This window comes from Glycine max, chromosome 20, assembly GCF_000004515.6.
Source record: "Glycine max cultivar Williams 82 chromosome 20, Glycine_max_v4.0, whole genome shotgun sequence".
NCBI lineage: Eukaryota > Viridiplantae > Streptophyta > Magnoliopsida > Fabales > Fabaceae > Glycine > Glycine max.
Window position 1 is genome coordinate 24,706,384 of NC_038256.2, and position 72,089 is coordinate 24,778,472.

General features: G+C 36.2%; 1 protein-coding gene and 1 long non-coding RNA gene across 6 annotated transcripts; both read left to right on the top strand.

The window, feature by feature from the left end:
• Positions 1-12,066: 12,066 nt before the first annotated feature.
• On the top strand, positions 12,067-12,886 carry LOC106797736 (uncharacterized). The gene is made up of 2 exons (XR_001386889.3): positions 12,067-12,214; positions 12,675-12,886. It is a non-coding gene; the product is annotated as an uncharacterized lncRNA (long non-coding RNA).
• An 11,239-nt stretch (positions 12,887-24,125) lies between these two features.
• Positions 24,126-49,050, top strand: LOC100815591 (polycomb group protein EMBRYONIC FLOWER 2). 5 transcript variants are annotated; one of them, XM_003556819.5, is made up of 23 exons: positions 24,126-24,441; positions 25,084-25,210; positions 25,310-25,433; positions 25,638-25,693; positions 26,547-26,652; positions 26,778-26,943; positions 27,028-27,105; positions 34,180-34,313; positions 34,489-34,551; positions 34,685-34,806; positions 36,237-36,269; positions 36,432-36,463; positions 39,248-39,300; positions 39,392-39,445; positions 39,531-39,590; positions 40,271-40,317; positions 40,411-40,520; positions 42,365-42,494; positions 44,046-44,094; positions 46,663-46,746; positions 47,567-47,646; positions 47,807-47,896; positions 48,674-49,050. In XM_003556819.5, exons 2-23 carry the CDS (start codon positions 25,176-25,178, stop codon positions 48,792-48,794), a joined length of 1,827 nt encoding a protein of 608 aa, XP_003556867.1. In that variant the 5' UTR covers positions 24,126-24,441; positions 25,084-25,175; the 3' UTR covers positions 48,795-49,050. The 5 variants fall into 5 exon arrangements, with proteins under 5 accessions (XP_003556867.1, XP_006605702.1, XP_006605703.1 ...); XM_006605639.4 differs by having other exon boundaries at positions 24,144-24,314; XM_006605640.4 differs by having other exon boundaries at positions 24,144-24,314; positions 44,049-44,094.
• The last annotated feature ends 23,039 nt before the right edge of the window (positions 49,051-72,089 follow it).

The following is a 72,089-nucleotide window of genomic DNA, read 5'->3' on the forward strand; positions in this document are numbered from 1 at the left end:
TACATTCAGTCCCCAAGCAACCACCGGTTCTTGAGATTTCTTTTCAACCTTGTAAAAACCTTTACAAGCAAAGATCCACAAGGGATGTACCCTCCCTTGTTTTCTTTGAACAACCAAGTGGATGTACCCTCCACTTGAACTGATCCACAAGAGATGTACCCTCTCTTGTTCTCAGTTACAACAACCCAAGTAGATGTACCCTCTACTTGTACCACAAAGGATGTACCCTCCAATGTGTTAAGACAAAGTTCTCAGGCGGTTAGTCATTTGAATCTTTGTAAAGGGGAAACAAAAGATATCTCAGGCGATTAGTCCTTTGAAATCTTTTGTTTAAGGGAAAGGGAAGAATCAAAAGAATTCTCAGACTGTGTCTTTTTGAATTCTTTGAAAAGTAAGAAGGGAGACACAAAAGAATTTAGGCGGTTAGTCTTTTGTTCTTTTGGAAAAGGGAGAAGAGAGACACAAAAAGAATTCAGGCGATTAGTCCTTGTTGAATTCTTTTTGGCAAAGGGAGAAGAGAAAGATGAGAAGCAAAGGTTTCAAGATTTCTCAAAAGTTGTTCAAGAAATTCTAACAAGTTGTTCTAAAAAGTTGTAAAAGATATTTGAATGCAAGTCAAGGTCTTGCTTTTATAGACTCTTCATGTCTGGTCAAGAAAACCATTGGAAGAGTTATAACCTTGAGAAAATCTAGAGAAAACCATTGGAAGAGTTACATCTCTTGACTTTTTATTCAGAACTTGTCACTGGTAATCGATTACCATAACCATGTAATCTATTACACAATGCATTTTATGAAAAGATGTGACTCTTCACAATTGAATTTGAATTTCAATGTTCAATACACTAGTAATTGATTACACCATTTAAAAAACATTTGGAACGTTGCAAATTCAGTTAAAAGCTTTTTAAATCAAACTTTGCCACTAGTAATCGATTACAGGAATCTGGTAATCAATTACCAGAGAGTAAAAACTCTGGTAACTTAGAAAATTTTGAGAAAAAATTTTCTTATAAAACAAAACTGTGCTATGTTTGGTTTTTGAAAAATTCTTTTCAATACTTCCCTTGTGAAATCATCTTCTCTTGAATCTTGATTCTTCTTGATGTCATTTCTTGAATCTGGAAATTAATCTTGTTTTAATCTTGATCTTGAACTTGTTGACTCAATCTTGAAATCATTCTCTTGGGCTTTTTGTCATCATCAAAACAACTTGAATCAACTTGATTCATCATCATGAAGCTTGCTTCTACAATTGTGACTATGACACTTGGATAGGTTTCTCTAACTTTCAGGGACCCATTACAATGTATTTTCTGTCACCTATTATGAGTGTTTGGTTACCCATAAAGGACCTTACACTACCCTTGACTTAGTCTATGATGGCTTTGTGAGACAACAACACCCCCGCCAGGCGACGATGACATGCCATATGCTCATAAGTGGGATGACAACATGGCGATCCCCATTTTTTCTCTACAGTACATTTTTCCACCACCTTAGATCCTGTTTATTCTGACTATGAGGATTCCTCTTTTGTACCATTTTACCATATTGATGAGGATTATGATTATCCGTATTTTGTGTCCAAGATTAGCAATGTAGGGAGCTATACTACTAATAAGCAAGCACTCATTGGCGATAATGATGAAGAAATGGTCAACTCTGACAATAGTGATGACATGGACTCAAGGGATTCTCAATGAGGATCATCATTGAGGTTGTTGATCTTTTTGGAGACCTTGTGCCTTTTAGGGGAGGTCTAGTAGGTGTATATATTGCTCTGACTTAGGTCATTATTTTGCTATGTATAGATGGGCAAGTAGTTAGGCTGACATAATTCCTTTAGTATGCATCTAGATGACTATACCTTTGACATATTTCCTTTTTATGCACGACAAATGATTGTAATCCATGATGACTATGTATCCACACACACGCGCACACACACACACACACACAAACCTCACTTTTTTCATTAACTAGATAAACAAATAATTAATTAAATTAACTTTTGTCTTAAATATAGTTGTTGATACACCTTTTAGTGACCTTCTGATCCATTTCAACAACCTACTATTGCTACAAGATGCTAACTAATGTAAATCTCGATTAATTCAATTTTACTTAAATTCTTGTAAGCTTCCTTAGGAAAATGAGTTAACTATTTATATTCATGAACTAATAATATACCTAAAATGAAATCTCATGTCAAATAATATAGGTAGAGACATGGTACCAACACTCTCTCCACTATTGGTACAAATGAGAATCTAGAAAAGGAGGGCTTGAATAAATTCTTTAAAATTTTACCAATTATTTCTTAGGTTCAATTGAAATCAAGACCCCTTTACAAATCAGGGTTTTCTCAAAAGACTTATTGAAAAAAATATCAACAACATATAAAACCAATATATTTAAAAACCTTTAAAAACAAAGTTTTATTAATCCACCCATGTCAATTCTAATATCAAGATAGATTCAAAAAACTAAGGGTTAGAGAAAGAGAGAATCAAAGACAAGAATTTATACTGGTTCAATCCTTGAGAGGACCTACATTCAGTTGTTCAAAGATCCCTTAGAACATTCCACTATTAGAAAATCAAGTATAAACACTATGTACATGCATTTCCTTAAATCTACTTTTCCCTTGAACCCTACAAGAGAAAAACCAAGAGTTGAAACCCTATAACCTCAAAACCACCTGGTAACCCTAACCAAGACTAAAAAACCTAGAAAGTAATTAGAATTGGATTAAAGATACCTTTGATGTTCAGATAAATAATTCTTCAAGCTTTATCAACGATCAACCCATGATGGAGATTCCAATATTCTTGCTATGTTAATCTCTTGAGATAAAATGCATTAGAGCCTCGTTTTATTACTCTTGAAAATATTTTGAAATGATAAGTTTTGCAAAGGGAGTCACAAAAAAGATAGAACAAGTGAGGTATTTATAGATATAATAGAAAGAAATAGATTTAATTTATTACCAATAATTGTAATTGATTAATTCAATCAAGATACCCTTGTTTTGCATTTCCATAATCGTGTTAATCAATTACACTACGTGGTAATCAATTATCTCAATTAACAAAGAGCTTTTATTGCTTCTGTGAATGAAAGTAATCAATTACAATAACTAATAATTGATTATTTTGATGTCCAATAAGCAACCTAAGTGTTTTAGAAGCACTATAATCGATTACAATAAATGGTAATCAATTATTTTGTTACACAGAGCCTATCCTTCTCTTGAAACAAGCCTTGCAATCGACTATTGTATTTGGTAATTGATTAATTCAAGGATTTTAGGCTAAATCTTAATAGAAGTTGGTTCTTGTACTAGTCTTTTCATTTTGTAATAGATTACACAAATTGGTAATCGATTACACAATTAAAATCTGCTTTGCTTCCAAAAACTTATGTATTAAGACATCATGAATGATTATCCTTCAGCATGTAGAGATATAAAAACAATTCTAAGCCCATACATGCCTATCTAAACAATCAATTCAATGCCATACCTATAAAATGTGTTTTGGCTTGTAAAAAGATCAAAATAAAAACCTAAACTAAGAGATACAAGATCCTTTAATCTATAATCTCCCTATTTTTGGTTTTGATCATGCCAAACCAATCTTCAATCATAAGCAGTCTCCATACTTTATTATTGGCATTGTTGCTTGTGCTATGCTAACTCAAACACTCACAAAAAGAGTTAGTAGCACCAATTCTCAAATAGGAAATGTACAAATTATAAAATGAATGAATGAATTCATCCAATAACAAATCAATAAAAATTTGTGCAATCTCAAGTCAAACCAATGTTTCTCCCCTTTTTGGCATAAAAAAGCCAAAAAAAAGTGAGAAACACCAAGCATCAAACAAACAAATACCAGACATGATTAATGAAAGGATAAGTACACACAATGGAAATCCAAAATAGTTACTTGTCATTAATCAAAAGATAAGGCTAAATGCCATTACATTAGATGCTTAAAAGAAAGCAAAACAAAGCATATAAAGGTTAAAGTCATATCATCAAACATTGTAAACACACAAGTATGTATAAAAGCAAACATACAAATGCAAAGAATATGTATATGATAATGAAAGAAGGTTCCCATATTGACTTAAGTGAGATTAGACTCACTTAGTATGTCAAGCTCATTACAAAGATGGTAGAACCTATCTCTAGCATGAGGTTTGGTAAAGGTGTTAGCTAGTTGTGAGTCTGTATCAACAAACTCAATGTCACAATGGTCATTTTGGATGTGCTCCCTAAAGAAGTGGTGCCTAATCTCAATATTCTTTGTCCTAGAATGCATGATAGGATTTTTAGTAAGGCTTATGACACTAGTGTTAACATATCTTAGGGGATTGTGATTTATATGTAGTTCAAAATCAAAAAATTATTGTTTAAGCCACAAGATTTGTGCAGAACAACTTCATATAGCAATGTATTCAACCTCAATCGTAGATAAGACAACACATGCTTGCTTCTTACTATTCCATGAAACTAGATCATTATCCAACAAGTAGCAAGTGCCACTAGTGCTTTTCCTATCCAACTTACATCCTGCAAAGTTTGAATCCAACTAACTAACTAAGGATGTTTCAACACCTTTAGTGTACCAAAGGCCAACATCTAAGGTTCCTCTAAGGCATTTCATGATCCTCTTCACAGTTAAGAGGTGAGACTCCTTAGGACTACACTGATAGCATGCACAAATGCAAACACAAAACATAATATCAAACCTACCAACAGTCAAATAGTGTAAGGAACCGATAATACCTCTATACCTTATTTGGTCAATAGGCTTGACATTTTCATGAACTTAGGTAGCAATTTGTATCCATAAGAGTGACAACTTCTTTGCATTTATCCATTTCAAACTTCTTTAGAAGTTCCTTGCAGTATTTTGTTTGATGGAGAAAAGTTCCATGTCTAATTACTTCAATTGGAGACCAAGAAAATTGTTTAGCTCCCCTATTACTGACACTTCGAACTCCCCTTGCATCTTATACACAAAGTCTTCACATAGAGACTTGTTAGTTGATCTAAATATGATGTCATCAACATAAACTTGCACTAACAATGTCATTAGAGGATTTTTTTTTAATAAAAAGGGGTTTATCAACTTTTCCTCTTCCAAAATTTTATTCAAGAAGAAAGTTGTTAAGTCTTTCATACCATTGTATTGGAGCTTGTTTAAGTCCATAAAGAGATTTCTTAAGCTTGTATACATGATTGGGATATTTATGATCCTCAAAACCAGGAGGTTGGGAGACATAAACTTCTTCATCTATGTATCCATTTAGGAAAACACTTTTTACATCCATTTGGAACAATTTAAAGTTCATAACTCTAGCATAAACAAGAAGCAACTTTATAGCCTTTAATCTAGTTACCGGTGCATATGTCTCACCAAAGTCTATACCCTCTTGTTGGTTATAGCCTTTGGCTACAAGACAATCCTTATTCCTAGTTATAACACCATTTTCATCAAGCTTGTTTTTAAAGACCCATTTAGTTCCTATGATGTTCATGTTATTAGTGATAGGAACCAATTCCCATACATCATTTCTTCATAGACATAATCCAAAATTCGTCTTTTAGAGCATCATCAACAGTTAATGGTTCTACTTGAGACACAAAAGCCATATGTTCACAAAACAAACTTAAAGAACGTCTAGTAGACACTCCCTTTTCAATATCTCCAATGATGTTTTCAATTGGTAGATCTCTAAGGGTTCACCATTCTTTGGGAAGATCTTGTGATGGGGGTCCTTCTCGAGGTTTATTGTCCACCAAGCCTTCATTTTTAAGAATTGATTCCATTGAACACCCTACATCATCATCATCAAAAGACACATTTCTATCCTTTAAGGATTTAGACTCATCAAAAACATGTATAGCTTCTTCAATCTTTAATGAATTTTTATTGAAAACTCTATATGTTTTGCTAGATGATGAATATCCTAAAAATAATGCTTCATATACTTTAGCATCAAATTTTCCTAGAAATTATTTTCTATTATTCAAAACAAAGCATTTGGATTCAAAGACTTTAAAATGACAAATGCTTGGTTTTCTTCCTCTATAAATCTTACAGGGAGTTAACTTCAAAAGAGGTTTTATTAAGATTATATTAAGAACATATCAAACAATATTTGTAGCATTGACCCAAAAATACTTTGGAAGATCATTTTCATTTAACATAGTTCTTGCTAGTTCTTCTAGTGATCTATTTTTCCTCTCCACAACTCTATTTTGTGGAGGGGTTCTTGGAGCGGAAAAATTATGATTTATTCAACTTTCTTCAAAAAAGGTTTCAAAATCCTCATTTTGAAATTCACCCCAATGATCACTTCTCAAAGCCTTGATTTTCAAATCTTTTTCATTTTGAATCATCTTAGCTATTTCTGAAAAGCCTTGGAAGTATTACTCTTTAATGATAAAAACAAAGTCCATGTATAACTAGAACAATCATCAACAATAACTAAAGCATAATAGTTTCCTCCAATACTCATAGTTCTAGAAGGACCAAACAAGTCTAAATGCAAAAGTACAAGCAATCTAGAGGTATAAATGATATTTTTGGATTTGAAAGATACTCTAGTTTGTTTTTGTATTTGACAAGCATCACAAAGTTTGTCCTTCACAAACTTTGGAAGACCTCTAACTAACTCTTTAGAGACAAGTTTATTTAAGTGATCCATGTGAATGTGAGCTACCCTTCTATGTCACAACCATGAATGGTCATCACTATTATTCAAGCAAGCCAAATTTGATGATGTTGCACAATCAACATTAAGCATGTAGGTATTCCCAATACGATTACCAACAAACTTAATTTCATTTGAAATAGGATTACTAATTGTGCAACAATCTTTGTTAATAACAATTTTATATCCTTTATTACAAAGTTCGCTAATACTTAATAGATTGTATTTCACCCCTTCCTCATACAACACATTCTCTACATAAGTAGTTAGTGAGTTTCCAATTTTACCTTTACCAAGAATTTTTCTTTTGTGGTTTTCCCAAGAGGTTAAAAAGTCTCTCTTCCTTGCTTTCAAAGAGAAAAATTTGGTTGTCTCCCATCATATGCCTTGAGCATCCATTGTCAAGATACCACATAAGTTGTTTGGCTTCAAGGCATACCTACAAAACAATTTTGGGGATGTTTTAGGTACCCAAGAGATTTTGGGTCTTTTTTTGTTAATAGCCTTTTTAGTTCCTTTGGGAATCCACTTTTATTTCCCATTTGGAACTTCATATTTCTTAATCAAACAATTTTTTAAGGAATGACCTATGTATATGCAATAGTGACATGTTGTAAATGGGGTGTTGGACACTTTGACAAAATTAAAAAATTTCTTCAAGGATTTTTTTTTTGGTCAAATGTGTATCCAAGACCAACTTTATCAAACATGCACTTTTGTTGTGCTAGAAGTGCATCAAGGTTATCTCTTCCCATTGTGAATTTACATAAGGTTTTCAACAAATACTCATTTTTAGATTCAAGAGCCTTACACATTTCACATTGAGAAGGAGGATTAGTGGAAATAACACTATTATTACAAGAATGGTTATTCATAGCTTTTTCAAGAGTTTCATTTTTCATTTTTAAATCGATTAATTCTTTTCTAATATTAGTTATTTTATCCACATGCCACCTTAGCTTACCTTGAAGGAATATTATTAGAAATAGATGACTTTCGTGCTTCCTAATGCATTTCATTAAAAGCATTAAGCAATTTATCATAATTTTCATCGAATTTAGAATCGGATGCACTTACATTGTTATCAACCTTTTCATTAGCCATGAGGCAGAGATTTGCTTCCTCTTCATCACTATTTCCACTTGAAGAGCTTGAAGAATTTTCTTCCCATGCTATATATGCCTTCTTCTTCTTGGTGTAACTCCTAGATTTCTTCTTTCCATGTTGTTGTTCCTTCAAAAAGATAGAACACTTGGATTTAATGTGACCAAGTTTTCCACATTTGAAACATGTGAAGTTTGGAGAGTTAGTCTCCTTCTTCATGAAACTTTTCTTCTATTGAAATGTTCTTCCTTTTGGATTCTTCTTCTTCATGAATCTCTTAAATTTTTTAACGAGCAAAGTTAGATTTTCAGCTATAGATCCTTCTGCATTTTCTCCTTCATTGTCATCACTAGTTGGTATGGTTGATTTGTGAGCTAGTACCGTATGTTTCTTATCTTTTGCCTCTTCTTCAATCATCCTAGTCTTGTCCATTTCATATTCTCTTAATTTTCCAAATACATTTTCTCAAAAGACTTGTTGAAGAAATATCAACAACACATAAAACAAATATATTCAAAAACAAAGTTTTATTAAATGCACACATATCAATTCCAATATCTAGATAGATTAAAAAACTAAGGGTTAGAGAAAGAGAGAATCAAAAACATGAATTTATACTCATTCAATCCTCTAGAGCATATACATCTAGTTGTTCTAAGATTCTTTAGAATATTTCACTATTAGAGAATCAAGTACAAACACTACGCACATGCAATTCTCTAAATCTACTTTTACCTTGAACCCTGCAAGAGAAAAACCAAGAGTTGAAACCCTATCAACTCAAAACCCCTTAATAACCCTAACCAAGATTGAAGAACCTAGAAAGAAATCATAATTGGATTGAATACACCTTTGATATGAAGATCAATACTTCTTCAAGCTTTATCAATAATCAACCCATGATGGAGATTCCAAGATCCTTCCTATGTTGATCTCTTGAGAGAAAATGCATTAGAGCCTCATTTTATGACTCTTAGAAAATATTTGAAATGATAAGTTTTGCAAAGAGAGTCACAAAAAGAGATAGAACAAATGATGTATTTATAGATATAACAGAAAGAAACAAATTTAATTGATTACAAATAATTGTAATCAAATAATTTGATTAAAATACCTTTGTTCTACATTTCTAGAAATATGGTAATTGATAACACTGTGGTAATTGAATATCTCAATTAACCGAGAGCTTTTATTGCTTATGTGAACCAAAGTAATCAATTACAATGACTAGTAATCGATTATTTTGATGTCTAGTAAGCAATCTAAGTGTTTTAGAAGCACTATAATTTATTACAATAAATGGTAATCGATTATTTTGTTATAGAGAGCTTATAAAAGGACCTCGACTTGTTAAAGCTTATTGCAAGGAAGGGAAACTAAATAGAAAAGGTACCATTAGAAGAAGTCGAGCTAATAAATAGGATATCTTACTTATGATACAAGTCATCCTTAGCCAAAGCACTCTAAGAATCGAGACAAATTCTTCCTACCTTATAGAATATTTATAAACACATTCATTAGAGAAGCCATAGTGAACATGGAATCCAAAAAGGTGTAATAGGAGTTTGTCCTTAAAATAATCACAATGAAGGAAAAAATCAATAAACAATTAAGGGATTGCTACTTTTGGAATTATCTGAGAACACAACAAAGTTGTTGTAAATGTCAACAACTAGTAGTTGTTGGGGTTTGAGCTTGGAGAAGCTAGTGAAAGAATACTTGGGTTGAGTGAGAGCTTGTAGAGGCTGAGAATACTAGTGAAGGGCTTGCACAGGCTAGGAGAATACTGGTGCAAAGCCTGTAGAGGATTAAAGATTACTGGAGAAGGGTCTGTAAAGACTAAGAGAATACATGTGAAGAGCCTAAATATGATTAGAGAATACTAGAGAAGAGTGATATGACAAATATCACACTAGAAGAGAGGTTGAATAGTGTGTTAGATAGAAAATGAAATTCTTTACAATTAATAAGTTCAAAAGCAATTTTCAAAGGGTGTCCAATAAATATGAACACAAATTTTCAACAGAAGACTTGGTGCATGTTTGTTTTATTGTTGCAAATAGACTTTTGGGACAAAATGAGGTTTACAAAAGCATCCAAATCCTTCCTTTTGCAAAATTGGGTTTGTGGACCATTAGATTTTTCTTGGAATTCATGCACCGCATTTTGGATGAAAATCCACACATGCACTTGTACATCCAAGTTTGTAGAGGTTTCCACGAGATGATATAAGTGTAAGGACAAGAACAAGGTAAAAACACTTCGTTTATATTGGTTCACTCAACCAGGGTTACGCCCAATTCTCCTTTACAACCTGTAGAGGATTCCACTTAATCAAACTAATTACAAAGAAGTATTATGACCTGCCACTCCTAGCTACAACAAGTATTCTCTAGGCCACTTCTAGCTCACTTTTAATCTCCCCAAGAGATTAAGAACACCCAAGTATTCTTTGTCACCCTTGGCTTTCCAAACAATAATTTGAATGAATACAATATTCAAATCTCTCAAAGAGAGAATGTAAAATTAAGTTCAAATACAATAAAATGACTTTGCTAAGCAAATGATGAAGTTCTCTAAGTTTTATTTGTAAGTGTCTAGTATTTTTTACAAAGTTTTAGCACTTGTGTGATTTCAATCAGTTCTTTTATTTTGAGTTGTTTCTTGAGGGTGCTTTTATAGGCTTAAGAAATCTATCTGTTATGGAATTTGCACCTTCCTCAAATAATTCTATTATCAGCAACTTGTTCTTTCTGCTACATGGCAGCTTGTTGAGAAGCGAGAAAGGAGGGACAAAGGTACCATGCTTTTGGGCTCTCTATTTCATTACTTGTATGAATGATTTTGTCGTTGATGACATTTTGTTTGTCTTTGCCTTTGTAAACCTAAAATTCAAATGTTAGAATAATTTCTCATCATATATCATGAGGGAAAATTCAAATATAAGAATGTTCTACGAGCGAATCATCCTCGAGATGCTTTCATGTGCAGACAATCTATTTGGATCTTAACTAACATAATGTAAATCATTGTGTTGTCCCACAAAAATGTAAAGTTAGTTGTAATAAGTTTCAATCAACCTTACTTCAACATAATCCCAAATAGTGATTAAACAATTTATGTCAAGAAAGGGAATATGCTTCTTAGATGGGTTCCTAAGCTTCTCTAAAGAGTGCTTAGCGTAGGTGAACAAAGAAGAAGAAATAAGATGAAGGAGAAGATTTGTGTGAAAATAAAGGTTAAAAACTAAAAAAAATGGGTTGTAAATGAAAACAGTAAAGGAAAGTTGTAATGTAAAAAGATAAATGGCGGAAAGATAAAATACTTAATAAAATAAGTTTGTATTGGATTGATTGTGTTTTTAAATTTTGAAGTATAGGGCCTATTTATAGACTATAAACTCAAATCCCCTATTGAACCAAATTTTTATACTTGATACTTCCTAGAATGAGGTTTGAGAGTTAAACAACTAGGTTTGGAAGTCATTCGACTAGTTTTACAATGATTTGGCTAATTATAGCAGTTGAATTCGACAAGCAACAATTGATTTTGGCTAGCTGCACTTGATTTTGGCTAACTAATTATGAGGTAAATTTATCATCTGGTAACTGCTCCTAAAATCTAGGCACATTCTCTTCTTTCCAGAAGTCAATTGATAAGTTATTTCAAACATTGAAGAAGATGGCAACCACTTCCTATTTTTTAGGGAGCACTATCATAGATTAGATTTAACCGCTACAAGCCATTGAATATAAAAAAAATCATGGAAAATATCATCATATCTTTATTAAATTAAATCTAACTTAATTCAACTAATTTTCTTATGCTTAAAGTTAGTCGAAATCTGTCATTCGACTAACATTTTGGCTAACATTGTAAGTAGCCAAAATGACCATATCCATGTTCAACCAACACTAAAGTTAGCTAATCTCCCCTTCAACTAATATTGAATGTAGTCGAATTAATTTTCTACTCATTTAACTAACCTTAAAATTAGCTAAAATCTGCCAATTTGGCTAACATTGTAGGTAGTCGTATTTACCTTATCCATGTTCAAGTAACCTTCATGTCCAACAAATATTGAAGATTAGTTAGTTGCGCATTCAACTAAATTGGCCTCCTTCTCATTCACCTAACATTAATATTAGCCTAATTTTACCATTCAACTAACATTGTAGATAGTTGTATTGACCTTGTGACAAGGTCAATACAACTATTGTCGCGGTGATTTTTGGATATCAAGCTATTGATTAGCATTGACTCGCATTTTTTAAGATCACCACCGATCTTTTATTTTTCCGAAGAAAAGGGAGAAAGCTCGAAAAAACCCTATTTTTTAAGAGATCAAAGGTCCGGGGGTTGGTTACGCAAAGGGAAGGTACTAGCACCCTAAACGTCTATAGTACTCTATAGGAACCTCTTGCTTATTTTATCTTTATGCTAAATTAATTATTTGTTTGAAAATAAATGCTCAAGTGTGGAAAGATTAAAGAGATGGGTTAAAAAGAAAGGAGAAGGAAAAAGTTTTTGTTTATTTTTTATTGATTTGGAAAGACAAAGTCTTTTGCCTACATACCCGAATGGGATCAAAATCATGTAGTTCGGGGTAGAAAGTCGAGTGGTTGGTTTTGATTGATTTTAAAGTTCGAAAAAAAAGGAGAGTTTAGGCAAGGTAAGAGACCGAGAAGGCATAGAAGAAATAAAAGAAGTGAGTTCGATTGATTTTAAATTTGAAAAAATGTTTTGATTGATTAAAGATTGATTAAAGATTTGATTAAGAAAGAAAGAATAAAGATTGATCCCTTTTTTTTTTTTTTTGGAAATTATGCGGAGATAAGTCTAAACGCGCCGGATCCCTTAAAATGACGTTGGATCAAGTGAGGGTCCTTTTCCTCGGATACGGTTCAAATCACATGATCGTCCTCGGCGGAAAACATAAAAATAAATGTGAGTGTCGGTGCAGATTCTCATTTTTATTTTTATTTACATTGGACCTAGATACATTCTAATTGACAATAATAAATAAAAATTTCAAATGCATTAAAATAAATATGCTAGAAGAAATAATAAAATGCATGAAATACAAAACAAGAAATACATATGGTGCATAAAATAAATAAAGAAAATAAAATGCAAGACATAAAAATAAATATAATGCTGGAAATAAATAAAAGAAAATAAAAATGCAAGACATAAAATAAACATGATGCTAAAAATAAATAAAAAATGCAAGACATAAAAATAAATATAATGCTGGAAATAAAATAAAAGAAAATAAAAATGCAAGACATAAAATAAACATGACGCTAAAAATAAATAAAAAAATGCAAGACATAAAGTAAATATGATGCATAAAATAAAAATAAACAAAATAAAAATGCAAGACAAAAAAAAAAAAAATAAATAAATAAATATGATACTGGAAAATAAAATGCAAGACGTAAAATAGATATGGTGCTGGAAAATAAATAAAGAAAATAAAAAAAAATGCAAGGGCATAAAGTAAATATGATGCATAAAAAAAGTAATAAAAAAAGAATAGAGAAGAAAAGGGGGTGCAGAAAGTAAAATACTAGAAGGAACAGAAAAAAGGAAATGGGCTCAAAATAAAAAGTGGGCTTAACAGATCAAATCTGAATCGTCAGATTGATCGAAGCGTCCAGATTTGATCATGGGGAGACACAGTCTTAGCCATTAGATCTTAATCAGACGTCACAAGAGAAGAAGAACAAAGTAAAAACCAAGAGGTGAGATGCATCTGATCAAAACAGGGGATAACATTGGCCGTTAGATCTAGGATCTAACGGTTCAACCCTGATGGTCCATGGGGACATAGAGATCCGCGTGCACCATAGTATTGGTCATGGCAGCAGTATAAATTAGAAAATAAACCCTAAAATAACATAAATCCAACTTCTTCCTCTCTCTAAAGAAACGCTCAGAAGCTCTCTTCTCTCTCTAACCACACACCGCCGGAAGCTGTTTACCGGCGCAGTGGCTGGCCGACCATGGGTGGCGGCGCCGCCGCGTCGGAAAAAGAAACTCCTCCTTTTTTTTTATAAAAAAACTACATGTTTTGAATTCCTTTTTTCCCCTAGTTCTCAAATCCACCGTTATTTTTTGAAAACCAACACTGATAAAGCCTAGATCTAGCCTTGAATTTTAGAAAAAAGGTGAACTACCTTTGTCCTTATGTTATCGTTTAAGCTTCAGAAAACGGTTACGGCTTGGGTTGTGTGGGTGTGGGTGTTTGACGTAGTGCTTGTGGTTGGTGGTGTTTGGTGTGGGCTTGGCCGTTGGTGGTGGTTTTGATGTAGGTTTTAGGCCGCGTGAGTGAGTGGGTTACTGTGTTTGCGGTGTTGGTGGTTCACGGTGGCTGTGTTGGCTCGGCCGATGGCTGGGCTCGGCCGATGGTGGTTTTCGGTGGCTGTGTTGGCTCGGCCGATGGCTGGGCTCGGCCGATGGTGGTGGTTCTCGGAGGAGGAAAGGGGCTGAGTGGTGGCTAGTGGTGGCTCTTGGCTGTTCCGGCGTTTTGACTGTCCGTATTCCCCTCTCTCTCTCTCTCTCTCTCTCTCTCTCTCTGACATGCACAGTAATTAATGCAGCATTTAAAGGACATAATTAGGGTAAAAAAACGAAGAGCCCCTCTGGGCCTGGACCGAGAAAACCGAAAAGAAAAAAAAGAAAAAAGGAAAGGAAAAGGAAAAAGAAAAAAAAAAAAACAGCAAAATAAAAATAAAATAAAATAAACTAAAAAATAAAATAATAATAATAATAAAAAAACGAAAAGAAGATACTAATAAAGATATTAATAAAAAAAACGGAAATAATAAAAAACACTTAATAACAGGAAAGGAAAAGAAAAGAAAATAATAACTAAAAATAAAAATAATAATAATAATAAAAAAGGTAAATAAATAAATAATAATAATAAAAAAAGGGGCGTCTTCAAAACAAAAATGAGGTATTTTAAAATACCTCCCTGCCGAAATTTCATCTGAAATGATGGAAATTTCCGGCTTAAAAGACGAGAAAAAAGAAATAAAAACGGGTCAAAAATGGGGTATGACAACTATCTACAATCATGCTTTGCTAAGCTTCTTGTTTGGTTAATATTGATAAGTCGTCAATTTCGTATTCAACCAGACTAGCCTTCACCTCCTTCAGCTGGCATAAAAGTTAGTCAAATTCCACCTTAGCTGGTAACCATTCGGCTGAATCCTCAAAAGTTGAATTTTGCATCAAAATTTGGGTATTACCAAATGCCCCCTACACCTTTTAGTTGAAGACAGAAAGAAGGAGCTGAAAGATGTATTGTATCATTTGAATCATGTTACCACCATTATTTATACTACTAGTGCCTATGATTCTCAGTTAACATGATTTTGTTGCATGTGAAAACTTAGATCTTCTAGAACTACTAGGTTTGTATAAAGTAGACTTACAATGTTAAGATATCACTACTATATGTCCCCAGCTTAAATTGATCCAATACGCTTCAACCCATTAACACTTTTAGACAACATTTCCATAAGAAATTAGGTTGTCATGACATTAGCTGCCTAATCATGATGATAATCAGTTGCTTATTCAAATTCATCATGATCTTCAGTAAAGACTAGATATGGCTCTACTTGTTTAGATCTACTTTGCTTGTCCATAACAAATCACTTAATTATGGAATTCCAAGTGGTTTGAGTCTGAATATTCCTGTGTAAGCTACACTTCTCTTAGTTAGGGGTCCATGTTAGCCATAACTTTGGCAACATATTCGAACCCTGGTAGTTGTACCATGCATTTGCTACTTGGCTTTTTGAATCTTTCTATGAAGTCAACATCCATTTCATCCACTTGTTTCAAATTCATCAAGTCAACTATTGTAACTTCAAATTGGGTTCTATGAAACCTGTTATGGAAGTACCTTTTCATATTTGTCTAGTTCTAAATATAATGAAGTGACAAGGAGGAATACTAATAAACGTCAAATTTATAGGATTTTCATATGCCTTTTGGGACGTTTATTTGACATTTTAGTTAAATTTAGAATTATTTTGAATCAAATTAACTTTAAATTCAATTTTACTTTGTCTTAGGTAGAATTTTATGTTTTAGTTATTTTTAATAAATTTTTTATAGTTTTTCAACAAAAACAGGTAATTCTGGTAGGAGCTCGCTTAAGTGCCTAGAGGCTTGCTCAAGCTTCAAGAAACAAAGAGCAAAACTCAAAATTCAAATTGACTTGCTGAAGCAAGCAATCTCCCGCTTAAGCACCAAAGCTCGAAAAGCCTAAAATCAATAGAAAGTTTTAGAAGGAGAAATTGTGAAAATTGAAGATAAAAGCTAGGAAAATCAAGAGCAAGATATTTTTCAAGGATAAATCAGCTAAAGAAGACGATAATTACTTGAATTAATTAGAGATATTATTTGTTTGTAATTTCTTGTGATTTTTTCCTTAATTAAATCTAGCAACAATTCTATAAATAGGAGGCTAGACATTCATTGTAACAGTGTAGAAGTCCCGGGCAATTCTTAGAATTATATTTTAGACTTCCACTAACTAGACGCCTACACTATTCCATTAGACATTCTAGGTTTCATTGTATGAGTACAATTCCTTCCACCTAGGAGAGGAAAAAATGAACCTTGTTTCGCTTTAATTCTATCAATTCAATACTTCATCTTTAGTTCTTTATTTATTTTCATACTTAATGTTTTTATTTGATTGGCCATCTTATAGATGAATTCAAGAATTGACTTGCGCTTTGGTGAGCCTAGTTGAAACCCAAATATGAATCAAGTACTTAATTTGGATTATCTCTATGGATAGAATTATCTTGGTTAAGCCTAGCTAATTCTCGACCATTAATGTTGATTGCTTGTGTTAGTATGTCCAAGAGATTGGGTATCGAGCAAGTAGTTTAGAATTTGTGACCATGCGAGAGCTGGGGTAGAATATAATAGTGAATTGAGGATAAACAAGAGAGATAGGTAGAGAATTGTGAAGTTACAGTGGATCAAGCGAATTCCAAGTCCAAACCTAGACACTCATTCATCAAGATCGACGTCACCATCCAAGTATAGTATTTCTATCTCTACTTAATTATTTTATGGACATTTAATTTTTATTGTAATTTATTTTATGTTATTTATTTCGTGACAATCTCAAAACAAAAATTACATGAAATCTCTCATTTATTCCTTTGGGAGACGACCTAGATGATAGTTTAGTTACTACATCAAGATTAGATTACACTTAGCCTATAAGTTGAATCTAACGTGAAATAAAACCCTAACAAATATCATATAAATGAAATTCCTATTAGAGATATAAAAAACAACTGCAATTTGTAATATTCATTTCAGTTAGCCTCCCTACATTGAGTAGTGAATCGACCGATATGTTCCAATGTGGACTAGTTATCTTCGCCTAGAGAAAGTTGTGAAATTTGGAACTGTAAAGTGACTCGACAAAGGCCGCATCTTGTCAACCCATTCAGGATACAATTTTCTATATGTTGACTTGTCTAGCAGCTTCAGTTGAATGCCAAAGTATCTCTTCATAGTTTCAACTATCATGCTTAGGCCAACTAGCTGAAAAGGATTCAACTAAATTGAAGTAACCAATCATTGTTGAACAAGATTCAGCTGAACTGAATTTGATTGAACTAGTTGGACCGAATTTGATTGACCTAGCTGATTCAAATTTGGCTGAACTAGCTAGCCTTAATTCAACTAAACTAGCTGAACCAAATTCGATTGACTTAGTTAATTCAAATTCAATTGAACTAGCTGATTCGAAATCAATTGAGCTAGCTGAATTGAATTCGGTTGACCTAACTTAACCAAATTCAGCTAAACTATTTGATTCGAATTCAGTTGAACTATTCGAACTAGTCCTACCTGAACTAAATTCAACTAAACTAGTTGAACCAATCCTGATTATCTTTTTTCTATCTCCCTAGCCTGTTGAACTCCGTTATGAAAAATTGGTTTCACAATATCTGATAAATATTTAGATAACTAAGATATGATATTATGTATTCCCATATCAATCTATTATCGTATGATCAAGATCATCATTAGTTATTTTTTTTCAAGAATTTCCACTACAACAAAAGGAGGTATTGCAACAAAAAAAGATGTGGTTTGTATTGGCTGGGAAGTAGTTGTAGTCACCATTATCGTAGGTGTTCATGAGGTAATTGCTTCATTTTATTTGTAGGAACCACTTTTCTTATGTGCGGACTCCACGATATTCATTTTTTTTTTACCAAAATACAAATGTCCACCTATTTAATCTCACCGAGCGTGCCAATTTGTTGTTGTGTAAAAATGTAAAATTAACCATAATATGTTTCATCCAACCTTTCTTCAACACAATCCCAAATAATTATCAAACGATTTATGCTAAGAAAGGGAATCTACAAATGTTAAAACATCGAACATAGTCAAATTGATATTTTACTCATTCAACTAACCTTAAAATTAGTCAAATTCTTCCAATTCGGCTAACGTTGTAGGTAGCCATATTGACCTTATTTATGTTCAACTAACCTTGATGTCCAACAAATATTGAAATTAATTAGATGCACATTCAACTGAATTGGTCTCTTTCTCATTTAGCTAACATTAATGTTAGTCAAATTCTGTCATTTGACTAACATTGTAAATAGTCGTATTGACCTTATCCATGTTTTACTACCCTTCTTGTTTGGCTAATATTGATAAGTCGTTATTTCTATATTCAACCAGACTAGCCTTCACCTTATTCAACTGACATAAAAGTTATCCAAATTCCACCTTAGTCGACAACCATTTTGCAGAATCCTCAACACCTGAATTTTGCAATAAAATTTAGGTGTTAACATATTGTGCAAGTTAGTTATGTCCTTTTAGATGCGTAGAGACATATAGTACATGAGTATTAGTTTTGATAAATCATTGGATGCTTGTTTAATAATAGCGCATTGGAGATGAATAACATTGTTAACTAAACCAAGTTACATTTGCCTTTGGATGATAACTTGTAAAAGCATAAGGATAAAGATTTTTAACATATGAGCTTATATCAAGTATGTCCTATTTTGCTTCACATAAACCATTAGTCCATCAACAATTTGTATCTTTGTTATCATCAAAACTATGAGTATATTGGATTGTCCAGATACAACAATTGGACCATCCAAATCTAACAAAGAGCCCGCAGAGACTGGGTGAATATTGAGGGAACCTACAAAGGTTTAGAATAATGACGCGACTTGCAAAGGCCCGAGAAGAATATTGAGAAAGCCTAAGGAAGCTTAAGGAGGAAAAATATATTGTATTTTGTGCTTGTGTTAGTTAAAATCCTACAATTGTATGGATTGAATGTAGTAGCATTGTAGCTCAAGAATTATGGGTCAAACCAATATAATTTTGTGTGTGTTATCTTCCTTTTCTTTATGTTTCTTATACATGTTATGCTTCATATTCATTATAGTTTTTTGAAAAGTCTTAAATTGAAATTGAGTTAACATTTTTACACTTAAACAAGGTTTTTCAAAAAAGACTTTTAACTTCAAAAGCAACATCATTTTTAATAGAAAAATTAGATTCTCATAAGTGAAAATATTGATTCTGAATCTTTTTCTTGAGAAGCAACTTTTTAAGAGATAAGTATTTATTGAATAATACGTATGATCTATTTAAGAAAGGAAGTTTTTCCTTCTAAATAGCTTTTGATATCCAAGCTAGAAGTTTGAGAAGAAATATTGAAAATAGTGTGTTATTTGTGTAGAAAAGGAAAAAAGTGAGTTGAATGTCACTATTCAACCCCATTTCTAGATATAAACTAATTCGCTTTAAAGGAAACTTGAATAACCACAAATATGAAGTTGATTAACCAGATGAAGAAAAGGTACAAGATTTTTTTTTTTACTTCTTTTCAATTGATTGCTTCGTAAAAGAAGAGACTCAAGCGAGGAAAAGCAAAAAATTTAACTTAATGATAATGATAGGTTTTAGTCGTCGCTATGTTAAAAAACACTTATTTTAAATATGCACATTTAGTTGCCGTCACAAATTGGTAGAAATTGTTAGTGTTGTTTGGAATTTAATGGAGACACGAAGGAATTTATTAGGGGAAAATTTGTCAAAAAGTAAAAATTAAGGAGTAAAAATTTACAATTAAGCCAAAATATTTTTATATTTTGCAAGTGTTGTTTTAGGTTTCGAGAATTCAAATGGGGTTGTGTCATTTATTATGGATAGAGAATAGTTTTAAGCGTGAAACAAAAATATGGAACTTAAAAGTACTAGTAAAACAATTAATTGTGACATGAAATTTACTTATTTACCCTTTTTATGTGAGAAAAAGTACACAACCCATTGCTACTTTTATAATATAAAAATTTGGCAAGATTTACCAACAAGTTATTGATCTGAATGATAATAGGCTTGGTCTCCTTACGAAAAATCTTGAGTTTTAACCTTATAAATGAAAAAGTGGTTGTAGGAGAGATCCTAATAAAGGTGGTCAGTCGGGATTTCCAACGAAAATTAGTTATCAGTAAAGCTGATGTGTATTTTACCCCAATATCATGGTGACTCAAAAAAATTAATTGCAATTTGATTATTTTTTATTTCATTTTGATTTAGTTAATTGAACATTTATTCTTTGCATTAACTAAGAAGTTTGGTGGAACTTTCTTACTAATATTTTGTGTGAATTGAGCAATAAATGTCGAATTAAAAATCTTATAAGATTTATTTATGTGATTTATAAGTTTTATTAATTTAATTAATTAGATGTTTAATAAGGGAATTTAGGTCAATTGATTGAACAAGTTGTATGAATTATTATAAATTCCTAATATTTGTCTTGGATGCTTATGGATAAAAAAATTGATGCTTATCTAAAATTAGTTGGACTTAGGTTTGTGTTGGGGTCTTTAGACCACTACATATTCAACCCAAATCAAAGGTTGGCTCAAAATTTATCTTCATTTTATAAATTTATTTTGGATTTATTATATTTATTTATGTTATTTTATTAAAACAATTATGATAATTATATAAATTAATCTTAAAATTATTGAAATAAATTAATATGATTACTTACCTCAAAAGTTTACTTTTGTATTATTTAGAATTTTGTTTAGTCATTAAGACACTGTTGAAATTTTTTAGTGCATGTTAAAGATATTTTTGTCTTTTTATACTAAAATATTGAAAATTCCAAAAAAAATATAATATTATATTTTATTATTTGAAATATATTTGTAAGCTTAAATTTTTTAATTCTTTCACTATCTGTTACTATTAAATAAGTTAAAATAAGGTTTAATTATGCTAAAATTTTCATTATTCCAGACTCGACTCAACTATGTGGTTAGAAATGTATCAACAAAAACTATGTGGTTAGAATTTTGAAACTCTAATGTAGTTCATAAAACAATAACATTGAAAAATTAAAAAAGTTATATATTTTACTTAACCAATTATTAGAAGAAAACGAGAGTGATACATATATATATTCAATAAACATGTATTGCATTTATTATATTTAATATATAATATTAATTGTAAAATAAAATAATATATAATATTTTTTTGAAGAAATAAATATAATATTTATTACTATCATTTTAATTTTTTAAGAGAAATATCATTTAAGTTAACTGTGTATTATATTGAATAAATATTATAATTAATATATTATAAATAAAATTGATTGTCCAATAATATTAAATACTACATTTATTAAATAATCACACAGCCAAATTAAATAGCAATTAAATTTTGAAATAATATTTATTAAATATAATATATAATCAAATTAAATAATATTATTAAATAAAATTTATTTATTATTTTTTAATATATTAATTAGTCAACTTGAATAAAGATGGAAATATATTAATACAAGCATGGGACTGAAATTATTTTTCATATTTAATATTTTCATTCAGGTCTATTTTATTTGTATGTAGATTTGAGCATCACTTAATTTCATAAAATAGTTCTCTTTTCTTTTAATTTTTCTTAAAAAATAGAAAAAAAATTATTTCTTTGGAATAAAATAATTAAAATACGTAATTGAATGATGAAAATAATTTTTTCACAAGTATATTTTATTTTATTAATTAATTATATCCTATTCTCTTTATTTTTTGCGGTTACAACTTACAATACATTCATTATTATATTATATTATAAACTAAACTACAATTTTAGTTTCCATATCATTGTCAATCCATAATTTCAGTTTTCACGTTTAAAAATTGAGATATTTGGTCTTTTAAATTTTTTAAATCAGTGATTTTTGTCCTTCCTTCTAATGGGATGCGCTGACCGTTAATTATCAAACATTGACTGTTAAATTGGGTGATGTGGCTTTGTATTTTTTAATTTATATTTTAAATATAATTCTGTAAATATTTAATAAAAAACTAAAATGTAAAAAACAAAAGGACAAGGTAAAGTAAATCTTCGTATTTACTGTAGCCGTAACCTCAATTGACCCAGCATACTTCCTCACCTAACTTCATCTTCCCTCCCCTAATGTTAACTTTCCCTAAGCTTCATCTCCCGGCAAGCTTCATCTTACCGTAAACTTTTTATTTTTTATTTTTAGTTTCTACTGCATTGGTTTCTGAATCAAAATTCACTGTGCAATTTCAAATCTCAATCTCTTCAATGTGATGATTCATGTCATCGTCAGTGAATGATTCAAATTCGTTTTTGATGCTCGTCGTTATCGTCGCAAGTGACAAATCAGAGTCAGATTGCAAACTTTTGGCGACGGATTTGTATTGGAAACCTTTTTCATCAGAACTACTCATCGTGGGCTTTGCCATCACATCCACCGACGATGTTGTGCGTGGATATGATCTTGGTTGGTTCAGGACACTGGACACGACGTATTGGACAAAAGTCCTCTATGAGAAGGCTCCCCCACTCTCAAACTCACCCTTTTTGCGAATTTTGACGTGCCTATCGTCGAGGAATCCCCACGGCTTCCGATGTGTGGGGGATCAACCTAACTTGAATTAATTTTGTTGTCGATTAAAATAGTGCACTTGAAGCTCTAACACACTTAACGGTCAACGTGTTGAAAAAAAACCTTAACAATCAACATTAGATAATTAATGGTCAACACATTCAATTAGAAGGGAGGACTAAAATTAGTGATTTTAAAAAGATCAAATGTCTCAAGAAAGATTGAAATTGTAGATTAATAATTATAGAGAAAAAAAAGTACATTTTAGACTATATTATATTATTTTTCAGTTGCATATAATTTATTTTATTTCTTTTATGATATTTTAGTATGATCTTATTATGTATTAATTAACTTTTTATTCCTTTAATTTTTAAAATTATAATTTTTGGTCCTTCAAAATATTTTTGATAATTTTTAGTTCTTTATTAATTTTTTTATCATCATTTTTAATCCCTTTAAAACTTTTTGCTCATTTTTAATTCTCGTTTATTTTTATTATTCAAAACCAATCCTGAATATAAAATAAGGAAGGGGCTATAAAAATTAGCAAAACAAAGATTAATTTTGAACAATAAAAAATAAACAAGACATTAAAATTAGGCAAAAATTTTCAAAAGGACTAAATTTGCTGACAAAAAAATTAATGAAGGGCTAAAATTTGTATAAATTTTTTTGAGGAACTACAATTAAAATTAAAAATGTTAAGGGACCAAAAACTTAATTAATTGGTATTACTTTTTTTTGGCTAAAATGTAATTTTTGGTTTCTTATTTTATCAAATTCATGATTTTAATTCCTCATTTTTAATTGAAACATTTAATTACCTACATTTAAAAAGTTTGTGATTTTAATCCCTATTTTTTTTAATTAAAATATTTCGTTTGTCGCTTTTGAAAAATTCATAATTTTAATTACTCTGACCAATTTTAAAAAATTTAGGCATTGATCTATGTATTTTGTAAATATTAATAAGCATATTTATTTATTATCTACATAAAAATGTTTTTTTAATTACTAATAAATTTAACTATTTAAAAAGAATAAAAAAAGTTTACAATGGAACTAAAATTATAAATTTTTTAAAAATAAAAATAAAATATCTTTATTAAAAATAAAAGAATAAAATCATGAATTTTTTAATAATAAAATTTTTTCAACAATAAAAAAGTAATGTATCTCAATTAAAAAAATAAAAAAACTAAAATTATGAATTTTAAAAAATAGAAAAATTATATTTTCATTTTAGCCTTATTTTTTTTATAATTTTTTTATTTTATCGCAGGGCGCCTTTGCGTTTCTTTCTTAGTTTACTTGGTTTGCTCCACTTCCCCAAACTCAGCACTAAATTGTGTTTCTTTTGAGAGTATTTCAGGGAGAAAAAGACAGAGACACCGAAAGAGATAGACACAGATAGAGTGCAACTTGGTTAGATTTCAGTCATTTCAAGGATATCGATTTTCAATTTCGCGTCTTCCATTTTGGGTTCAATTCTGAGGTACGATAGGAAATGAATGATCACACTCTCACACTTTCAAACCTCACTCTATAAAGCGCAGTTTTGAACCAATTTTGGATTCAATTGGTCTCATTTGTTTGGTTCGTGTCAAGTGTGAACCTTTGAGGTTTTTTTCTGCCACCCATTTGCTTTTTTGCTTCCAAGATTGGTTTTTTCGGTTCTTTTCATTTTCCTTACCACAAAACTTTTGGTGGGCATTCTCTATTTTGTTTTGGTTCTTCGAACCCTTTATTTGTTTTGATCCTTTTTAATGTTCTATTTTTTTTTCCTTTCTTGTGTTGTGTTTGATTCTTGTGCTGTACTTTGTTATTCTTTGCACTTGGATAAATCAGTCTTGTTTCCCACAATTGGAGAAACCCATTAAAGCTTCTTCTGTTTCCCACGATTGGAAAAAACAAGGACTTGGCTTGTTTGAGATTTTGATATCTCCATGTGAATGGTTAAACAATTTCCTTAACTTTTCATTGGCATCTATGAAGACTTAAAGGGCACCTTTGAAGTCTTAATGAGCATAGAAACAGATACCCTCTATTATATATCACATGGAGTATTTTTAAATTTGGAGCATGCTTTCATATACTAACTAATAGGGTCAGTGATTTTCAACTTGATAAAAAATGAGGGTTTTTTTTTTCTCACATGTTGATGTTCTGGCTTTGATGTAGAGTATTGAAATCTAATCCATTTATGTCTTAAATATTTGAATCGCGGAGGTTTTGATGATTTTTTGCACCATTTTCTATTGCAGGTTTCTAACAAACAAGAGAAGATATCACATTCTTAAAGATTCACAATTTCAGATAAATATTATATGTATCTGAGACTTTTTTAATAAGAAGAATGCCAGGCATTCCTGTTTCCACTCGTGCTACCTCGTATATTCTCTTTCAGAAAAGCACTACCTGTTGTGAAGTTTTACTTTGACAAAAGCATTTTGTAACGTAACCAGTAATTATGTCTGTTTTTCCCTGCAGAAGCCATCCAGATGCTTGTGAACATTTATCTGCGGAAGAGGAGCTTGCAGCTGAAGAGAGTCTTTCAATTTATTGCAAGCCTGTAGAACTTTACAACATTCTCCAGCGACGTGCCATGAGAAACGTACTCTATTTGATTGGCTAAAATTTTCTGCCATTGTAATAATATTTTGTCATTATTTATCATTTGTTTTAGAAATCATAGGCTGACTGTATTCTTGTTGGCACAGTTCTCTCATAATTTTTTTGTCCCATCTGAAGATACTGGTCCTCTGATAAACTATTGTGGTATGTTATATTGCTAATAGAATTTGTCTCTGTTATGCAGCCATCATTCCTTCAGAGATGTTTGCACTACCGGATAAAGGCAAAGCACAAGAAGAGGTAAAAGTTACCACATATGGCCTTCCTTCTCCAACTTGCTCTCTTTAACAGATTTACATCAGTTATATGCCATATGTCCATGTATTCATATATGCTAAGTTCAGTCTAAAGATAAATAGAAAGATTTTGAGTCATATCTCTGTGTTTTGACTGTTGAAATGAACATTTTGGGATTCAGATAGATACATATATTTAATACCATATGTAAAACGTGGGAATGGAGAAACAAAATAAATGTGTATTTTCTTGGTACTATCATAAAATTTGTGGCAACTTAGGTCTCTTATATGAAGAAGAGGTGTGGACTTAGTTGAATGAACTAGTTTCTAAATTCACACTTTGATGTTTGGTTTTTTGCGGTTCTAGAATGAAATTGAATTAAGATTATCAAATCAAATCGTTCTTGCAGTCTTATAAAATCAGTCCTCAACGACTTATTTATTAATCTAGTTCTTTTGTCTTGATGGATTTCTAAATTTACACTTTGATGTTTGGTTTTTGTTGCGGTTCTAAAATGAATTAGAATTAAGATTATCAAATCAAATAGTTCTTGCAGACTTATGATTATAAAATCAATCCTCAACCTCAACAACATATTTAGTAAGAAGAAAGGATAAATCTTGTTCTATTTGAGATGATGAAGATTAATGTTGTCATCCTTGCAAATTCCTTTTTCTTGCTGTATGGTGGTGTTTGTTTATTCTTTATATAAGCTTGAACTTGCTGTAATTTCTACTTTTCTAGTGATTTCATATGAGACATTGTGTTCATTCTGTTTTATCTGAATATAATTTAGTATATACACAAATATTGATTTTGATATGCTAATGAGATATGCTATTTGCATATTTAGAATCCATATGGCAGTTTCCTTGACGAGGACTATAACTGAAAGCCAAAACGTGTTTCCCATGTCTATCTGTCTTGCAAGGCGGATTTCTGATCATGGAGCTTCAAGGGTAGGGATACTGCTTCTTAAACGTTGATTCAATTATTATTCCTTACTCCTTGGTGTAAAATACCTTATATCTAATAAATTTTTATGCTGTTTTATACTTTATGTTTTAACTTGTCAAAACAAAAGCAAACCGCCATGTATCGAATTGGTCGGATTTTCATCTTCCGAAACTCCCCTGGAATTGATTTGAATACTCAGGTCCAGGCAAATTTTACACTCCCTGAAGTAAACAAGTTAGCTGAGGAAGCTAGATCTTGCTCACTTGATATCTTGTTTGTCAGCACTGCCACTGGTATGTATATGCTTATGTGATTCAATTGTGATGAAAATATCTATAATTTTTGCCAAGTTACTTATTATGACTATTTACTCGCAGTGGGAAACTCACATCTATCATCTGGAGTCAATTCAAACTCTATGCCTTCGGATCTGAGTCATCTAGCTTTTTTTGAATGTGAGATGTGCTTTAATTGCCAATATCTGTCAGACAAAAAACATGTTTGACCACATTGTTACGCTATTATTTGAGCCCCCACTTTTTTTTAAAATTTATTTACCTAGAGGGGTATTGACTCTGTTCCCAATGTGCTTCTAGTGGGTCTCGTCAAACCCCTTACAGTGTTACTAAAGTTCCCTCACATGGAGCTCTGTTTGTCTTAGGCTATGTTTGATTTTCCGTTTTGGGTGCTTCAAACTCAGTTTGGAAAGTAAACTCAGTTTTGTGACATGTTTGGTTACCCTCAAAAGTACGTTTACACATTAAAATTTTGCCTGAAAACTCATTTTTGTAGAAGTAGGGCTGCTTTGCAAACTCAAGTTTAACCCAAACTTAAGTTTGCAAACTTTAATGAGTTAATCCAAACATGCACTTAAGCCCCTTCTAATTTACACTTTTGTATGCTTTTCTCTTTTTCACTTGGCCATCAGGTTGTTGTTGGATTGTTGATCCACTTCTATATACTGTCATTCATAATGAATTTGTCATATATAGTATATAATATATAATATCTATAACAAAAAAGAGTTCCCTTAAATCTCTCTGAATATTAATACGTAGTGCTACCAAATCACAGTTGTCAGATCGGGAATCTATATCAATAATTGTTTGTTCCAATTGTTCTGATTTTGAATTGTGAATCGTGAATCATAATAAGGGTCCATGGTTTGTTCCAATTGTTCTGATTTTCAAGTAAGCTATTTTGGAAAGAATGTTAAGGAAGAATTCCAGACCCTAAAATCTAGGTTAATTAATTGTGGACTGATTCTAGGTGGTTAATTGACAGCTATAAATTTGTATGCTTCTCCCTCTACTAAATGCAGGTTGGGGAGGCAATGTGTGCTTCCACCTACAGCCCTTTTAGGCCTAAGCAAGGATGGGTTGGTTCTTATTAGTATCAACCTTGATTTGACTCAACGAAATGCTTTTTGTCTAATTATCATACTAACAAGAAAATAAGGAATTTCATAATGGATGGTAAAATCTACAATCTATTGAAATTCATAAGATTCAATGTCAAGTGATTTCCAATATATATTTTTGAAGTCTATTTAGTCATTGAAATTATAGGATTTAGGTAAAAAAAACTAACATACCCCGGTGTCAGAAGGCTCCTTGCATGCGAAGATATGGGGGAGGGTCATTGGATGCAGCCTTACCCTTGATTTTGGTAGCGAGGGGGAAAAAGAGACTTGAGATTCTAAATAATTAGATATTTGATTGATATAGTGTGTTGATAAATGATAACTTGATACTAAATATGGACCTTATGGTCTTATTTATATTAGAGTATAAGAGTCTATTTTACTCTTATACTCTAATAAAGAGCACTACAGAACACTGCAAAGTAAAATATACTCGTATACTCTAATAATTTTATATACTAATAATCAGGTCAAGTACAATTGTGGGGTCACATTCTCAAGGACGCGCTTTGCATGCTGTGCACATTTTGGTGAAGGAAGTTAGATCTGTGGGAGAATGTCGTCGTCGGAGGCGCAGGGAGCGGCGCAGAGGCGATATTTGACAGTGGGGTGGTGCCGTCGTCTCTCGTCGAGATTGCACCCATTCTTCGCGTTGCTAATGAGGTTGAGAAGACTCATCCTAGAGTTGCTTATCTCTGCCGGTGTTATGCGTTCGAGAAAGCTCATAGACTGGATCCTACTTCAAGTGGTCGTGATGTTCGGCAATTCAAAACTGCCCTTCTTCAACGTTTGGAAAGAGAAAACGATCCAACATTGAAAGGAAGAGTAAAGAAAAGTGATGCTCATGAGATGCAGAGTTTTTATCAGCATTACTACAAAAAATATATCCAAGCTTTACAAAATGCTGCTGATAAAGCTGATCGTGCGCAGCTTACCAAGGCATATCAAACTGCCAATGTTCTTTTTGAGGTTTTTGAAGGCTGTTAACATGACGCAATCTATGGAAGTGGATCGTGAGATTTTGGAGACTCAAGATAAAGTTGCTGAGAAAACAGAGATCTTAGTTCCTTACAATATTCTTCCTCTTTATCCTGATAGTGCAAATCAGGCAATAATGAGATTTCCTGAGATCCAAGCTGCTGTATATGCTCTTCATAACACAAGGGGTCTAGCCTGGCCTAAGGACTACAAGAAAAAAAAAGATGAAGACATTCTGGATTGGCTTGGGGTATTGTTTGGATTTCAGAAGCACAATGTATCAAATCAGAGAGAGCATTTGATCTTATTGCTTGCAAATGTGCACATAAGACAATTTCCCAAGCCTGATCAACAGCCAAAGGGGCGGGGGGAGGAAGGAATTTAACACTTGATTATTTCTATCCTATTGGACGAGCGTGCACTTACAGAAGTGATGAAGAAACTTTTTAAGAATTACAAAAAGTGGTGCAAGTATTTAGGTCGGAATAGTAGCCTTTGGTTGCCAACCATACAGCAAGAAGTGCAGCAGCGTAAATTACTCTATATGGGTCTGTATCTTCTAATATGGGGTGAAGCTGCCAACCTAAGATTCATTCCAGAATGCCTTTGCTATATCTATCACCATATGCCTTTGAGTTGTACGGTATGCTTGCTGGCAATGTTAGTCCAATGACAGGAGAGAATGTCAAGCCAGCCTATGGAGGTGAAGATGAGGCTTTCTTAAGGAAGCTGCACGGAGCAAAAAGGGTAGGTCAAAGCATTCACAATGGAGGAACTATGATGATTTAAATGAATATTTCTGGTCAGCTGATTGTTTTCAGCTTGGCTGGCCGATGCGTGCTGATGCTGATTTCTTTTGCCTGCCAGTTGAGCAGCTAAATTTTGACAAATCTAACGGCACCTAAATTAGTGGTGGACAAATTGGTGAGACTGCAGCGAAGGTTTCTTTGGGGAGCAGGGCTTGACCAAAATAAGATCGCATGGATTAGGTGGGACACGGTGACATCACCTAAAGAAAATGGAGGTCTGGACATTAAGGATATCACCAATTTCAACATAGCATTGCTTGGTAAATGGAGGTGGGGTCTGATGCAAAACAAAGGAGAACTTTGGGCTAGAGTGGTGCAGTCTAAGTATGGCGGATGGCAGGGCATGTTGGCAGCAGATAGACTAGGTTTAGAATCAGTTTGGTGGAGAGACTTGAAGAAGACCCTCGTTCACTCCCCTCAGGGTCAGATTATTAATAGTGGTATGCGATGGAATTTTACTTGGAGAAGGCTATGTTTTGATAATGAAATTGATTCAGCAGCTGTCTTCCTCAACGAGATTCAGGATATGATCTTTCCACACCAAGGTCCTGATGTGTGGGAATGGACAGCTAATCCTACAGGTCAATACACAGCAAACAACGCCTACAAGGTACTGATGGAAGGAGCAGCAGCAGTAACTCAAGAGGATTGTTTTGCCAAATTATGGAGTATAAAGGGTTCCAAGCAAAATAGCAATTTTTGCTTGGAGACTTATTAGGGATAGACTTCCGACAAGACATAAGTTACAGCGAAGGCAAGTGCAGGTTGCTGACACCTCATGCCCTTTATGCAGAGTTGAAGAAGAGAACGCAGGACACCTATTTTTCCATTGCTCAAAAATTCAGCCTTTATGGTGGGAAGCTATGTCATGGATAAATATAAAAGGAGCTGCTCCCCTCACCCCAAAAATGAATTTCAATCAACATATGGGACTTCAAGTTGATGGTGTTAGGAGCAATAGGTGGCAGTGCTGGTGGCTGGCCCTAACCTGGTCCATTTGGAAGACAAGGATTAGCATAGTATTCTCTAATGCCTCTTTCGATGCAAACAAAGTCTTTGAAGATGCAATTTTCATTCTTTGGACCTGGCTTAGGAATTATGAGAAAGGCTTCACAGAACATTTTAATTACTGGTCCAGCAATATTAGACAATCTTTTTGTACTACTAGAGGTTTACTTTAGCCATTATCTATGTTTTTCTTTGGGTTCTATAGAGTGGTTCCTTCTCAGACTATTTTGTCTGATTATGGAACCATTACCATGGCTCACCCCTTATGTATTCCAGTACCTCTGGTACTCTTTCTATATATAATATATTATCTTTGCTGACCAAAAAAAACAATTGTGGGGTCACTAAGACAAGCCGAAGCCTACTAATATAGTATGTTGACTACTACTACAAACCATAGTTACTAGGTTTGCAATAGTCTTTGATATGTGGTATGAGTACAAGTTATTGGGAAAAACCCAAGTTTCACATTGGCTAAAGATAAAGTCAAGTTAGAATATATAAGTGAGAGGAAATCCTCACCCCTAGAGCTAGCTTTTGGGGTTGAGTTGAGCCTAAACTCACATTCTAAAAATCTAGGATGGTATCAAAGCACATCCAAGATTAATTCAAAGGGCCACCCACCATGTTATCCACGCATCAAGCCCAAGAAGTGCTGGGCGTGAAGGGGTGTATTGGGAAAAGCCCAAGCCCCACATCGGCTAAAGATAAAGCCAAGTTATAATATATAAGTGAGGGACAACCCTCACCCCCTAGAACTAGCTTTTGGGGTTGAGTTAGGCTTAAACTCACATTCTAAAAATCTAAGACAAATATGCAATACTCGACCTTATGAAGTATAGGTATCTAGGGGTTATACATTGTCAATATGCTTTGGTATGGTACCAATAATGACATCGTCTAGTTTCTTATTTTGAGAGGATACTAGTACTAATAGGATTTCTACATATCCAACCATCTAGAGATCACATAAGCCAAATCATAATCATTATCAGGGTCATTGTAGAGTAAATACTATCCAATAGAGCAAGATATTGGGAGTTCTATTGACAGTAAAGACAACCCCTTCCTCCAAATTGAAGAGCTTAACAATCCCATCCAAATCAAGAGTGCGTAGCACCTAATCTAGCTCTAATCCAACAGGCTTGTCTCTCTAATCAAGCTTGCACCCAATGGATTTGGTGATGCTGTGATGATTCCATTACCATCCGACAACAAGAGCACCTCGTTGTTGACCTTGAGGTCCTCCTTCCATGCCTTCATGACAAACACATTGTTCACTAAAATGCATGCAATGGTGTCCACCCTTTTTGCTTTCAGCTCTCTTGACTTCTTAACGAACCTAGCGCATACATGCTTGTCTATGATTTCATTGGGAATTGGTGAGAACCAATTCGCAAAAGTAAGGTATATTAGTATGCAAGTACCAATTTGCGGTTTGCCAGGTTGAGGAGCAAATCGTGTTTCTATGCTACTAACACCTTAATTTTTTACCAAATAAGGAAATAAATTAGGAAACACAGCAAATAGGAAATAGCTCCTAGGATTGCTTCTCAATTTGATGAACAATTCGTTCCACAATTATTCCAAAGATCACATTAGATATTTTCTAAAAACTTAAATATTCAAGCATACAATAAAGATAATATGATATATTTTATAGATATTTTTAAACTCCTCCTTAAGCTTAATTTTACTAAGCATTAAGATTGTTACAAACAAACACTTAAAGAAAATAGCATATAAAGTGGGCTCAACTACCTGCCTGAGAAAACTACTTAGGGATGCCAGAGATATTAGAGAGATGAGCATTATTGAAAAGATAACTTAGAAAGACAGATGAAATGATCATTGCTGTGAAGAGCTGGTTGGAAATTTCCTGCCAAGTGATTATACTCAACAAGAACTAAAACTTATCCAAGTGTTTCATACAACGAAAAAAACCTAGGAATCTCAATAAACCTAGAAATTAAATTTGATGCCGGTGAGTCTCAACCAACATTAGTCACCATTGGAAATTGGAATGCTTGTTTGTGGCAGGAGAAGTCACAATTTGTTGAGAAGTCCCACATCGCCTACCCAAATTATTGGGGTGCGGTTTAAATACCTATTGGGCAACTTCACTTAATTTTTTTTAAGATAGAATCTAACACGGTATTAGAGCCTATAGCCTATTTTTGTTGCTTTTGTGGTTTTGCATGGAATCTAGCATGGTATCAAAGATGGAAATTATTACTGACCTTAATTACTAGGGTATGGTTTATATATTTGTTGGATAACTTTACTTAATGCCAATTGGTATTAAGATGGAATTTATCATGGTTCTATTCATTTGCTGGTAAGAAGCATAAGTTTGGATGCGTCATTATTTTCACTCTCACTCTGAATGCTATGCCAGCAATGGAAAACGAACAATTAAAAAGGCAACCTGGTGCACAAGGCTCCTACCCAGTGAGGTCTGAGCAGGGTGGATCTGCACAACCTCTCTCCTGCTATGCAAACAGAGGTTGTTTTTGAGATTTAAACTTGTGATCTCCACGCCTCAAGGTAACAAACTTACCATTGTTGTGAGGCTCGCCCTCCATCGGAAAAGAAAACACCATAAAAAGGAAGAGAATCAAGAGATTCAACAAGGATGGAGATTTCATAAGAGCATACGAAGAAAATAAGATAAAGATCTCGAACCAAAACACATTGAAATAATAGTGGCTAGAAGGAAGAACTTGAATTTTGATTATTGTATATTTGGTGCATGCCAAACTCAATTTAAAAAAGTAACTCGCTGGGGGAGGATTGCCAAAGTCTTATAAGGACTGTTTTGGCTATATTGTTAGCCTGCATGGAACATTTTAACAAGAACTATGGAGATAAGGCATTGTTGTGCGGTGTTGTTTTGATATCATGTTGAAATTGTCAGATTTAGGTAGTGTTGATAATGTGATACCAAATATGGACCCAATGGTCCTATACTAATAACTAGGCCAAGTACTTGGATAGCATCACACTGATAAGATAAAGCCTACTAACACAATAAAACTATGAACACACCCTAATTAAATATGGAAATATTTTAAGGACCGTAACAGATAGTTAATATTTCCTCGGATTAATTCCTCAATTAGTTAACTAATTGATTCCATTGCATTTTCTACAAATCGTGAGATATTCTATAATATTCAAATATGCAATAAAAGACATTATGAAATATTTTATAGATATTCTAGTTCTATTCATGGATTAATTTTTGCCAAGTGATTTTTTAATGCAAGATGGAATTCCCCTTTCAGTTTTCTTCATTTTGTGCTTGACAGCTGGAGAATACTGCCTTTGTGGGAAAGTGTCTTTAGAATCACTTTATATGGCTTGGGATTGTTTTCCGAATTTTCGTTTGGGACAGCGAGCAGAGATTATGTCAACTGTGGATTTGCTTCCGTGTATTCTGAAGGTATGATGATTAACACAATTTTTTTTGTTTGGGTAGAAACATTGCTTCCTTTTGTGCTATTTAAAGTATGTTATGCATGGGCACCATATTTTTTCCAAGAATCCATTTCAAGCACTATTATCCATTATTCACTGTTTGATAGATGTACTAGTTCACAACGTCCTTTATGTTGCAGTCTGATTTTCCAAATGATGATACAAGAATCTCCATTCAAGTTCCCTCTAATTTTGAGAATATGGTTAGTTTAAGCTTCAAAGTCATTTCCCACTGAGCAAGAAATTCACACACCTAAACCCAAAAATAAACTTAGATATCAAATGGAGAATTTGTATTGACTGCTGTTTGTTTCTTTCCTGTTTGGGTTTCTAAAGAGTACATCAAAGCAAGTACAAATCACAATTTCTGCTGAAGAGTTTGGGGCCAAAGAAAAATCTCCCTATCTTTCATATGCAGGCAGTGAAGTACCATCCTCATCATTATCTCACATGATCGGGTAAATTTTATTTTCTCAGAAGAGTTTATTAGCCATTCAACATTATAGTTGCAAAGCTTGTGATGTCTCTGTTTCTATAAAGTTTTCTCACAAAACTCAATAAACAGTGACCTGGAAATCATTGCAAATTGGAATCTAGCTTTTAGCTTGATGTACTTGGCTACTGATTCGTAATTGATTGTATCCAGTTTCCTTGCTAGTTCTATATGCACTTACTATTCAACAACCAATTTTTTGGCATCTTAGCTTTTGTCTGTGGTGCCAAGCTGCTGACCCTAAAATCTGTTCTGAGATAGTGGATAGTGGGATGGCTGCTATACAATTTTAAATACAAATTAAAATACTTTGTACTACCCATATAAATGGTTAAAACTAAAAACAATCCAAAATTTAAGATATATTCATATTTAATATTAAATTAAAAAATGATAATCTAAAGCTAAACAACAAGTTAATAATAACAAAAATCAGGAATCAAACAATATCTTTTGCAAATTCAGTTACACTTAACAGATTTTTGGTGATAGAGGGAACATGTAACAAATTGGTAAGATACAATGAAACATTAGGTTTATGAGGAGGGTTAAAAATTAAAGAACTAATGTATGCTATATGCAAACCTTGGCCATTCATTGCCAACTACAATTTGATCTGGAATTTCGTAGGGGATGCTTTGTTGAACATTATTAGCATATGGTTTCACATGATGGGTCGTGCAAGAGTTTGGGTACCAATCAGTGGAGGGGTGAGTACCATTAGCAATAAGCAAGGCCCGAGGATGTTGCTTAGTAGAGGGTGGTTGAGGTAAGGAGCCTTGCAATAGGTGGTTAGGCATGGAAGGATCCCAAGGCTACGTCTAATGTGGTGTAGTGGAACCCAAGCTTATGGCTCTGCTATATATAAAATAAAGTGTAGCAAAAAAGAGCAACATAAGGTTGCCTATCTGAACGCAACAATGAAAGAACGAGAAAATATAACAATGAGAACATAGACCTACTGAGTACTGAGGGAAAATAGACAGAGCATAGACCCCTCTTAACGTGGATGGAACAAAGTCCAAAAGATTTAAACAAAGTAGAGAGTAGAGACCAGTGTTATCAATTGCGGATTGCAGAAAATGGTGGAAAGCCAATAATCTGCTATATCATATATTGGATAGCGTTGTGGGCATATAGCCTAAATCACATAATGGTTGAAATTTATGATATATATATATATATATATATATATATGTTGCTTTAGTGCTATAGCGGCTATTTAACAACACACTATTAGAGACCATAGAATGTTGCTTTGTTTAAGGAGAATATTTTATGTTGTAAAACTCCCTTCATTTGTAAAACAACCACAAAGAGTAATGACACTATTATTTAATTTCTATTAAAATATTGTGGTGCACATTTTAACTACAAGCTGCGTGTATGGTCCAGGTTGAGGGAAGGAAATGTAATGTTTAATTACAGGTATTACTTTTTAACATTTCCATGCTCTTATTTAACTTGTATGAGTTTATGATAATGGACTTTTAAAGGGGGTTGTCTTTGTCAGATATGTAGAGGGATTTGATCATTCATTGTATTCTTTTTCTCTCTTAATAAGTCTTTATTTTATTAAAAATATTTCAGGTATTACAATAATAAGTTGCAGAGGACAGAAGGTAATGTGAATATTATTCTCTCTGTCTCCTATGTTAATATGTGATTGCTTTTCTTTTTCTTTATGGAGTAAATGTATTTTCTGAAAACATTTGACAATGTTGGCTTGATCCTGCAACAGCTATTTGTGTTTCTTGAGTTGAGTATTTGAAAATGTTCAGAGCAAAGTTAGAGTAAAAAAGGAGTGTTTCAAGGAGTAGTCTAGGTGTAGAAATTCTGAAACTTGGGATAAGTATAAGATAGCTAGAAATGAAACCAAAAAGGCGGTGAGTGAGGCAAGAGCCCAAGCTTTTGACGGACTATACCAAGCTCTAGGAACCAGGGACGGAGAAAGATCTATATATAGGCTTGCTAAGGGTAGAGAGAGGAAGACTAGAGATTTGGATCAAGTAAAGTGTGTTAAGGATGAAGAAGGCAAAGTCTTAGTGCATGAAAAAGATATCAAGGAAAGGTGGAAGGTGTATTTCCACAACTTATTTAATGATGGATATGGATATGACTCTAGCAGTCTAGACACAAGAGAAGAGGACCGGAACTATAAGTACTATCGTCGGATTCAGAAACAGGAAGTAAAGGAAGCGTTGAAAAGAATGAGTAATGGTAAGGCGGTGGGGCCAGACAACATACCTATTGAAGTGTGGAAAACTCTTGGAGATAGAGGTCTTGAGTGGCTCACCGAACTCTTTAACGAAATTATGAGGTCAAAACGCATGCCGGAGGAATGGAGGAGAAGCACGTTAGTGCCAATCTATAAGAACAAGGGGGATATACAAAATTGTGCAAATTATAGGGGAATCAAGCTCATGAGTCATACCATGAAATTATGGGAAAGAGTGATCGAACGGAGATTAAGAAAGGAGACTCAAGTTACTGAGAATCAATTTGGTTTCATGCCGGGAAGGTCGACCATGGAAGCGATTTATTTATTACGGCGGGTGATGGAGCAATATCGCATGGCCCAACAAGACTTGCACTTGATTTTTATTGACTTGGAGAAAGCGTATGATAGAGTGCCTAGAGAGATTTTGTGGAAAGCTCTAGAGAAGAGAGGGGTTAGGGTTGCATATATTCGAGCTATCCAAGATATGTATGATAGGGTATCGACTAGTGTTAGGACACAGGATGGAGAGTCAGACGATTTTCCCATCACAATTGGTTTACATCAAGGGTCAACCCTTAGCCCCTACCTTTTTACCTTAATTCTGGATGTCCTCACGGAACAAATCCAAGAGATAGCGCTGAGATGCATGCTTTTTGCAGATGACATAGTCCTCCTTGGAGAGTCGAGGGAGGAGTTGAATGAGAGGTTGGAAACTTGGAGACGAGCTCTAGAAACACATGGCTTTCGCCTAAGCAGAAGCAAATCGGAGTATATGGAATGTAAGTTCAACAAAAGAAGGAGGGTTTCTAACTCAGAGGTGAAAATAGGAGACCATATTATCCTTCAAGTCACACGGTTTAAATATCTTGGGTCTGTAATACAGGATGATGGGGAAATTGAAGGGGATGTGAATCATCGCATTCAAGCAGGATGGATGAAATGGAGAAAAGCATCGGGGGTGTTATGTGATGCAAAGGTACCGATCAAGCTAAAGGGAAAGTTTTATCGGACTGCGGTAAGACCGGCGATTTTGTACGGAACAGAATGTTGGGCGGTCAAGAGCCAACATGAGAATAAAGTAGGTGTAGCGGAGATGAGGATGTTGCGGTGGATGTGTGGTAAGACTCGACAGGATAAAATTAGAAACGAAGCTATTAGAGAGAGGGTTGGAGTAGCGCCTATTGTAGAGAAGATGGTGGAAAATAGACTTAGGTGGTTTGGGCATGTAGAGAGAAGACCGGTAGACTCTGTAGTGAGGAGAGTAGACCAGATGGAGAGAAGACAAACAATTCGAGGCAGAGGAAGACCCAAAAAGACTATAAGAGAGGTTATCAAAAAGGATCTCGAAATTAATGGTTTGGATAGAAGTATGGTACTTGATAGAACATTATGGCGGAAGTTGATCCATGTAGCCGACCCCACCTAGTGGGATAAGGCGTTGTTGTTGTTGTTGTTGTTGTTACATCTCTGTTGTCCAAATTCAAAGGTCAATAAAGTTTGTGAAGAACATACTGTGTGGTACCATAGGACTTAAGAATAATATCCGGACAGATTTTTGCTTACACTTGGAATATGAGGAAAAGTGAATGTTATTTTCTGATAATTCGAAGAGTATGACAAGGATCTCTATTTATACAACTTTGATCATAAAAACTATGTATTTTAGAATTATGGACAACAAATCAGACCTGATAACTACAACTAAGGAAACCTAGACCAATTAATCCTAATGAGGGAATAAATCTAATTAAATCTGTACATAAAGAAATAATGCACATGCTTCATATTTTACACATGGTACAACACTTCACTTCAAGCTAGTGAATGAATATCTATCATTCCCAACTTGCCAGTAAGATCTCAGAATCGTTTCATGGGTAAGCCCCTTAATTAGAACATCCCATATTATATTTATTTATTACTCTTGTTTGTGGGCTTATAGCCTTATACTAGTATAAATATGAGTTCTAGGTTATGGTTTTGTATCAAATTACATCTATCAATTGGATGTGATTAATTGTAGTTCCTACTTATTGACGTGTGCCTAGTTTTGAATGTCTATGGATTATTGTATCTTACAATGTTATATGAATTATTGTATCATACAATGTTATCTCTTTCCTTATTGTCAATATAATGTTTCTCGGCACATAACCTATCCAGTAATGGAAACTTTTGATTGCAGTCACCGAAGATTTCACTTGTCCATTTTGTTTGGTTAAATGCGCGTGTTTTAAGGTTAAAACTACTTTCTCCTTCTAAATAAATACTTTTTTTTTTTAGTGTTGAAACCTGTTTCTAATGCTCTTCTGACATGACCTTTTTTTAGGGTCTAAGATGTCATTTGTCATCATCACATGATCTCTTCAACTTTGAATTTTGGGTCAGTAATCTTTAAATCTCTTGCTGGCATTCTATTCACTGAGCTGTATTGAACCATCAGTAATCAAGTACAAATAATTTTTCAGGTATCAGATGAATGTCACGCTGTAAATGTGTCTGTGAAAAATGATATCTCGAGATCGGAGGTGAGAGGATAGTTTATGCTCAATTATTTTCTTTTGCATATATATATATATATATACACATTATATTTAATTACTATCTAATTAGTTATTAGTTATACTGTCTATTTACAACTCTAAATGTTGTGGAAGATTTGTCTTTCATTTGGGATCTCTAATTTGTTCTTGGACTTTATTGATTATATGATTTTTGGCCCTATTTAAATTTCTCCTTCACCTTTTTTTATTCGTTTTCATATTTTTGACTCACCAACAATGTTGCCTTGTCCCACTTTCATTTGGGTTTAGCAATGTAGATCAATGACAGCTTTAAGCTTTATAAAAAATACTAAATTTCTATTAATCCATTTGGTGTAAGGTCTTCTTCAAATATTTTTCCTAGTATTCTTTGGTCTTCTGCTACCACTTTCGATTGGCCTATATTTATTTCATTCACTTTTTGCACCAGGATTACCTTTAGTCTTCCCCTGACGTGACAAAACAACTTTAGATTTCTGTCATCTTCTCTTAAAAAATTGCTACACCAAATTTCTTCTAGATACCTTCATATCTTGATTTAACAAACATGCATGCATCTCAACATTTGGTAACATAGTGTGCTGCCAGTCTTATTGCTGTGAGCTAGAATTCCTCTTTAAGTTCAAGAGGGACTCTATGATCACAAACATTATCTTTTTGTCCAGATTGTTTCTGATGATGTTGATCCAAGAGTGCAAACATTTTTCTTTTGGTAAGCTATTTTATTTCTTCTAAAATTTTGATGGCTCCGGATTCTTTCATAACATGGTATGAGATTCAGTTGTGATACCATGCCTATATGCAGTGGAAAGCCTCTAAAGCGTAGGACAACAGCAGACCAATCTTTGAAAAATGCAGTGGGCTTAGAGTCTTCCTTTCCTGCAGGAGGGACTGATATTTTGGAGAAGGATGATGGTATGTAGCTAGCTTTTGCAACAATATCAACTATATAAGTCAATCCATTAATTCTCTTAAAAATTTGTAGAAGGGGCAAATGTATATAGTTTTCAGATGTTGAAAATCATAATACGATATTCTGATTTATTAATAATAGTGGTTTATAGGCACATAATTTTTTATTTAGAGGAAACATAATATCCTCTATTATGTATAATTAATGTAATTAACCTGCATAAACATGCATCCGCTGTGTATTCATACAGTTTTCTGTCAATTACCCCTCTGACTCCTATTTTAACATGGTATCCAGAGCTTAACAGAGGTATCATGAAAATTGTGCTTCACCAGGGACCAACTGTTCCCAGTGGACCCTTCTGCTCTTTGCCCTTCTGCCTATTTGTTTTCGTTTTTCAGCAGATTTTCCACCACCGCCCACTGCCATGGGCCACTGGTGCGTCGTCGGCGAGTTTTCTAGTGAGACCACCACCATCAGGATCGAAATATTCTGATCTACCTGTCCTCGAAGTTACAGTCCTGGCCTCCCATCCACGTGCGTGGTTTTACATGCGCCAAGCAACATCTTTTGTTGGGGCTTCTTGGCGGCGAATCCGATCATCTTTTCGGCTGCTGTTTTTAGTGACAGACTCGCCGGACCGAGGCACACAAAGCCCAGTCGGTTTCGGGCCATTCTGAGATTGTGTCGTTTGCCGGGCCTTATTTTAGTTTGCGTTTTTTGGTCATTGTTTTGTCCTTGTTTTCTAGTTCGACAGTTGCTTCCATTGTCCCGGTCTTTGTCCCGGATGCACCGACCCCGGCTATGTCCTAGTTGCACTAGTCCCGGCTATGTCCTAGATGCCTTGGTCTTGTCTTGGTCCCAGAAGCAGTAGACTAGTTTCAAGTTTAAATGATTTGGGTCTCCTACATTGCTGGTTTGAAGATTCCAATCCTTGTCCAACATGCTATTCTTTGTCTAGCTCCTTTTTGTTGGCTGCCAAGGGCCTAACACAACAACCCTCCTTTACTTGAGCTTGGGATTGGCTATGATACCGTACATAGTGTTTAAATATTAATCATTAGTTAAGATGATGAGTTTATATATTTAATGTTAAATATCAAATATTAATTATTAAAATTACTTAATAACAATGCTAATTATTAATTAGTACTTAAAATAATACTTTAAAATAATTAAATGTCACTATATATTATGAAAAGTTAATAGAAATTATTGAATCTTAAATAATATTGAATTATATTCTTAATAAAATCATAAAATAAAAGTACATAGAATAAAAATCATATGAATCTTTTATAGCATAAAAAGCACTGTCGTAATAGGTTAAAAATAAATTTAAATGACGTTTTCTTCTTTTGTTTTTACTCTATTTACGCAATTTACATGCAACTATTAAATTATATTGAAAAGTTAAAAATACTAACCAATTTGATAATTTATATAATTGTAAAATTTTGATAAAATTACGTATATTTGTATTGTTTTTTTTTAAATAAATAAAGAATTTATAATATTTTCATTTTATTTTTTTAAACATAAAAAATCAATTCAAACTTATTCCTGTAAAATATTTATAACAAGTTAAAAAATTAATTAGTATGTTAAATTAAAAATAAGCTTTGCAACACATAGAATAAAGTATCTCACTTTAGCTAATCTTAACTCAAACTTTCACAATTAGGTTCTGTTTTTCATACTTTTGTTAATTGATTTTCCTTATATGGTCCTGGTCATATTTGTTAATATTTCTTTTGAGTTGGGGTTCTTGCTCCAAAATGTTGCAATAGTGCTGCTTGAGTTTTACTGTGTTAGGAATATGTTACATGCTGCTATGGCATTGCAGGTATTTCTGCCACAATTATTCGATCACGTCCTGATCGAGACTCTGTTCAGTCAATGTCTGACTGTGATCAAGCAGTGCTTCAGTTTGCCAAGACAAGGAAGTTGTCAATTGAGCGTCCTGACCCACGAAAGTATGTCCTATAGACCTGTTTCTCTATCCTTGGAAAACAACAGGATCTCTTAAATTACGAAATATTTTGATTCATGATTACAAGGGGTCTCTTGTAAGAAAAATATTTCATCTTGCAAATTTTAATGATATTTTTCAAGCAGTAATTACTAACATATTAGTCTGACATACAGATGTAAACTTTATAGATCAATGATGTTCAATGGTTAGAATTATTTTGATCTGTTGAATGATATATCAAATTGATAGGTTGATTTAGTTTGTGAAAATGTTACATTTGGGATGCTTATTATATGTGACAGGTATATGATTTGTTTATTTGGGTATACTTTTTATGTATTGTGTCAATTAATTAGCAAGAGCTTGATTTTCTACTTTATTACTACAACAACATTTGTAGGTTGAATGTAGTTTATGTCATTACAAATAGCCGACTTGTTTATTAAAAAAAAAAGTCAACATGTTAATATGGTATCAAATTGTTACATAGCGTCAAAAGTTGCGGAGGACATAGAAGGTCTGATAGTACAACTTCAGCAACAAGACACTTGGATTTGGGAGGGGGATACAAGTGGGAGCTACACAGTGGGGAATGCTTACATGCTGCTCAATAGATATACGTCAGATGAAAATCATGATGGGTTTACTGCTTTATGGAAGCTAAAAATCCCAAGTAAAGCATCACACTTTGCTTGGAGGCTGATTCGGGATAGATTACCAACAAAGGTTAACTTGAGGAGAAGGAATGTGGAAATGAACGATGTCTGCTGCCCATTTTGCACAATTTACGATGAGGATGCATCTCACCCTTTTTTCAGTTGTGTTAAAATCTTGCCACTATGGTGGGAATTGCTGTCTTGGTTAAACATAGTGGGTGTCTTCCTGGAAATTCTGAGAGAACATTTCCTTCAACACTCTTACTGCAATCTTAATGGTATCAGATTACAGTGATGGCGCTGACCTGGTGTATTTGGTACCATAGGAACAGGATTGTCTTCTCAAACAAAAGTTTCAACAGTCAAAAATTGATGGAGGATCCGCTATTTTTCTGCTGGACCTGGCTTAAAAATATGGAAAAAGGATTTGACATTCCGTTCCACTCCTGGTCTAGCAACATCAGGGCTGGGTTTTGTGTTCAGGGGGGGATTGATTTATAGATACTTTGTGGTTGGGATCCTAGTTTAGATACAGATCTATGGTTGCCTGATTCTTGCTTTAAAGCTTGTATTAGGACACCATAGCTCTGCACATATTGTCGCTAGGATGTAAATATAACAGTACCACTTGTATTGAGTTTACTACTATATATAATATATTCATACTTTTGCAGATAAAAAAAATGGTATCAAATTGTTTTTTCTATGATTCCTGGACTGGTTTAGAGATGAGTGAGACTTTCTTGATATCTACTTGTGATTTATCAGCTTGTGATTCCTGCATCGGTAGTGTTGGAGTAAATTATCAAATATCCTTTTCTACTTGTGATTATCATTTTTGCTATATGCAATGTTAATGGACACACCACTGACAAATTATATTGAAAACATTTCAGCAGTACCTTCTTGAGGAAGCGACAATTTTTTCATTCACACAAAGCTCAGGTGAAGCATAGCTGCTATTTTTATAGTATTTTGTGTTTTAGCTTTATGTTTTTTTTTTACTGTTTCTTGTTCTGTTAATTGCTTCCAAATATTGGTTTAGTATAGAAGTTGGAGTTTATGGTCGGACACTTAGTTTGGCACATCAAATGTTTTGAAATCAGTTGTTTCTTTTAATGAAGTGGTCAAGTGCATTCATGATCCTAATTGATATTTTAAAAGGTGGGCTATTAGAGTAATATACATAGAGTTGCAGTATTCAACTACATTCTCAGCTAAAGTGAGTTAGTAGTTGATTAGGGTGAGATGCATTTTGTGGTCTATAAATACCAGATTGTATTATACTGTTCATATCATTTTCATTTCTCTCTGTTAAATTCTCTCTTTCTCTCAAATATCTCTTATCTTCTTTATGATTTTGTTAGACCTCTAATATGGGCTCCTCATGGCTGTGTGCCCCCATTTACTCTTGGCCTAGTCTCAAGTAACTCCATTGTAATCTCCCCCTCTAAATTCAACAGCTGCTTGTACCTTTACAGGATGGAAGTAGGAGTTTACTCTTATATTGTGCTGTTTATCCTACCCAAACTTGTGTTTTAAAACAATAGCCATTTTCAGACCTATACTTGCGAGGGTAGCAATTTAGCCTGGTACCATATGGGTAACTAAATAGCCAGACCTGAACCCATTATCTGCACTTGAAGATGAAGATGGTCCTTGAAGAAAAATTTGATAATTGCTCCTTTAAGATGAAGATGGTTGTGAAGGAGACTTTGCGTTTTCAATTTTGAGATGAGAGAATTAAATATTAAGATAATTTATGAGTTTAGTGCACATTATGACAGATGTAGGTGTAACTAGAGTTCCTCTAATTTAAACTTAATATATTTGAGAATGTATGGGTATGGGGTAGGGTGGGAATTAAAGTACCCAAAACCACATTGATTACCATAAATTTTTATGGGTAAATATTTACCTATTCCCAAACTCATTTAAAGGGTAATTCCTCTCCCCATGTGGGTCTTTTTACTAGTGTCCCTTGAATTTAGGTCCAACTGTCGTTCCTACTATGGGATTACCAAATTAATTAATTAAATTCCTACTTCCCAAACTCATTTAAATGCAAATCCAAGAAGACGGTCGCGGTTGCCATTGGCAAATAGATGGGTTCTTCCAGAAAGTGAAATGTATTGGAAAAGATCACCTGCTCGTCCAATGCTGTTGTCTCACTGGAGAAACCAGGTTCACAAATTCACATGGGGAGAAGATCGGTCAGAAAATGAAATCCTGTGTTTGGAACAGCATCCATGTTGGAGAAGTTGGTTGATCCCAAAAATGATTCTGATATTTATGAGTCCTTCCAAAGAGGCAGAAACTAGGTTCACAAATTCGCATGGAGAGAAGGAGAATGTCAGAAAATGAAATCCTGCGGTTGCAACACCATCCATGTTGGAGAAATTGGTCGATCACCAAAATGATTCTGATATTTATGAGCACCTTCCCAAGATGGAGAAACCTGGTTCACAAATTCAAGAGGAGAAAGGTCAGAAAATTAAATCCTGCGGTTGCAATGCCATCCATTTTGGAGAAGTTGGTGGATCCCCAAAAGGATTCTGATATTTATGAACACCTTCCCAAGATGGAGGTATTGCAATTAGATATGAAATCCTCTAAAATAGAAAATTTGAAAGAAAACAGCAAGTCAAGTTTGGCTTAGATATGTAGCAAAGTTCTCGTATTTCTTTACAAAACAGTAAAAAATATTCTCATAAAACAACCTTGAGCAGAGCAATAGGAAGATGTTGGGTGTGTAGAAACTAGAAACTTTTGATCCACTTAACATCAGTTGGGCAGTAGATGTGATTTCAGATTTCAAGTTCTTAAAAATTTGGTTAGCTTCTTTTTTGTTTTTTTCTTCCAAGACACATTTTCACTTGACATTATCTATTAAAATAATAAATTTGAAGGTTTTCATTTCTGCTTGAATGGAGCAGCTTAAATTTCAGTAGTGGTTGAATTTGTGAAATGTAGAAAAGTATCAGAAATTAGGTACTAGTTTTTTGTCTGATGAAAGTGATTTTTATTCTGATATTAATACAACATAACAACAATGTGTTTATGGCTTGTGCAGTGAACCTATGAGCTCTATTGAATTATCTGTATAGATAGTTACACATATTTGCTTTGAGTATTAAAATTACTACTGTTAGCTTGTTATTTATGTTGGTTCTGATTGTTGGAAAGCCTCCTCAATTGCGGCCACCCCTAGCAGCCTAGAGGGGGGGTGTTTAGGCCACATCGCCTACAAATATGGTCTAAATATTGCTTACAAGGCTTGGACAATCCTCACCTTACAAGCTGGTTTTGTGAAGTTGAGTTAGGTTCTAAGCTCAAATTAGAAGCGATTTTTGTGGCTTGAAGACTGAACAACATTTTCTGCTGTTATTTTATTGTTTCTTAACTAAGTTTCTTTTCCAGTATTATTCGTTTCATTATATTTAATTTTGATTTTTATTGACATCATATGCCAAATAAATCTGTTATTCATTTTTCTTTTCCCTTTGATTGAAGCCAATGGCAATTGAACAAGTTCTATCCGATAAAGATAGCGAAGATGAAGTTGATGATGATGTTGCCGATTTTGAAGATCGAAGGGTATGCTTGGTTATAAAGTTTTTGTTTATTTTCTAAAATATCTAATTGTAACTATTGCTGAACAACGAAATTCTTGTTGAGTTGTCTATTGATTATTCACTGCAAGGAGCTTAAGAGTTAAGAGTGATTTCTAGGATTCTTTTTCATTAACTTATCTGCATGGCTTAATAATTGGGGCTTATTTCAGACATGATTGTACTTCCAATGTTCAAACTTAAGAGTTTTAGCTTTTTTTTTTTTTAAACCAACCAATTATCAATTGGTAAAAGGATTGATTCACAATTCAATGGTTAAAGGAAGCTACGGTTCAAGGTATATGACACTGGTTTGATACCATTTTGTAGTACAATATAGATTTCAACAGAGGTAAAGGGAAAAAAATAGGTGAGATACAGAACCCTATATTAGTTATTTAAAATGATTGTAATACACTAGCTGATCTTATATCTCTGTTCATATTAATACAATGTTTGAATAGAGACAAATACCCTTTACTTTGGATGCATTACAATTAAATAATTACCAACCCATAAGAGTTTCCTAATTACGTAGCACCACACTATATTTCTCAGCAAAAATTGCCATATGCAATCATTTACTCCATGTACAGTTTAATTGGATGTTTCAACCAAGTTTTAGACCTCATTTGAAGAGCTTATCATTTGTTACATTTTTCAATAATAAAAAATAAACTTGATTCATTGCATTGGACTTTCAACATAGGTTTAGGTTGTGAAGCATGACCTTGGTTTATGAAATATCTGTTGCAGCTTTTACTATTGCTTGTGAACAATCATTGACTGGCATTGATACCTTGCAGATGCTTGAAAATGTTGTTGATGTGAGCAATGATGAGAAGACTTTCATGCATATGTGGAACTCATTTGTTCGGAAGCATCGGTATATCCTTCTTTTCTGCCCAAGCCATTCTATTTGCTGTATTTGTTGATTTCCATAATTAATAACAGTTATATTTTATGCTGAATGTGCCTTTGAGCTTAAGCTGATATGCCGAATACATTTCTACTTTCTTCTTTCAATTATTTTCTTCTCGTGGCAGTGTGATTGCAGATGGTCACATTTCATGGGCATGTGAGGCTTTCTCAAAATTGCATGCACCTGAGTTTGTTCAATCTCCCTCACTGGCAGGGTAAGTAGCTCCTCTCTTGTGTATCTCCTAACATGCTTGAAATTTACACATTTGTTTTTTTCTCATCTTGTGTTGATGTTTATTTTAATTAATCAAGACACATTTTTAATTTAGCTGATTTTCATTAGGTCTTTAGCAAACAAAACAATGTGTAGACAGTCATGATTTTACTACATATATCAACAATGGATGCATGCATAGTAGTGGAAATGTTCAAAATTCTGGACCCTCTTTCCTTTTGTCTCTTGTTAAGTGTTTATGGTGGCTAATGCTTAAATTATCGAGTTTTTTTTTTACTAATGCAAGTAGCAATTCTAGATTGTTGAAATTTTGCTTGTGCTATTAGCTCTAATGTCTGATTCATAACTGCAAAGCTGCATGTGCTATAAAGGAAAGCATCTGTTAGTCTTTTGTTAATTTCCCAGTGTTCATAACTTGATATAATGTTGTATCTAAAGTTTATTGTACAGTAATATCGAGCATTGTTTTTTTACTTCATAGTAGGATACTAAAATGCCAAGCGCATTCTATTTATTTATTGGGTCTGACTAACCAGTACCCTAAGGGTATTGGTTAAGCAACCAAAAGAGGGAAGATTTTATTGGAGATCATGAGAGCGCATTTAAAAATCATAGGATAGCACATTTTTATGCATCCCAACAACATACTTTTCCCTTTTACTTCCTTAACCCAGGGCACTGATTATTGATTAACATTAGCCTTATTTATTTATGTATACAAATCTGAGAATAATTATAAAATTTGTTATTTTGGCAGGTGTTGGAGAATATTTATGGTCAAATTATACAATCATGGTCTTCTAGATGCTCGGACCATGAATGACTGTAATATTATTCTTGAGCAATACCAAAGGCAGAATTCAGATCCCAAAAGCTAAACAAAACTCATTTTTACCCTCTTAATTGAAGAAATTGATGGCAAATAGTGAGGACATTTTGTTTTCGTTTTTTCCCCCTCACAAGGTACAGATTGCTGTCAATTTCTTGTGGGGTTTCAATTTTACATCTTTCCTATTCTGGGGTACTGTTATGTTCGTTACCCTAATTTTGTTCATGGATAATATTTTCTTCCCTCGGGCTTCAAACTGAGGAAATTTTTAAGCAACTTTAATTGCATTGACATGATTATTCTGATGTTCTGCTTTTCCTGTTTCTTTGTTGACACCAAATTTATGTTCATAACGGGGTTCACTGCTTTTATCTCATTTTCTTATTTTTTTTTTCAATTCCGAGATTAATGAGCCATGTCCAAGTAACAAAATAGTTGTGTAAAAAATAAGGTTTTATGTTTGCAAGACTTGTGGATATTTTTGTGAATTAAGATTTAAAATTTATTTGGGGTTGCCCGTTACCCATTACCCATGTTTCAACTTATAATACTTTTTGGACAAGTTTAGTTCATTTGAACAAAGTGTGAGTTATTATAAATTAATGTTTACAATTTTTATCAATAAAAAAAACTTATATGATGGTTGCTTTTGTATGAAGTGTCAGTTTCAATCTGATATATCAAAATCTACTTTCCAAAATTTCTGAATAAATTATAAATATTTAAATGTAAAATACATTAAAAAATAATTTTTTATATTTTAATGAATTTAAGAATTCCATGAACTATCTTTTAGACTTAACAACTTTATCGATAGTTTCACAACTTCTAACAATATTTACTTTGTATGAGAAGAAGAAATTATATACATTCAATTACACTACTTCATCATATAAGATACCTTTATTAACTTTTAAAATAAATATGTTAAAATAATTTAAATAGTAATTTATAATTGAATGACATCAGTACATAAATATTAAATTCTTATATAAGCATATAAGTTTTTTTATTCAATGTTTAGTTTAAATTAGGATAAATTATATCAATTTTCAATTTTACATTCAAAATCTAATCCCATTATTATTATTATTATTTTGCACTTTACATTGAATTTCATCGATTTATGAAACTTTATTTCTTTTCCGTACTAAACGTTAAATGAGCATTTATAATTTTGAAAGACTAAAACTAAAAACAAAAAAAAAATACATTAAATGTTTTATAATAATTTTAAAACAATCGTTTTAAGGATAACGTATAGTATTTCTTTTGCACGTTCGAAACAGGAACTCTTGTTTTGACAGTTGACACGCACACAGATACATAAATCATTAAAAAAAGAAAAAGAATATATAATGCAAAATAATTGCATAAAATGGACAATTGAAAATACACACTTGACATCAAATATATATATATATATATATATATATATATATATATATATATATATAAAGAGAATCAATACAAAAACTATCTTTTATTATAAGAACTAGCTAATAAGTTATTCAAACCATATTTACTTATCTAAACTATATTTTTTCATGAAAAAAAAAAAAACCATGTTTAGTCAAGAGTGCTGTCAGACGATAGAGTTTGAGATGCCAATATGATTGGGACCTTTTACTTCTGTTGTGATGTCTATACATGCCTTTTGTTTATTGAAAGACAAAAAAATACTTATCCGAATATAAGATTATATTGCTCAGGAAGTAATCCACTTCATGATAAACAAGAAAGGAGGTGCTAGGTGGATGACAGTTAAAAATTGACCTGAAGAAAGCCTATGATAGGCTCAATTTGAATTTTGTGGTGGATATTCTCAGAGATATTGGGTTCCCAGATGTTTTTGTTGATATGGTTAAATGATGTATAAATTCAGCTTCCATGCAGGTGCTCTAGAATGGAGATGCTCTTTGACCATTTTCAACCGTCTAGAGGAGTTCGCCAAGGAGACCTCATTTCTCCTTATTTGTTTGTGCTGTGCATTGAAAGGCTTTTCCCTCATAAAAATTGCAGTTGACCAGAACCTTTGGAGCCCTATCCAGCTGTCTAGAGGTGGCCCCCAGCTTTCTTATCTTGCTTTTGCTGATGATATTTTGTTATTTGTAGAGGCTACCCCTTCTCAAGCTGAAGTTTTAAAAAAAGTGTTGGATACTTTCTATAAAAGTTCTGGCCAGAAAGTTAATGCAGATAAAACTAGGATTTATTCCAGAAATGTGCATTGGAAGACAAATGACCAAGTTGCAAATCATCTGGGTTTCCAAAGAACAGCTGATCTTGGCAAATATCTTGGTGTTCCCCTTCATCATGAGAGAGTTTCAAAGCAAAATTATCAGTTCCTTCTTGATAAGGTAAATTCCAGGTTGAGTAATTGGAAGGCCTCTAACCTTTCTATGGCGGGAAGGATGACTTTAACGAAGGCAATTTTGCAAGCGCTTCCCAACTATGTGATGCAAACAACATATCTCCCAGCATCCGTGAGTGATGAGATTGATAAGAAGTGCCGGCAACTTTTGTGTGGGGAGATACAGCAAATAACAAGAAGGTTCATGGGATGAATTGGGATTCCCTTTGTATTCCCAAAATGAATGGTGGCCTTGACTTGAGAAAAGCTAGTTATGTTAACCAAGCAATATGCTTATGAAGGTGGGTTTAAACATTTGTGTTAATCAAAATGCTCTTTGGGTCCGTGTGTTGAGGTCCAAAATATAGATGTGGAGATGATGTCCACCTCAAAATTGATTCTAGCTAGGCGGCCTGGGTCAAATTTATGGCGAGGGATTGTGAATAACTGGGAAAATCTCATGCCAAATATGCTGTGGCAAATGGGTAATGGCAGAATCAGATTTCATATGTGGAAGATTGAGTGTGGAATATTGCCAACAAACGATCTTAGGTGGAGACACATGGCCATGGATAATATTTGCCCTTTATGCCTAGATCAAGCAGAAACAATGGGTCATGCCATGCGAGACTGCAAGGATTTTTTTTTTCTCATATATACAACAATTTTTTTTTACCAAAACATATAACTCCTAGGCCTACACTGTGATTTTGAAAAGAAAAAAAAAACTATTTTTTAGGTTATCCGAACTCTCAACGTGCTTTTTTGAAAAAAAATAATTTTTTAAAATAATTTTTAGAAATATATATAAAAGAAATTAATAAAATTAGAGAAGATTATAATATAATTTTTTAGTTACGATGTAGGTGTTTTTTAGCTAAATCTATGTGTCGTTGACAGTTTTATTTTGTTATGTACATTAATTAAAAAATAATGAGAAGATTAGTTAGTAGTACTAAAGCTAATTAAAAAACACAGTGAATAAATCATTGATACATCTTTCTTATATAATACACATAAAATTAAACAGTGCATTGACTGAGATAATAGACGAGAATAACGAAACATACTAAAAATACAATTACAACGCAAATATGACGAAATTAATGATAGTTTGAAAGATGTTGTGCATGAGACATGTCTTCTTCCATTTGTGTTACGGTTTGTTAAAAATAGTTAAAATTTCTATAGGGCAGAATCGTTTCCAGTAGTTGGATTCTACTAACACTTTTAACACGTCTTCATCATTTTTCAACTCTTTTATTTAATATTTGATTAATTTTTTTGAATATTTAGCATGGTCTGGCTGTCGAAAAACAATCATCTGACCACCCGTGATTCGTGAATTCCATAAGGAGAAACCAGGTTATATACTTAAGTTTGTCCATGCTACATCCCAAAGGAATATAAAATCTTATTGGATTTGTTCCAGTGTAAGCCAAAAACCCACTTTGGCATGGTATGTTCCACTTCCCATTGTAATACAACATTGCATCATGAGTAGGAGTAATATTGGATTGGATTGAAACAGGTTGAGAATACTATCTAGTGTTCTATTGATGGTACATAATAATTCTATAGGGCCAATACATAGGTATTGCTCATTGCACATTAACATTGTTGTCGCAACCTACCCTTCGGCGGGAGGGCGACGCGTGACTCGCGGGATGCGTGTTCCACGAAAGGAATACGCGCGGAGTCGCCACCAACGTTTATTTGAGGAAAACGTCGGAAAAACCGGAAAAGACGCGATCTACGAACTTTTAATTGAAAGGTTCGGGAGTTGTATTTACGCACGGGGAAGGTATTAGCACCCCACACGTCCGTCCCAAGGGACGACAGCCTTTAATCGAATGTGCAAACATGACTTTGATTTTTATGTTCCCTTTTTATGTCTTTATATCCTTTATACCCTTTTTATATTTTTCTCTTTTTTGTGGTCGACAAGGGTGTTTCCCTTTGCTCCTACGTATTCCTCAATTGGGATGAGAAAATCAGACCTACGTAGTTCTTTTTTATCAAGTGATTCCTTTTTTACTTAAAAGGTGATCATTTTAAGGCGTTGGACCTTGAAAATGGTCCATTTTTACTTAGTAAGAAGTTTAAATGATAAAATTCAAAACCTATTTTTATGGATGAGCTTGACTAGGCGAGTTGATTTTAGCCTTAGTTTCACTTTAGTTATTAGTCAATTCAATTAAGAATGAGAAATCCCAAAGAGAAAACGTCCGATTGATTTTTTGCTTTATTTTACTAAAAGATGTTTTTTTGGTTATTATATTATTTTTTACCTCTTTTTGATTTCCAACGTGGTTACGGCACGACCGAACGGTCGGAATTCATTTTAACCGAAGTTAATGGATAATACAATTCAAACGATCGGTGGAAACTTATTTTATTTTTAGGTTAAGCGAGAAATGACTTAAGTAAAATGGCTTAAGCACGTCAAGAGGGGGTATAAAAAGGTAAATGAAACAAGAATAGAAATACACAAAACACAATGTGGACCACTACGGGTACATAGAATGAATCAAAAAGCTTGGTTTGAGGTACTTACCCGTTGAAGATCGAAGAACGATGAAGAACGAATGAAGAACGTCGAAGAACGGTCGAAACCTTTGCGAAATTCCTCACGGAAAACGTTACGGAAATGTTTCGGAAGCGTCTCGGCTTAGATTTTCTTCACGGAAACAATTTTTCCAAGCAAATTCGAAAGAGAGAGAAGTGCCTAAGGGGCTGAACCCTTTTCCTTCTCACTTCCTCCCCTATTTATAGCAAAATAGGGGAGATGCTTGCCGCCCAGCTCGCCCAGGCGAGCTCAGCTCGCCCAGGCGAGCAGGGTTGCTTCCTCCAGAAGCAACAGCCTTCTGGAGGAATCTTCTAGAGGGCCCAAGTGGGCCTGATTGCTATTTGCACCCCCATTTTTACTAAGTACACCCCCTACCTTTTTTTTGGTGATTCTTTTTTCGTAAAGTTACGGAAACTTACGAATTTCGTAACGATACTTGTTTTCTTTCCGTAATGTTATGGAACCTTGTGGATTACATAATCATCCCCTTTTTTTACTTACGGAATGTTACGGAACCTCACTAGTTGTGCAACGATGCTTCCATTTGATTTCCGGTGTGTCACGGAACCTTACGGATTGTGCATCAATATTTTCTTTTGTTTTCCGGCATGTCCCGGAATTTCACAAATTGCTTAATGATAGGTGCCAAGCACCTTACAAGGACCAAATAAAAGTCGCATGTCATCAAGCAAAGGTCCCCGGACGAAATTAGGGTATGATAGTTGCCCCTCTTTACTTGCCTTTTATTGGAGATAAAAGGAAAGTAAAGATAAGGCACTAATTTCGTTCCTCTCGGTTGACGAGAGTCGCGGGCGACCATAAAATTTCCGCATGCAAATGACTCGTTGTTCCCGGGGGAACAAAAGGTGCAGAAGACGGTGTCAGTCTCTGCCTGCTATCAAGCGTTCTGTCTTACAGATAGCAAAAGAATGTTTATACGGATAACCACTCGGGTATTTCCGCCCGTCAGCGTGACTCAAAAGTCAGTATGACAGATCTTGTGAGTGCGGAAGATGATGTAAATCTCCGCGTGTCAACGGGCTTGTCGGCCGCGATTTACAAAGGGTGCAGAATGACCATAATTTGTCTCTGCGTGCCATCGGACACAACTGTGTCTGAATGGCAAAAGGGTGCGGAATGACCAAATTTTGTCTCCGCATGTCATCGGGCCCGCCGCCTCTGGATGACAAAAGGGTGCAGAATGACCAAATTTTGTCTCTGCGTGCCATCGGACACGACTGTGTCTGAATGGCAAAGGGGTGCGGAATGACCAAATTTTGTCTCCGCATGTCATCGGGCCCGCCGCCTCTGGATGACAAAAGGGTGCGGATAACCGTAAGGTGTCTCCGCGGGCTACCAGCTCTTGGGTCATGGTAACAGAAAGCGGTGTGGTCGACAAAAGCGAGGCTCTTGCTCCTACGTATCCTCCAATGAGGAACTCAGACCTACGTAGTTCTGGATAACTTGTGAGACTTGAAAAAGTCTCGGTGTTTTCTCCACTAAAATGCAAACATGCTTTAGCAAAGAGACAAATATTCCAACCGATTAGAGCAACATATGTTTTTTTTTTTGAGTGAAAATCAAAGCGTCTACCAGAGAAGGAGAGTCTGCGGATGAAATCCCCCATAACCATAAATGAGATTTTGGATGTTAGCATTTCGTTTCTAAATGACCATTTAGAGGAAACACTGGGTTCGACAAAAATAGAAGAAATCCACTCAAAGTGTATCAATTTCGCACAGGTAAGTGTTTCATCCTAATTCCGAACCATAGATATGTCATGACTTGACTTTGCAAATTATTTCCTATCAAATCAAAAATTACATGCGTGATCATGGATCAATAGGACTTCCCTTGGGAATGGGTTCTTTTGGTGGGTTTTTTGGCTTTTGATTTTTTTGGCTTTTTTTCCTTTTCTGTTTTGGTTTAGTGCGGGGCGAAAAAGTCGCTAGCACACAAGATTTTGGTTGGCATTTAAAGGGAGAAGACCACTTTAGGTCATGGTTTCCTTTCCTTTTTTTCATTCATTTGGTGACAATTCTGTATAGTTCAGATATTGTCCGGTCCAAAGATCTTTCTGCACATTTCTTCTGTTTTCTTTGACCAGGAGCTTTCTTCTTTTTTACTTTCTCCCATTCTTTTTTCTTTGACTTGGAATTTCCTTTCCTTTCTTTTCGTTTTCTCCCACTCTTTGATTGGGAATTTCCTACTCTTTTTCTTTGATTGGAAATTTTCCTTCTCTTCTTTCTTTTTTTTTTTTTGCTTCCGAGGGTAAGGATTGACATTCTCACCCTGGGTCAAGGTTTATGGTAAGTCAGGATTTTGGCTCAAGACTTGTAGAATGGCTAGGCATGATACATGTCAGGGTTTGGTTTGGTTCAAGGATAAAAGGGATGCCCCACATTATTTCCATGACACAAATGCAAAAATGTTGATTTGGAAACTTTATGCAAAACTGGTCATGCATGCACCTATGCGGACACTCAAGTGTTTATGGTCATGTGATGCTAGGGCTCAGGATTCATTTCCTCCATTTTAGTCAACCCAATGTTTCCAAAATATGTTCTTTTATCAATTTGTGCATTCATCCGAGTCCATTTTGGGCGTCCGGGGAAATCTTCACAGCATTCACCCTTCAGGTGTACACACATTTTTGGTTATGATCAGTGAATTTTTTTCAAAGAAAAGTTGGAAGTCATCTCTTTTCAAAAGCATGTTGGTTTTTCAGCTAGACAACTTATTTTTCTTTTTCTTACTTACTCTCTTTTTTCTTTTCTCTTTTTTTTCTTACTTGCTCTCTTCTTTCCTTACTTGCTCTCTTCTTTTCAGTTCATTTTTTTCTTTTCTATTTTTATTTTGATTCTTGTTTGTTTTACATATATATTTTTTTGACGATGTTCCTAAACGAAGAACTCTACACGGTTCCAGAATTTCAAACATCATTGATAGTAATGATATAAACACTAATGCAACAATCCAAACAAAAATGTATGCGCTGTACAAACGACAATCGAAACAACAAAAATAAACATTAGTCTCTCAAGTCAAAACATAACATATAAATGATAAAAGAAATATGAAAGAAAACATGAATCTGGGGATCTCCCAGTCATGTAGCTCCACTCCCTCCCAAGAAGTCAAGCAAATCGGCCATCTCCTCGTCCTCGTGGGCCTCCTCTCCATCGCCGGGAACTTCCGGGGGCGCCTCTCCTGCTTGGGCCTCGGGCCAATCCCCGGGCCATGCGACCTCTGCCCTGAACTGGTCTGGAGTAGGGCATGAAAAAGAAGCGAAGCCCTGGCTCTGCATGCTGAGGCTCATCTGGTATAGACAATCATGGGTCTGCACATGTGCCCGGTGGTTGGCTGCCTGCTGGCGAACCAAATGATGTAAATACTGCTCCATGTCGAATGACCCAGTCGGGCCAGCCTGATGAGGTGGTGGTGGCGCGCCCGCGGCCTGTGGAGCATCCCCCTGAGCTTGTCTCTGGGTGCAGTACTTCTCAATAAAAGCCCGGGTGATGGGCAGCCGAATCTTGGCTATCTACACAATAAGGTGATACATTTCATGCTTTATTCAAGTGTTTTTGCTACCTAAAGCCGCATGCAAATTCAAGTATATTTTCTTTTGCTGACTAAAATTGTATTTAAATTAAAAGGTATTTTCTTTACATAACATGCAACATATATATTTTGTGAGACATTTTGACTACCAAAAATTACATGTACATACATCCAAGTATTTTGCTACCACACCCAAAGTGTAAATTGCCAAAGGTATTTTGCTACCTATTCTAAACCTACACATTTATGATGAGCAAAATTCCTAAACATCTAGGCGTAGGGAAATTATTGTAGCGTGGCCTATAGCTGATTGCTGGCCAAAAAGGGTAACTTTACCCAATATGCACCTCCTCTTGTGTTCTTTTGCATAAAACTTTGGTTCCTAGGCCTAGGATATATGTGGGGCAATTACTCTAGCCCTTTCGAAACTGAATGCATGTCCCAAAAAACATGTGCAAACCAAATTACCCCATGGGTTGTTTTCTTACAAAAATCACGCGCTAATGCCATTGAGGCATTTCACCGAACACTTGGTGGGCGCGCGTTTAGGCATCAATAGCAAGAGAACGGGGACAATGTGGCATGTCCCACTACTTCAAAATGCATTATAGGCCTAGGGCCATCTCATACAAACCCCCAATTCAACCTAATCAAGCAAGAAAACAAACCAAAATTGCCCCACATATTTGAGCACATTCCCACATTTTAGAGCACCAAAAGGAGATCAAAATACACCAATGAAAAGCTAAAAAGCTTTAGGGATGGAATACTTACTTGTTGGTGATGAACAAAAGCGCAAAACGGAATCAAAAAATGCGAAAAATGATGACCCTAGGGCTGCAAATTCGTAAATCCCGTGGGTATGGCTTTTGAAAGGGGGGAAAAGAAGTTTTTGAATGCAAAAACGTCCCCCCCTTTCGTCACTTTTATATTTTGGTGCAGGGGTGGCTCACCCAGGCGAGCTCAGCTCGCCCAGGCGAGCTAACCTGCATTTTTTTTTTGAGGGGAACATTAACCATGTCCCCTCCTTTCTCATGGATTAGCGTCTTGCCTAACTTGAACTTACTTAAGTTAGAATTAGGCGTTGATTACTTATTTTTAAAACAAACAAATAGTAAAAGAAAACTGCGAATACAAAGGATACGGGGCTGCCTTGCAGCGACGTTCTTTGCTTGTCTAGCGCAGAGAAGGGGCGACGATCAGTCGGTCGTGACCCCATCTCCACTTGCATCCGTTCCTAAGTACCTGCAAGTAATAAACAACCAGGTTTGGCCAATCTTGACCGCGTCGTTGTCTTACCTTGATTGGTTTCTGCTGTCCATGTTTTGTCCCCACCCCAGAAGGTAGCTCAAGACAATCCTGCCCCTGTTTTACCACAACAATATGCGTGCGTATGCGTATGCATGAATGTTTTCAAACACAACAAATTTTATCGAAAGTTGGTTTAGGTTCAATTTTAATTAAGCGCTTGGGGAATCCCATGAACTGAGTGGAAGGGCTCAGGTGATCACAAATCAACGCAAGGTTTGAAACCAACGTGAGGACTAAAGCCTCGAATCCACGTTCATTTCTTTGAAAGATTGTAACGAGAGATACAGCAGACGGGAAATCCCTGGGGGAAATCCAGAAAACGCATAAAGATAAAGAACATGCAGCGACATCCTTAATTGCCCCAGATTCTAAGCATAATATCGCTTGACGACATCAGAATTCACGGGTGAAGGTAGCTCTTCGCCATCCATGTTGGTAAGCACCAGGGCTCCTCCGGAAAAAGCCCTCTTCACAACAAAAGGACCTTCGTAGTTCGGGGCCCATTTTCCTCGATTGTCCTTGACAGCATGGGACATTTTCTTTAGCACAAGGTCTCCCTCATGGAACTTGCGCAAACGTACTTTCTTGTCGAATGCATTCTTCATTCTTTGCTGGTACAAGTGCCCATGACTCATGGCCGTTAAGCGCTTACCCTCAATGAGGTTGAGCTGGTCATAGCGCGTTTGAGCCCACTCTGATTCCTTTAATCCGGATTCTGCCAAGATCCTTAATGACGGGACTTCTACCTCAAACGGTAACACAACCTCCATCCCATATACTAATGAGAACGGCGTTGCCCCAGTTGACGTTCGCACTGAAGTTCGGTAACCGTGTAATGCGAATGGGAGCATTTCGTGCCAATCCTTGTATGACACGGTCATCTTTTGGATAATCTTTTTGATATTCTTATTGGCCGCTTCCACGGCTCCATTCATCTTTGGCCGGTAGGGTGTGGAATTGTGATGCTGGATTTTAAACTCCTCGCACATTTCCCCCATCATCTTGTTATTCAGGTTGGTGCCGTTGTCTGTGATAATCTTCCTTGGCAAACCATATCGGCAGATGATCTCTTTCTTAATGAACCTGACCACCACACCCCTCGTGACATTGGTATAGGAGGCCGCCTCGACCCACTTGGTGAAATAATCTATCGCTACGAGGATGAAGCGATGACCATTCGAGGCCTTGGGCTCAATGGCCCCGATGACATCTATTCCCCACATGGAGAAAGGCCAAGGGGCGGACATGACATTCAGAGGATGCGGTGGAGCATTGACATTATCTGCGAACGCTTGACATTTGTGGCATTTCCTCATATGGACACAACAATCACTTTCCATGGTAAGCCAGTAATAACCTGCTCTTAGGATCTTCCTGGCCATAGCATGCCCGTTGGCGTGCGTTCCAAACGAGCCCTCATGAACTTCCTCGATCATGTGATTTGCCTCCCTGGCATCCACACACCGCAGGAGTGTCATGTCGTGATTTCTCTTATACAGTATACTTCCGCTCATGAAGAAAATGGCCGCCAACCTTCTCAATGTCCTCTTATCCTTGTCGGCAATCTCTGGCGGGTATTCTTTGCTTACGACATATCGCTTGATGTCGAAATACCAAGGCTTACCGTCCCGTTCCTCTTCTACTTGGCAACAATGCGCGGGTTTGCCACGACACCAAAATTCAATGTAGGGTAGATCCCCGTGCGGCGTTAGCTGGAACATAGACGCCAAAGTAGCAAGCGCATCCGCCATTTGATTTTCCTCGTGGGGAACATGATGGAAGGAGATCTCATCAAAGGTCTTAGCCAATTCCTTGATATAGGCTTTGTAGGGTATCAGCTTGGGATCTCTAGTTTCCCATTCCCCTCTCAGTTGATGGATTACCAACGCTGAGTCGCCGTACACCTTGAGTAGTTTGACATTGGAGTCAATTGCTGCCTGGACGGCTAGGGCACATGCTTCATATTCGGCCATGTTGTTGGTGCAGTCGAATCCTAGCCTAGCTGTGAAAGGTACACATTGATTGTCCGGAGAGACCAATACTGCTCCAACGCCATGGCCTAGAATGTTTGACGCTCCGTCAAACCATATGGTCCATTTGTCCCGATCTTCGTCCAATTTTTCCTCAAACAAGGCCATGATGTCCTCATCCGGGAATTCAGGATGCATGGGCTGATAGTCGTTAAGAGGCTGTTGAGCCAAATAATCCGCTAAGGCGCTTCCTTTTATCGCCTTTTGGGTGACGTAAACTATATCAAACTCGGATAGCAGGACTTGCCACCGGGCGATTCGTCCCGTGAGAGCTGGCTTTTCAAAGATGTACTTAACCGGGTCCATCTTGGATATCAACTAGGTAGTATGGCTCAGCATGTACTGCCTTAGGCGATGGGATGCCCATACTAAAGCACAACACGTTCTTTCGAGCAAGGAGTAGTTCATTTCACAGGTCGTGAACTTCTTACTTAGGTAGTAAACAGCGCGCTCCTTCTTTCCGGATTCGTCATGTTGCCCTAGCATACACCCCATCGACTCGTCTAAGATTGTCATGTACAAGATGAGAGGCCTTCCAGGTACTGGTGGCATAAGCACGGGAGGATTCATAAGGCACTTCTTGATCCTTCCAAAAGCTTCTTGGCAATCCTCACTCCAGCGATCAGTTTGGTTTTTGCATAAGAGCTTGAACAACGGCTCACAAATGGCGGTGAGCTGCGATATGAATCTGGCAATATAATTCAAGCGTCCCAGGAAGCCCCGAACTTGCCTCTCAGTACGGGGTTCTGGCATCTCAAGGATGGCCTTCACCTTTTCGGGGTCTACCTCTATTCCTTTCTGGCTCACGATGAAACCAAGCAATTTCCCTGATTTGACCCCAAAGGTACACTTGGCGGGGTTCAACCTTAATTGATATTTCTTAAGCCTTTCGAACAACTTCCGCAGGTTGACTAGGTGTTCTTCCTCGGATTTAGATTTAGCGATTATGTCGTCCACGTAGACCTCGATCTCTTGATGCATCATATCATGGAACAAAGCTACCATGGCCCGTTGATAAGTTGCCCCGGCATTCTTGAGTCCAAAGGACATCACCTTGTAACAGAACGTCCCCCACAGGGTGACGAAGGTAGTCTTTTCCATATCCTCTGGCGCCATCTTTATCTGATTGTAGCCGGAGAAACCGTCCATGAAGGAAAATAAAGCAAAGTTGGCCGTATTATCTACGAGGATATCGATGTGTGGCAAAGGAAAATTGTCCTTGGGACTGGCCCGATTCAGGTCCCGATAATCCACACACATTCGTACTTTCCCATCTTTCTTAGGGACCATTACAATGTTGGCAACCCATTCTGGATACCGAGCGACGGCCAGAAAACCAACGTCAAATTGCTTCTTCACTTCTTCTTTTATCTTCAAGGATGTTTCGGGCTTCATCCTTCTCAGTTTCTGCTTTACCGGGGAACACTCGGGGTTTAGAGGTAATCGGTGCTGTACAATGTCAGAACTCAAACCGGGCATATCTTGGTATGACCAAGCAAAGATGTCTTGGTAGTCTTTTAGCAGGATTATTAATTCTTCACGGATAGGTGTGGTAATACCTGTGCCTATCTTTACTTCCCTTTTTCCACTGCCAATTCCCAAGTCTACTAGTTATGTTTCTTCTTGATGAGGCCCCATTTCTTGGTCCTCATGGGCGACCATCGTTTCTAATTCTGGGGGAAGTCCCACATCCTCGTTCCCTTCATCTTCCATTTGATTCGTTTCTTGTTCGAAGTTGATAAGCGGGTCCCAGGTATTAGTACCTTCGGGGGACTCGTCATCGGATCTGCCGTTTCAGAAATAAAGAAGTAAACATGCAAATGAATGAGAATGGGTAGAGACATAGGAACAGATGAAGAAAGATCCTTGTATTATAAATTCAAAAAAAAAAGACACAAAGCCTTAACAAAAGGAAAAAAACTCTAAAGCCTAGGCCCAACTATAGAGCTTTTAAAACCGTAAAGGTTTACATTATGCTCGTTGCGTAAATGCCGGGGCGTTCCTCCACTCGCCAATTTCCTAGCTGGAAATCAGGAGGGCATGGTTGTACCAAATCCAATGTACTCGGAACATCATCTTCGTATATCGCGACCACTTGACCTTCGTCTCCCAGACCCGCGCTTATAAAGCTTCTACTTATGTGGCAGGGCGGGCTTCCTTCACTTTCTTGCCTCAACTGCGAGCTTTGACCACCGCTCTTTCTTCCCGCGATACTTCTCTTTGTATCCGCCTGAGTGGGTTTATAGCCTAAACCATATTTCCCACGATTTCCTTTGGCATTTATCAAGCTAGTTATGCCGCCGTTGTCTTTGCCTAAACCCATTCCGGGTTCGTAACCGTTCCCCAACATAACACGGGCCATCGTTACTGCTGCATTGGACAGGCAAGCTTGCCCAGAGAAGGAGTCCACGGAGGAAATGCTTACCACCTCGAAAGACTGGAAAGCGGTTTCTAATGACTCCTCTGCGGCTTCCACATAAGGCATAGAGGATGGGCAGCTCACCAAGATGTCTTCTTCGTCTGATACGATGACCAGATGCCCTTCCACTACGAATTTCAACTTTTGGTGGAGTGTAGAGGGAACAACTCCCACTGAGTGGATCAACGGGCGCCCCAACAGACAGCTGTAGGGGGGGTTAATATCCATTATTTGGAAGGTGACTTGACAGGTGTGAGGGCCTATTTGTACTGGGAGATCAATCTCTCCCCTAACCTCTCGGCGGGTGCCGTCGATGGCACGAACCACCATTGAACTCGGCTTTAAGTGGGAAGCATTGAATGGTAATTTCTCCAAAGTGCTCTTAGGCATCACGTTTAAACTGGAACCATTATCGATGAGCACTTTGGCTACGACATGGTCCATACACTTGACTGACACGTGCAAAGCCTTATTATGCCCTCTCCCCTCGGCGGGGATTTCTTCTTCGGCGAAGGCAAGATAGTTGTTGGCAGTGATATTATTGACCAGCCCTCCGAAACCTTCTACCGAGATGTCTTGGGCCACATGGGCCTCGTTCAGAACTTTTACTAGCAGAGCCCGATGAGGCTCGGAGCTCATGAGTAACTCCAACAGCGAGACCCTGGCTGGAGTTTTGTTGAGCTGTTCGATAACCTTGAATTCGCTCTGCTGAATTATACGGAGGAACTCGCTAGCTTCCTCTAGCGACACCTCCTTTTTACCATCCTTTTTCTCCGGAAGGCCTTTTGCCGGAATATCTTTATTCGAAGCGTGGGGTGCTTCACCCTCTTGTTCTTCCCCCACTTTTCCTTTTCCCTTGACGTCCGCGGGTTGGACTGGTAGGTCCGGAGGCGCGAACACACGACCGCTACGGGTCACACCACTCAGTCCCGTGATATTTGTTACTTTAGCCGACAATGAGCTGACGTCGGTGGCTTCTTCTTCCTTCTCCCTCGGAGGTGTATATCTCCATGGTACTGCGTGGCTATTTTGGTACGGGAAAGGAACAGGTTTAGCTGCTAAGGGGTGTCCGGGCTTTTGCAAAGCTGTGCCCTTAGTGAAGTATATCACCAAGGGTTTGGGCTTCGCAACACTGCTCCCGTCCGTGGACTGCATGCATATATGCTGCTCTTCTTTTCCTTCACTGCCAACTTCCAGTCGACCTTGATCTATCATCCGCTGTAACAATTCCTCTACTCCCAAACACGTTTCCATGTCATGCAGCTCGCCGGAATGCAGCAAACAGGAATCCTCCTTACACCCACTATGGGGAATCACACCTCCCTTTGTAGGGCCTCAAAGATAAACCTCCTAGGGGTTGCCACATCCCTTAAAGGTTTAGACTTGCGCGGCCTATCGGACTCAACGGCGTTAATTGCTCCCCCTCCATGATTGGCGAGCGGGTTGGTTCTCACATTGGGTCGATCCTCTTGGAAAGTCAGCCATCCAGCATCTATTAAATGTTGGACCTTGTACTTAAGGGCCAAGCATTTTTCAACGGAATGCCCCGGGACACCCCCATGGTACTTGCAAGTTGCGTTAGGGTCATACCACTTTGGGAAAGGGGTTGGAGGACCTTTTCGGGAGTTACCACGACCAAATGGTTGGCGATGAGGGATGGCAAGAGGTCTTCGTACGTCATTGGGAGTGGGGTGAATTCTTGAAATGGCCTCGGAGGGAAGTTCCTTGTTGCGTTGGAATTACCGGCCGGGCGAGTCGTGTTCGGAGTTGGAACTTGGGGAGCTTCCCTCTGGGTGGGTGCCTTAGGATGCACGGGTGCTGAACTAGAGGCGTTCCCGGTATGGGCCGAGAAGCTCGGGTGATTTTGCGCGTACTGATGGGTACCATGAGGTGTCTGCGGGGGTTTGACCCACGCGGGCGTTGAAGAGATGGCATGGGCCTCTCCTTCCTTCCTTTTTGCCCCTGTTGCCCCGATTCTTTTGGCATTCGCACTCGTGGAGGAAACGTAATCGAACTTTCCTCTTTTCAACCCTACCTCAATTCTTTCCCCGGCGAACACTAGGTCCGTGAAGCTGGACGGCATGTAACCTACTAGCTTCTCATAGTAGAACATTGGCAGAGTGTCTACCATCATGGTGATCATCTCTCTCTCAACCATGGGAGGAGCCACTTGTGCTGCCAGGTCCCTCCACCGCTGCGCGTATTCTTTAAAGGTTTCGCCCTCTTTCTTGAACATATTCTGCAGCTGAGAGCAATCGGGAGCCATATCGGAATTGTACTGATATTGCCTTAGGAAGGCAGTAATCAGATCCTTCCAAGTACGGATACGGGAAGCTTCCAAATTAGTGTACCAAACTACTGCGGCTCCGGCCAAACTATCTTGAAAGAAGTGTATTAAAAGCTTCTCATCTTTAGAGTGCGCGCCCATCTTGCGACAGTACATCTTGAGATGGTTTTTGGGACAAGTCGTCCCTTTATACTTGTCGAAGTCCGGCACTTAGAACTTCGGGGGAATAACAACATCGGGTACTAAGCAAAGATACGTCATGTCTGCGAACGGATAATCCCCAAATCCTTCCACGGCTCTCAATCTTTCCTCGAGGAGATCAAGCTTCCTCTTTTCTTCAGTTGCCGGGGGCGGTCCTTCCGTGGACAAAACTATTGGTTGTGTCGCGATGTTGGGTTGAGGCAACGTGCTGGGTGCCGGCCCTTCGGGGATTGGGGGATACAACTGGACATCCCTTCGAGCATAGTCTTGAGGGTCTTTGTGGACCTCATCGGGCTGTTGAGGAGGCTCTCTTTCAAGGATGGGAGAAGCAATGTGGCCCGCATCGTCTTGCAAGACGGGTGGTGAGTAGTTGGGCGGCAATCCATAAGGGTAAGCCGCTCGGTTGTATCCCAGGTGAGGGTTGCCATCGTGCCCTAGTGTGTCCCTTCCCCGTCCTACAATGCCTGAGGGAGGATGATGCGTAGTTGCCAAGAGAGTTGGGTCTGCTTCGGCAGCCGAACTGACAGCGGCAGCGGTGGTCGCGTTTTTCTCCATGAGCTGCCTCATGCCTAACATGGCCTCCATCATGGAGGCCATCAGTTCTTTCAAAGCCGACATGTCGGCTTTCATCTGTTCCTGTGTCTCCTCTTGATCACCCATCGTTCTAGATTTGGATCTGGTGCGATAAGGATGCCTTGTGGCGCGTTTAGTTATGGTGTTTTTCCCTAAAAAACCAAACGTGAGGAGTGGGTAAAGAAAGAAAGAATGCATGCTAGAGATAAAATGCAGGAGTGATTTTGATTCGCACAAGCTTTTTGAAGTAGAAACATGGGACCAACTCATTTTATTTCAAAAAACAGGTTGTATCTAGTCAAGGTCTGAGAGACCATACAAGTTTCCTAGCGATTTCTAATTATGTGGGCCATTAAGTCTATCATATGCTGACAATAGCCGAGAAGCCCATGAATCTCTTCGGGGGCAGAGTAGGTGTCCGCCATCGCCTTGGCCTTGGCTAACAAGCGGGGAAGTTCTTGACTCCCGTTCAAGGTAAGAGCAAACCGATCCATCCACATGGTTGCCTCTTGGTGTAAAGAGTCGATCACCCTTCCTCTAGCCTCTTTTTCCGCGTATACTTGGGCATACTCATCCGCGATCCTATGCTCGTGAGCCGTGGCTAGACCTAACTCTTCTTGGTACTTGGCGATGATAGATAGCATGTTGGTCTCCGTCTCGCATAAACGCTGAGACAAGCTTCTTTTGGACCTTGAACAGGCAACTAACTCCTCTCTCAAAACCATGCTATGTGCTCGCGACTGGTCCCTCTCTTCTCTTCGCAGCTTGAGTTCATTGTTGCTACCCCACAGAGCTCCGCGAAATTTGTTCCGGCCATACTCTTCCTTGCGAGCCCTCTTGGTCTCTTGTTCAAGGGCTCGTGCGGTGGTTGCATTCTCTTCCCGTAATCCGGCACATTCCTTCCGGATGTGTGTAGCGGCCAACTTGAACTTCTCTTTGGCAAGTTTCGCCTTTCCTAACTCGCTTTTGAGAGCTTGGACTTCTTCGTCCTCTTCCGGTGCTTCAAAACTCTCTTCGCTGACGACTTTTAACTTGGCAAGCCAATCTAAACCTCGTATATGAACTTTCAGCCATTCATGGTACCCACCAATGATGCCATTACGAATGCCCCTAAGTTCTTGATCTTTCCTTAACGGGGTTTCCCATGCCTTATGGATTGCTTGTATAGCCTTGAAATTTTGTGCGCTGAAATCCCTCACAAGGAAAGGAGACATGCTTTCTTCCGTCGGTGCTCCCCTCATGGGGTACCCTAGTTGTCTTATAGCGAGCGCGAGATTGTAGTTAATACAACCCCTCGTTGCTATCAGCGGAATGTTTGGGTATCCTCCACATGAGAAAAGGACTCCTTCTTTTCCTTCCTTCCATCGCGGGAACCAATTGATTGTTCTACCTCCTATCCCGGCCAAAAGATGGTCCCAATCTATTCTTCTCTTTTCAGTACACGAGTGATGGCTCTGGAGCGGACATGGATGCCTCGTGTCTTGCTGGAATAGGTGTGAAACCAACCAAACATAGAGAGCGGGCAAGCGACATATGATCCGTGCGCTACTCTTTTCGCACTTTCGGTCACACGTGTCAAATAAATCTGCCAAGACAGCGACTACCGGACTTTCCTTGCTATGGTAGTATGCAAGGAAAGCGTCGATTGCTGCTAGGTCTACCAAATCATCTATGTTTGGAAAGAGGACGACCCCAAAAATTAGCAATGCTAACACATCCATAAACGGGACCCAATCCCCTTGACTTGCCATATCCTTCGCCTTATCTTCTAGGTACTTCCGTGGTAGGCCCGCTATGCTGTTCCGAGTCTGTTTTATGCGGTCCAAACCTCTTGCTGAATCCTTGACCACAGTTGCAATTCTGCTTAAAGAGGGGAGACACCCGGAGGAAAGATATGGTTTTCTTCCCCCGAGAGGACATCCTAGAATTTCCTCAAATTCTTCAATGGTTGGTACTAATTGGAAATCTCCGAACGTGAAGCATTTCAACGGCTGGTCGTAGTATTCGGTGAGCGATGCAATGGCTTCTATGGATACCTCTGCTATGGTCAACTCCAAGATCTTTCCGTAAATCTTGCTGAAAGCTTGCATTTGGAGAGGTTCCATCAACCGCCCTAACTCCTTGATGCTGGTGGTATCTAGGCTTTTAACCTTGACTTGGTAAAACCTCTTGCCGGTTTGATTTGTCCCCATGCTTACTAAAGTGAGACAAAAAGCTGGTGCAAATCAAAACTCCGATATCTCATGGATGGAATGGATGAATGTATGAAGGAATGCATATGACACAGATGCAACTTAGGAATGCGGGGGCCCGAGGAATTGTCTCCTTCTTAGATACAACGTCTAGGGGTAGCAAAGTGACCCAACGTATGTATTTAAAACGGTGACCCGGACCCTCCATTGATTTGTCTATAGAGGGGATCAAGACAGAACCCCTATGCATATGCAAAAGGCGCAATAGCATGACAATATCCACTGAACATAAGCAAAAGGGTACATGATATTTATGCATGGCAGTGTGAAAAATGGCATGCAGCGTGTTTGCTCCGTGCCCCTATTTAAGGGACCTATAAGGGAGAGAACTAACTAGGCATTTAGTGATAACCCCCAAGGTAGTCATATCTCTTTTGATAGTTTCTAGAGGTATCATTCTCTTCGAAGAACATATTGCAGTAGTAGGGACTACTAGCAAGAATAAGTTTTCAAAGAGAAAAGCTCTAGATGAGGGTTCACTGTAATCAAGCAAGTCGGAGACCTAGCATGATCACAGATTCACCTCCACTCCTTATGTTCCCATGAACCCGGGTATAGGGCCCTTTTTCACTCACAGTGTGTGCAAATAGTGTTGGTGTTTGTGTGCATCAAATGAATAAATATTTACCTCATGCATACATTTTAAAATGCACTAAAAGTAATAAAGAGTTTATATACACAAGAACATAATGAAAGGAAACCAACAAAGGGGTAAGTCACGGTAAAACATTGCACAAGATTAAATGGCCTAACTCTATTAAAAAAAGTCCCCAGTGGAGTCGCCAACTGTCGCAACCTACCCTTCGGCGGGAGGGCGACGCGTGACTCGCGGGATGCGTGTTCCACGAAAGGAATACGCGCAGAGTCGCCACCAACGTTTATTTGAGGAAAACGTCGGAAAAACCGGAAAAGACGCGATCTACGAACTTTTAATTGAAAGGTTCGGGAGTTGTATTTACGCACGGGGAAGGTATTAGCACCCCACACGTCCGTCCCAAGGGACGACAGCCTTTAATCGAATGTGCAAACATGACTTTGATTTTTATGTTCCCTTTTTATGTCTTTATATCCTTTATACCCTTTTTATATTTTTCTCTTTTTGTGGTCGACAAGGGTGTTTCCCTTTGCTCCTACGTATTCCTCAATTGGGATGAGAAAATCAGACCTACGTAGTTCTTTTTTATCAAGTGATTCATTTTTTACTTAAAAGGTGATCATTTTAAGGCGTTGGACCTTGAAAATGGTCCATTTTTACTTAGTAAGAAGTTTAAATGATAAAATTCAAAACCTATTTTTATGGACGAGCTTGACTAGGCGAGTTGATTTTAGCCTTAGTTTCACTTTAGTTATTAGTCAATTCAATTAAGAATGAGAAATCCCAAAGAGAAAACGTCCGATTGATTTTCTGCTTTATTTTACTAAAAGATGTTTTTTTAGTTATTATATTATTTTTTACCTCTTTTTGATTTCCAACGTGGTTACGGCACGACCGAACGGTCGGAATTCATTTTAACCGAAGTTAACGGATAATACAATTCAAACGATCGGTGGAAACTTATTTTATTTTTAGGTTAAGCGAGAAATGACTTAAGTAAAATGGCTTAAGCACGTCAAGAGGGGGTATAAAAAGGTAAATGAAACAAGAATAGAAATACACAAAACACAATGTGGATCACTACGGATACATAGAATGAATCGAAAAGCTTGGTTTGAGGTCTTTACCCGTTGAAGATCGAAGAACGATGAAGAACGAATGAAGAACGTCGAAGAACGGTCGAAACCTTTGCGAAATTCCTCACGGAAAATGTTACGGAAATGTTTCGGAAGCGCCTCGGCTTAGATTTTCTTCACGGAAACAATTTTTCCAAGCAAATTCGAAAGAGAGAGAAGTGCCTAAGGGGCTGAACCCTTTTCCTTCTCACTTCCTCCCCTATTTATAGCAAAATAGGGGAGATGCTTGCCGCCCAGCTCGGCCAGGCGAGCAGGGTTGCTTCCTCCAGAAGCAACAGCCTTCTGGAGGAATCTTCTGGAGGGCCCAAGTGGGCCTGATTGCTATTTGCACCCCCATTTTTACTAAGTACACCCCCTACCTTTTTTTTGGTGATTCTTTTTTCGTAAAGTTACGGAAACTTACGAATTTCGTAACGATACTTGTTTTCTTTCCGTAATGTTACGGAACCTTGTGGATTACATAATCATCCCCTTTTTTGACTTACGGAATGTTACGGAACCTCACTAGTTGTGCAACGATGCTTCCATTTGATTTCCGCTGTGTCACGGAACCTTACGGATTGTGCATCAATATTTTCTTTTGTTTTCCGACATGTCCCGGAATTTCACAAATTGCTTAATGATCGGTGCCAAGCACCTTACAAGGACCAAATAAAAGTCGCAAGTCATCAAGCAAAGGTCCCCGAACGAAATTAGGGTATGACAATTGTGTAAACATTATCATCATTTTTCAACTGTAGAGATTAAAAAAATATTGTTGACCTGCATCTATGAATGACTGTCGGTAGTAAATTTCATCCATTAATTGATCATTGGTTAGTTGAAGGGTGTTGTGCATTCCACTCTTGAGTGTCTCAAAAGAATAGTCCTTAGGAACTCGCATTGGTGTTGGAGTGAGACTTTGAAAATAAACATTAGTTTGGTTGTGAGTGATTGATCCATTTGGGAAAATGAAGGCTAATATCGAGTTAGCAATGATTTGACTGCTTGTTTCTTGCAAGAATTCCATAGTATTAAGATTGAATTTGGTTTGTCGATATGTTGTGTAGAATTGTGTGGTTGTATTGAGGGTGTTTGGTGTTATTTATAGTTGTATGAACATTTTACCCTGTTGATGTGTATTGAAATCTCATAAGGTTAGAATTGTGTTCCTATTAAAGATTTCTCTGGAATCCAATGTTGATTTTTCCCTGGTACCTGATGTAGCAAATGCTCATTATAATGTTCAGATTAAAAAACATATTCTGAGTTGTCCATTTTATGTCAGATCTGTTGGTGAAACATTTATTTTTTTTAGAGACGTGTGAAAATTGAAGAGTGTTGTAAATTTCAAGTGTGATTTTTCCATGCTACCTGATGCAGCAAACGTCCATTATAACTTTCATACTGAAAAAAAAGATTTGAGTTGTCCATTTTATGTTAGTTTTGTTGGTGAAACATTTATTTTTTAAGAGATGTGTGTAAATGGTAAAGTCTTGTCAATTTCGACTGTCATTTTTCCCTGGTACACGATGCAACAGACATCCATTGTAATTTTTAAACTGAAAAAGAGATTCTGAGTTGTACATTTTATGTCAGCTTTGTTGGTGAAACCTTTACATTTTTTAAGAGTCGTGTGTAAATTGCAAAGTGTTGTTAATTTCGACTGTTATGTTACCATGTCACCTGCTGTAGTAGAAGTGGATAACCTGAAAATTGTTAACATAAATAAACAAACAATTTATTTCATTACGTAAAGTGATCATTGAACATCGGCATAAGATACCATAGGAAAACCTCAAAGCAGAAACAACTAGGACATGAATCATCCCCAGATTACCAATCTTGTTTGAATATTGTTTCGTGGGATGGAGACATGTTACTTCCTTCGAAACTGGAAGAGGAGTCAGTATCACTACCATGGTGTTTGACCCAACAACTCTCCTATTCATCTGATAGGTCCTCAAGATTGGAGGTTGAGTCATGTTGGTTGCTTGGTGGGTTATTGTTGTAACAAATTATGGCAAATAACTCCATAAATGGTAGTGGTGGGTTGTTGTTAAAAATGTTGAACATTTGTC

Coding starts and splice junctions, on each gene's coding strand:
- LOC100815591 (XM_003556819.5), top strand. CDS start 25,176: ATGCCAGGCATTCCTGTTTCCACTCGTGCTACCTC. Junction 27,106..34,179: donor TCATCTAGCTTTTTTTGAAT/GTGAGATGTGCT, acceptor TGTGCTTGACAG/CTGGAGAATACTGCCTTTGT. Junction 36,464..39,247: donor TAAGTTGCAGAGGACAGAAG/GTAATGTGAATA, acceptor TTTTGATTGCAG/TCACCGAAGATTTCACTTGT.